Genomic DNA, 68,665 nt, shown 5'->3' with positions numbered 1-68,665 from the left:
ACAGACAAATGCTGCCAGATACTGCGCGGCCTCACTTACGCGTGGGACCTAAAAAAACAGGAAGAAGGCAGGAAAACCAAACTTGTAGGAAAAGAGATCAGATCTGGATGCCTGGGTGGCTCAGTCTGCTAAGCCTCTGCCTTCTGCTGAGGTCATGATCGCAGGGTCCTGGGACGGAGGCCCCAGTCCCTAATAGGGTTTCCTGCTGGGGAGGGGGGGTGGTGGCCTGCTTCTCCCTCTCCCTCTGCACCTCCCCCGACCCCTCCCGCTCGGGAGCACTCACTCACTCACTCACATGCGCTTGCTCTCTCTCTCTCTCTCTTTCTCTCTCTCAAATAAAATCTTTTTAAAAAAAATTTTTTTTAAAGATTTTATTTATTTATTTGTCAGAGAGAGAGGGAGAGAGAGCGAGCACAGGCAGATAGAATGGCAGGCAGAGGCAGAGGGAGAAGCAGGCTCCCCAATGAGCAAGGAGCCCGATGTGGGACTCGATCCCAGGACGCTGGGATCATGACCCGAGCCGAAGGCAGCTGCTTAACCCACTGAGCCACCCCGGCGTCCCTAAAAAAAAATTTTTTTAAGAGAAATCAGATCTGCAGTTTCCACAGGTGGAGTGCGGGAGGGAGGAGGTGGGGGGGTGTATCCTAAGGACCGATTTCCCCGGGGGAGAAGCAGGAGCTGAACTGTCAGTGGGCAGCTAGTGCTTCGAGGCTCCACGAGCAGACAAGGGAGAGGATCCCGAGTTCTTGTGATGAGGAGAGGACACCTGTGTACCCGTCTGATAGCCTGTGGCCACCTTGGGTTCACTGCAAACGTGACATAGGTCAGCACTCTGCACACCTGACGCTGGCGGTCTGCACGTCCGTCACATCTCCGGAGGATGGGCGGGAAAGCAAAAGGCAAGAAAGTGGACGAAGCATCATTCTCAAAGTGACCCGTTTGCAGGGCAGAGAGCGGCCCTGAGCAACTATGGGAGCCAGTGACGGGGGAGGAGGAGGCTTCACGGCGCGCTGCGCAGTGGGAGCGAGCGCTGGGCGCGCTGGAGGGGTGAAGGCCGCAGGATGCTCAGCGAGGAAGCCCGGGCTGCACCTGTACTGGTGTCCCCCTCAAAGTCTGGGCTGCTGCTAGGGGCCAAGCACCCGCCCGTGAGCCTCCCCTGAGTGCATAGTTCTGTCCAAGTAAAAGTTAACACCCCCCCCCAAAAATCAGAGCTTTTTGTGTTCTATTATTTCTTTTAACAGTTTTATTAGCTTTTGATGCATAATTTACCTCATTAACTTAAATTTTAAAATTTTTTTATATTGAACGTGTTAGTAAAATCCTTGCACTGTGGGGGCGCCTGGATGGCTCAGTGGGTTAAAGCCTCTGCCTTCAGCTCGGGTCATGGTCTCAGGGTCCTGGGATGGAGTCCCACGGCAGGCTCTCTGCTCAGCGGGGAGCCTGCTTCCTCCTCTCTCTCTGCCTGCCTCTCTGCCTGCTTGTGATCTCTCTCTGTCAAATAAATAAATAAAATCTTTAGAAAAAAAAACCCTTGCTCTGTGTGCTGTGTTTTAAACCAGTTGGTGTCTGTTTGGGCTGCAGCCACGAACGCCAAGGCCAGGCTGGGGGCGGGGGAGCCATGCCCGGCACCAAGGTCAGTGCAGACCACCCGTTGGCTCAGAGCCGCCTCCTCCGGTTGTCAGCCCCTCCCCAAGGGCTCAGGGGGTCCCGACACTAGTCCCATTCCGGAAGGCGGCCCTCACAGGACTCGGATCCCAGCCAGGGTTAGGCTGCGGGGCAGGTTCGAAGGAGCACAATTTTACAGGGGCTGAGACCGCTGGTTCCCCTTTTTATCCTGACTAGTGTCACCAGATTTCCACCTGTCATTAATGTTGGGTCGGTGGCTCGGCGGCTCGGGGAGTGCAGGAGGAACAATAGAAATGACCCCCGGGGCCGCCATCTTCCAGCCCCTCGCCCCCGCTTCCTTAACCCTTGACTCCCGCCAAAAGGATGTATGCCCAGGTCACGTCCCCATAGGTAACCCGATACCTATGCAGGAAACAGGAGTATCAGAAGCCCCCACCCCATACCCTCCGATCACCAAATACCCTACCATGTATGGATGTGAGCCCATGCCCTGCCTCGGCCTGATTAAAGACCCCCGCCGACTCCCTCCCAGCGCGACTTCCCCGACTCCCCTTTCTGGAGTCACGGAACCTCGCCCGAGGGTGCCCACCTCCTCCCCATCGACTTTCCTGGCATTCCTTCTCCTAAGCCCTGAAACTTCGCCGGAAATGCCTTTAGTAAATCTTGCCTTGCGCCCACCTCGCCTGATGTGTCTACATCGCTTGCAAAACTTTACAGTTAATGTTTCCAAACACATCCTGTTTTGGGGGAGCACTGTCCCCTGCAGGCGTGGCTTCCATGTGGTTAAGTTCCACTCTGTGATTAGTGTTCCTTCCGCTTTCTTGTTTCTTGTATTTGTTGTATTTGTTGGGGATTTCTTTGGCGGTTCTTTTCCATGACTTTTTGACAGACACTTACTTGCTTCATTAATGTTGACTCTTTCCTTTTCCTTTTTTTTTTTTTTTAAGATTGTATTTATGACAGAGATCACAATAGGCAGAGAGGCAGGCAGAGGGAGAGGGAGGAAGCAGGCTCCCCGCTGAGCAGAGAGCCCGATGCGGGGCTTGATCCCAGGACCCTGAGATCATGGCCTGAGCTGAAGGCAGCGGCTTAACCCACTGAGCTACCCAGGCGCCCCCAATGTTGACTCTTTTCTTGTTTTGGATGTAGGAAGGTAAGACCACACAGTTCTCTCCAGGTGTGGTCAGTGGTTTGCATGTGAGTGGACACATCCCATATCTGCGATCACTTACTTAGCAAGCTGAGTCTCATTTTGATTTCTTCTGTGACCCATGAGGTATTTATTTAAAAATTTCTTTATTTCCAAATAGAGGGGATTTTCTGTATTTGTGTTAATAGTTTACAGTATAATTGCATGGTGATTGCAGAAACTATTTTGCATGATTTCTGTTTTGTTTGTTGATAATGTAATTATATAAGGTTGATTTTTTTTTTTTTAAATGTCATGGCTTGCCACATTCCACGGTTTTGCTTCAGCCTTTACCTAGTCTTACAGTTCAGGTGGATCTCTAGGAACAGCATGTATTGAGTATTTTAAAACTATGCAGACAAACTTTAATCCTTAACTGGAGCATTAAATCCATTTACATTTAATAAATTACAGAGATATACTTGGGTTTTAATCTATCATATTACTCTAAGGACCTATTTTGTATTTTTATATTTTAGCAAGAGGCTTTCATTGAGGTTAAACAAAAACCTTGTTGTTTAACCCTTAAACTGTCCCCGCTCCCCTTCCCCCAGGGGATTGACTTGGAGACAAGTCCCGGAAACCAGCTTCACGCAACAAAGCCCAGATACAAGGGTGGGTCAGGCCAGGTGGAGGCATCTGATCCGTGGGGGGGATGCATACTGTCTCCCTGGTTACCAAGGAGTATGGGCCCCGCCCTTTGGGCGCCAATCCCAATCAAGGTGTAACAGGCTGGTTCAAATGTCTACTAGGGTAAACTAACTCAGTTGGTCACCTAGTATCACTGTGGAGTTTCCTGTGTGTGTTACAATCTCATTGGCCACCTGTGCAGGGCCAGGCCCGACCGCATGGCCTTTGCCGTTAAAAGCTAGTCTGTGAAATGGAGAAGGGTCGCCCTCTCTTGTAAGAGGGGCGGCCCCGAACGTTCGGTCTGATTCTTGATGCTTGGTGCGAAATAAAGCTTTGCTGGACCTTCGCTTTATATCAATCTCGCACCTTTAATCACAGACCCATTATTGGGGCATAATAACAATTACTATGATTTTTTACGATCTATCCCCAATACAACAATGCTCCTTTTTTCTCTCTTTCTTTCTTTGCCTCTTTTCTTCGTGATTCTGTGTATTTGTTTTCATTCCCATTCCTAGTTTGGAAGTGGAGACTCCCTTTGGAGGTGTGTAGAGCTGCTCTGGAGAGGGGACAGTCACTGGTTGGAGAGGCCTCGCCTGGGTGGTATCCCAGACACCTGCCCCACCCCCTCCCTCCCCAGGCTATGCAGCTGTGCTCTGCTCAGCCCTTAGCTCTGCCTGGTAACTTTCCATTCTCCCTCTATAAATTTGCCTCCCACAAGACACACTTAATTAATCGTACAAAATCAGTGTTTGCTTAGCGCTACCACGTGTTCACCAGGATTTCCCTCATTCCTGGATCCTTCACTTCCAAGTGGTATCTTTTTCCTTCTGGCTGATGAACACTTCCTACACTCTTACTGCAAGTCTGTGGCAAGAAACTCTTGGTTTTGTCTCTCTGATGATCGATGGTTTTCTTTCAACTTTTTCTTGGTACCTTTGCTGCCCAGAGAACTCTAGGTTCTCATCTACTTTCTTCTGCTCTGTAGTTGCTGTCAAGAATTCAGGGGCTAGGGGCGCCTGCGTGGCTCAGTGGGTTAAAGCCTCTGTCTTAGGCTCAGGTCATGATCCCAGGGTCCTGGGATCGAGCCCCGCATCGGGCTCTCTGCTAAGTGCAGAGAGCCTGCTTCTCTCTCTCTCTCTCTGTCTGCCTCTCTGCCTACTTGTGTTCTCTGTCAAATAAATAAATAAAATCTTTAAAAAAAAAAAGAATTCAGGGGCTATTCTCAGTGTCACTCCTTAGTAGGTTATCTTGTTCTCTAGCTCATTAAAAGATGACAAGGACTGGAGAGAGGAGACACAGGGCCTCCCTGGCCTGGGCCATGGGCACCCCAGAGACGCACAGCGGGTGGAGGCCAGAGCTGGGGCAGGATCCTTCCACCTCCCAGGCCAGCCAGTGCAGGTGGCAGACCCTGGGAGGGGCAGGCAAGGGACAGGAGCCTGACATGCCCATTTTCTCCCCAGAGAGAGAGAGACCCCCTCCCTGGGGGGATGCGGGAACCGGACCAGAACAAAGAGCTGACTTTGGCTACTGAGATGGGGGTGGGGCGTCCCCCGGGCTCCTGGCGCTGAGATCAGGGAGTCTGGGCTCCTGGCCAGAGTGTGCCTGGCCCCTCCCTGCAGCCTGGCCAGGTGCCAGGGCACCCTTAGAGTCTGGGGCACGAGGCCCCAGCAGGCCTCCCTCCGAGGCCCCGCCCCTCCCCGCCCTACCTGCCTTCCCCCAGGCGGCAGGAAATGGAAACTTAGAGCTCTGGGCTCCTCCTCCCACCGCTCAGCCCCTTCTCACCCACCCAACCCCCCTCCCTCTGCTCCCTCAGGCGGCCTGCACCCTCCCCGCCCTCCAGCCTCCCCCTTCCCCAGGGAATGGCAGAGGAAACCCAGGGGGCCCACTGGCTTCTGAGCCCAGCTTTGCAAGGACTTGACCCCAGAGCAGAGGCAGTGCTAGGCCCCGGGGTCCCCCAGCCAGCAGTGCAGGTGGCTTCAAGCCCCCGGCCTCAGGGGGCTTCTGAAAACGGGATAAGCATCACCATCTCTGAGTGTAGGTGCATGAAGGGCAGTGACAGAGGAATGCCACCTGGGAGAGAGCAGGTGCGGGGACGAAAGCCTGCGTGACTGTGGGCAGGAGCCGAGCGTGGGGGCCACGGGGTCCTGCCACTGCCCCTGCCTGGGGATTTGACTGAAGAAGCTCACTAAGGCCGAGATGTAAGGAAGTCACTCCAGATCACCTCCAAACCAGCACGACCATACCGAGACTTGTTTAAACCCAAAGCCTGGGGATGATGAGGGAGCAGGAGGCTGGCTGAGGACAAAGCAAAAGCTGGCACCTTGCACCCTTCTCCACCCGCTCCCCTCGGTAATGTGTGTGACATTCCTCAGGTGCCCCTGACTGCCCTAAAAGAAAAACAAAAAAAACAAACAAACAAAGAGATCACAATCCTGCAAGACAGGAGTCTCCCTTCGTTTACAAATGTCCTAGAGATTTACAACAAAGAAGTTACCTTATCAATAGCCCAATTTCCAGAGACACATAACTCAGTTCCTCAAGCCCTAACATCACCCTCCCCTCCACAAAAACTGAAGGAGGCTGAGGCAGAAGGAAATGTAAATAAAGTTAAATTTCTTCTAAACCCAAATCTCACTAACAAGGACGCTTGAAAGCAGGAATGTGACATTCCACCAGGAAACCCCCAACTGTCTTCATGCTAGTGCCTCATTAAAGGGAAAAACGGTCTTGGCTTGATAGTAACCAGGCCTCCAATATCCTGACAGTCTCTTTACTCTGATAGCCCTTCTGAACACCCCTTTGTCCTCACCTACCCAACTCCTGTGTATATAATCAGCCCCTCCTCACATCCCCGGGGCAGCATCTCAGTCTGCCAACGGGTCCTGTCCCTGTGCTCTAATAAACCACCTTTTTGCACCAAAGACGTCTTGAGAATTCTTTCTTAGCTGTCGGCTCCGAACTTCACCCCACCAAACCTCACGTAGGTTCAAGAACTTCATCAGGGACGCCTGGGGGGCTTGGTCATTAAGCATCTGCCTTTGGCTCAGGTCATGATCCCGGGGTCCTGGGATCGACCCCTGTTGGGTCCCCCCAAAATTGGGTATCCCAATACTGGGTCCGTGATTAAAGGAGCGAGACCGATACAAAGCGAAGGCCAAGCAAAGCTTTATTTCGCGCCAAGCATCAGGAAACAGACCGGTTGGGGCCGCCCCTACAGAGAGGACGACGACTCCCTGCTTTCCAGACTAACTTTTATAGAGCAAAGGCCATGGGGTGGGGCCTGGCCACACACAGGCGGCCAATGAGATTGTAACCCACACAGGAAACTCCACAGTGATGCTAGGTGACCAATTGAATTACAATTTACCCTAGTAGACATTTGAACCAGCCTATCACCTAGTTCAGAATTGGCGCCCAAAAGGTGCCCAAAGGGCGGGGCCCACACTTCTTGGTAGCTAGGGAGACAGTATGCGCCCCCACTGATTGAACACCTCCACCTGGCCTCACCCACCCTTGTATTTGGACTTAGTTACCTGGGACTGGTTTCCTGGACTTGCTTTTAAATAAGCTCCCCTGGGGACGGGGGGAGGCAAGGTCAATTTAAGCTTTACAGCAAAATGGCAGTTCATCCGGGGTGGGGCTGCTCTGGCTGAATAGGCCCTTACACCCCCACATCAGGCTCCCTGCTTGGTGGGAAGCCTGCTTCTCCCTCTCTCTCTCTCCCTGCTTGTGTTCCCTCTCTCACTGTCTCTCGGTCAAATAAACAAATGAAATCTTTAAAAATAAACAAGTAAATAAATAAACCCGAAGCCTGATCTATGGCCCAGCAAGTTTACAATACACACACCTGCTGTGTAACTGAGTCATCTAAAGGAAAACCATCTTGTCTTCAACATATGGACCAATTCTGCTCTCCACATTCCTTGCCATTAAACTTATGATTCCTGCCTGTATGCTGATCTATCATCCTTTGAGCTTTTACAAGATGAGAAAATGTATTAAACTGCTGTAAAATGGCTCATTCTCTGGACTACTAGACACAGTTTTGGAATATTGGTGAAGTTCAGGGCCCACAGCCCAAGAAAGAATTCTTGAGGCATCTTTGGTGCAAAAAGGTGGTTTTATTAAAGCACGGGGACGGGACCAGGGGCAGGTAGAGCTGCACTGGGGTCCTGGGAGGAGCCCATTATATATTTCCAACTTGGGAGGGGTTAGGGAGAGTGCAGGCCTCCCAGGTATTTTGGGAACAAGATTTCCAGGACCCTGAGGGGGAAGCTCTTGCGAGGAGAGGGTCATGCACTACTGTTCCATGAAAACTCAGTCCAGCGACCTTTTGGATTTATTGAGGCGGATAGAGACTCCCGGCTCCACCCCTTTCTGTCCCTGGCTCCCCTTTGCTCCTGCAAAGGCCAAGAAAAGACCAAATACCCTCCCGTCCATCGGGTCTGACTGAGATACAATAGCAAGTCATTGCTCCTTTGAGACAGAAGGAAAAGACCAGATCCCCGGTCCTGTTTGAATAAGAAAAGAAAGGGCAACAGCCCCCGAGGTGATTTAACACTCTCCTGAGATGCCTCCACACAGAGTATACTGCCACAGGAAAGGACCATTTGGCCTTGGGGAACTGGGAAACTGTCCAGGCCTTGAGAGACCTTGAAAACACCCCGCTGCTACCATCCCCCATTGCCTGTAACCATAAAAACTCACTCCTAACCCTGTCCGGTGCTCAGTCTTTGCTCCCACTGAGCCCACTGGCGTTAATAAAGCTGTGTTCTCCCATCTCTCTGTGTGCCCTTTGGGTTTTCTCTGTCACCTCGGATTTTCCGCAACAGTAGCTCTGTGCGTATATGCTTGGGGGGATGATGGCCACCATGTATCTCGGGATACATAAAGGAAATTTCCAAAGAAATTTTTATGTTAAAATAGACTTACGGGATGCTAGGGGTCGGGCCAGAATGGCTTGTTGCCCTTAGCGAAGTGTCAGCATCGAGACAGCTGAGCCCCTAGAGGAAGGTCGCTCTGCCTGTTCCGAGGACTTGTCAGTGGGCTGTAGGGAGAAAGGAAATTTAATTTTTCTTCTGCTTTTGTTTCCCACGTCACCCCCCCCACCCCGAACCGTCTGACCCTTCAACCTGTAAGTTGTTGATGGAAGGTCTCATCTTCCATAAGGTCTCCCTGCTGACTAGGGGCGGAGAGATGTCCCTACTGGGCTCAATGCTGTCACTGGGGCGTATGTGGCTAGAGCAGCAACAGAGGCAGAGGCGCTGAATCAGGAGAGACCACACGTGCGGATCCCCCGAGCGGGAAGCACCATCAGCGGGAAGTAGCGGCAGAGAAAGCATCTCGGCACCAGGCAGAGAGACATGGGAGAAGACACGAAACATGGTTAGAGTAACAAAAAGAAAAAGAACCCAAATAAGAGTCTTTTTTTTTTTTAAGGTTTCATTTATCTACTTGAGAGAGAGAGAGAGAGAGAGAGAGCACAAGCAGCGGGAGGGTTGGAGGGAGAAGCAGGCTCCCCAATGAGCAGGGAACCCGACCAGGGACTCCATCCCGGGACTCCTGACCTGAGCCAAAGGCGGACGTTCAACCGACCCAGGGCTTCCCAGAGAAAGCTTTGAGACAGAAAATGAACCATCACTTTAGTCGTCTTTTTGCTAACAAATTGCAACAGAGATAACAGTCTATTTGACCTTCAGCAAACCCTGGTAGAATAAATGTTTCACCTTTAATGCTGATAATTCTAAAGATATGTTCATCTTAATTAATCCAACAAACAAATTAGTTTCTTTTTTTTTCTTTTTTTTAATATTTTATTTATTTATTTGACAGACAGAGATCACAAGCAGGCACAGAGGCAAGCAGAGAGAGAGGAGGAAGCAGGCTCCCCGCTGAGCAGAGAACCCGATGCGGGGCTCGATCCCAGGACCCTGGGATCATGACCTGAGCCTAAGGCAGAGGCTTTAACCCACTGAGCCACCCAGGCACCCCAACAAATTAGTTTCAATGCCAATTACATTCCACCTGGATCCTCTTTTAAAAGCCAATCATTTTGTTGCCCTCTGTGGTTTTTCCTGGGATCCTGGGGGGAATCCGGAGTGGGCGGGGTCAAGTGCAGACCGTCCTCTCTGCTCCTCACGGCCAGGGGGGAGAAGCCCGAGTGCCAGCGGCAGTGAGGAGGGCCTGGAAGCCAGTTAAGCAGGAGGCCCCCAGGGCGGCGCAGACACGGGAGGAGGAGGGCTGGAGAGGAGGCCAGGTGCCCCCAGAAGGCAGAGAACGCGGTTTCTTGGTTCTAAAGCTCCTCGGCTCAGACAGACGAACAGACACCCTGTTCGTTTGTCCCCCAGCGTGGACACCTGTGGTCCAGGCCGGGCTGGAGAAGACAGGAAACTTCCCTGACACGGAGGGAGTTTCAGCAGCTGCTTGGGAACCCTCCTTAAAGTCCCCATCCCGGGGTCCACGCCCCACAGCTGGCTCTAATTACAGCCAGCAAGCCCGGGAAATGCAGGAGACGCCCCCACAGCTGTCAGGAGGAGGGACAGTGAGATCCCCCTCTGCCTCCTCGGGACCACAGCCCCTGTTTCCTCCAGCAACCTGGATCCCCTCGGGACGAGGCCTGTGTAGATCATTATCATCCTCCCCGCCGGGGGGGGGGGGGGGGGGGGGGGGGGGGGGGGGGGGGGGGGGGTTTACCGGCCTGGTTCCTGACCCAACCTATTCTGCAAGAGGCCCCTTAGGTCGGGGTCCCGATGCAGAGCCCGCAGGCTGGCCCTAGAGCATCTCCGCCCACGCGCCCTGCTTCCTGCGGAAGAGACGAACCGACACATCCCACCGAGGCCACGCGGGGCTACAGGAGTCCTTTCCTCAGCTTCTCAATCCACATTGTTTCCGGGGTGTTAGAAGGCTCCCCGAGGGAGAGTCCTTGGGAACTGGAGGAGGGAGAGAGAGAGAGAGAAGGTCCATCACGGAGAATCCCACTCCCGACTCCCAGGTGGCATCCCACACGGGATACATCAGAGGTTCCTGGCGTCAAAGGGACTCAACGTGTCCCTCCAATGAGGTCACTCTGATCACCGCTCTGCCATAAAGTTCCGGGAGGAGCGATGCCAGCGTCCCCCCTTCTCCCCACTGCGTCTAGGCTAGTAGGGCCTGAAATACCATGCCTCGGGGGTCATGCCGTGAAGGTCACCTCTTACTCCACCTTGCCTTGAAGAACCCACCATTGTGAGCCCATGGAAAACACTAGAAAAGTTTTACAAGGGGAAAGGACCCAATATTGTAGTTTAAGTGGTTAGAGGACCTTGACGGAAAACAGTAAAGATAGAAACCCGTCACGTTCTGAGTGACATTCCCACACGTGTGGTCTTTACAGCCAGCGTCCCCAGAAAGCCATCCCCGGTTGGGTTTAGTTCAGTTGGGTGCTGGGTCCCGCCGGCTCCCAGTGGAGGTCCCGCGGCCGGGAGTGACCAGACCAAGGTGTGGGCAGGATCCCATCAGACCAGTGAGGAGGGAACCTCACGTGGGAGAGTTAAGATGGGCAGCCAGGCTGGTCGCTGGTGTGGCTGTCCCATGCCCACGACAGATGACTTTGTCGAAGGACAGGAACAAAGAGTGGGCATCAAGTTTCCGGGTCTTATTACCATTCAGGCTCGGGGACTGACTTCTGGTGAAACGGCAGGGTTTCTCCTTCCGTCCCGATAGAGCAGCCGCGGGCTGGACGATCGTAGCCTGAGCGATTGACATGAGAGTGTTCCAGTAAGACGATACTCTTCAAAAAGGCCCTGAAATGAGAGTGTGGAGATGAGAGAAAGTGCTCACTAGCCCACAGCAAGGCTGAGTCCGGGTGAAACAACCAGAGCCCCACACTGGGCGCCAAATGATGTAGCTGTGGAATGTCTGTGAGGAGCCCATGGCCCAAGAAAGAATTTTTGAGACGTCTTTGGTCCAAAAAGGTGGTTTTATTAAAGCACAGGGACAGGACGCGGGGGCAGATAGAGCTGTATTGGGGTCATGAGTAGTGACCCATTATATACTCTCAAGTTGGGAGGGGGTTAGGGACAGCAACAGCCTCCCAAGGATTTTGGAACAAGGTTTCCGGGACTCTGAGGGGCCCCTATTGTTAGGAGAAGGTCATTTATTACTGTTTCATAAAAACTCAGTCACAAGACACTTCAGATGTATATCGGTGGGTCATATGCTTGGGGGGATGATGGCCAACTTGTATCTTGGGGTTTAGAGATAAAGGAGTTTTCCAAAAGAATTTTTATATGTTAAAATAGACTGACAGGGTCCTGGCAGTCGGGCCAGAATGGCTTGTTGCCCTTAGCAAAGTGTCAACATTGAGGCAGCTGAGCTCCTAGAGGAAGGTCACCTTGCCTCATTCAAGGACTTGTCAGTGGGCTCCAGGAAATCAGGATATTTAACAATTTTTCTTTGCCTTTGTTTCCCCCGTCACAGTTTCTTCCCCATGTACAGCACATTCTGCAGCATCTGTCCTGACTCCGGCTCGGACACAACGCCTTCCTAGAGATGCCTAAAGCCTTGTTCATTTGGTGTCGCAAGGCTCCACGTGTCCTGCAACTGAAGCATGAGTTCCTGACTCTGACCCTGGAGGCCTGTAGCCCTCACTGCCTTCCAGGACAGCTTCCCCTCCACAGATGACCCCAGCCAGAGCGCAGGCTTTCACCTCAGGGGGCTGAGGCTGTGCATAGCTCAGGGGCAGGAGAGGACGGGCCCTCCCCCACCTGCTGGCGCTCATCCCTGGGGAGGGGCTCAGTCCCCCTGGATGGGGTGAAAGACCCCAAACCAGGCTGGAAATCAGGAGGACTTGGAACAGTGACCTTCACACGCACCCCCACACTGCCTCCGTCCACGGAGCCAGTGACTCTGATCTCAGGGTTGTGAGTTCAAGCCCCACACTGGGCATGGAGATTACATAAAAATAAAAATCTCTCTTAAAACAGTGTAAACTCCAGAGGGAAACAAGCCTCCATGGCCTCACCGGCACAGACACGTGTGTGTGTGTGTGTGTGTGTGTGTGTGTGTGTGTGTACACACTCTCTGCACTGAGTAGGGCACAGAGACAACAACCCATCAGTGGGAATGATGCCTCACACAATTTAACAGGCACAAAATAGTCCATTGTCTGTGCAGCTGAAGAATTTCCCCAGAGAGGGCCTGTGTTCCCCTTCACTATGTTTCTCAGTGGTTCTCGGAGAAATCCTGTCAGTTCTGCCCTCCGAGCTCCTGGTACGGACCTCTGCTCTGCTCACAATCACCTCAGCAAGACCCGGTCCTGCAGCCCTCTTCCCGCCACCTCAGCCCCTCGGATGTTTCTAGAACATTCCAGGCACGTTGTGCACTAACCGCCCTCTCCTTTTTCTGTCGTTGCTCAAATAGCCCTTTCTCCAGCTTGAAATTACAAAATAAGTTGAAAATTGCCACGTCCCCTCCTCCCACGCACTGGACTCCAGCTGCAGAGCCGCTGCTCCCCGCTGTCCCTCCTGTCCAGCCCCCTGACATCGAGCAAGTTCCTTCTTACTGAGCTTCATAATCTGAGTTTCATTAAGGCAAAGAAATCCCCTTTTTCGCTGATGGACTGCAAGCAGCTGGCACAGCCAGGTGGGCACAGGCGCTGACTGAACAAGGACGCCAGGACCAGGGCTCGCAGAGCTGGCCTTCGGACAGTCGCCTCCCCGGACTGCAGTGACTGGGGCCACGGGGAGGGAGATGTTTCTAGCTTCCTTTATTTGTTGCCAAATCCCTTTGCATTCTCCCTACTGAGCTCGAAAGAGACGCTCCCTCTCCTCCTGGGGCATTTCAGTTAGAAGACCCTGGAGGACAGAGGAGGCCCTGCCTCGGCTTCATCCCTTCACCCCCACCCTACACACAGGGGGTCTCGTGGAAGGCCTGCCAGCTCTTCCCTTATCTCTGGGGTGTCTTTTTGCCACGCAGCCCCTCCTCTCTGCCCGCAGCAGGAGACCTGCCAACAAGCCGGTGCCAGGTTTGGGGCTAAGGATGGAGAAGCTGCCTGTTGGGTTTGGGACAACTCCCCCCCACACACACAGCCATCGGACAGCGAGCAGCCCTTTGGGCCTTCTGCCTAGGCTCTCCTACGAGTGTGCACGCTGACACGGTCATAGGGCCACATCCTCTGGCGCTCACCTGCAGGGGCCTGGAGCTCATGGCTGCACAGTGGACAGTGCAGGTGTCCCCGGGGTCTGCAGCCCCTGGGCCTCACAGTCTCCCACTCTCCGAGCCCGAGTTAATCCTGCCCTACAGGGCTTCCCAATGCCCATTGCCCTGGGCTGTTAGGCTCAGGAACAGGCAGAGGGAGGGACCCCAGTGAATCAAGAGCCCAGATCTAATCATTCTTGCTCAGTTAGTGAAACCACTGTCTTCTATCCTGGGGTTATCAGGATACACACCCAGCTTGGACAGGGACCCTATTCTCTGCCTTGAGGGGCCCCAGATGGGGAGGGTGTGAGGGTAGTGCTCGACTGGCAGAAATGCCCACGGTGGGGTAGAAGGTCCCCCGCAGGGCCCGGCGGGGTGGGGAGCTGCGGCATCTGACGACCATAACCGGGCAGCTGGCTGCACTCGATAGAAACGTGTTCTGTCGCAGTTCCGGAGGCTGGAAGTCCAAAACCGAGGTGGGCAGGGCCTTGCCCCCTGGAAGCTGCAGGGAGCACTCATGCGTCGCCTTCCCTGCTTCCAGGGCCGGCCTGCAGTCCTTGCCCCCGTGGTCGCTTGGCCCTCCTCTCCCTGCACGCCTGATCTAAGAAGGACTCTCGTCGACACGGGAGTCTCCCTACTCCAGTATGGGTTCATTTCGACTCAGCCAGTTATGTCTGCGATGACCCTACTTCCAAAGAAGGTCAAATTCACTGGGGGTTAGGACTCAGACATATCTCTTGGGGGACACAGTTCAACCCAGATCGGGGGAGATGGGAGACTGGCGGTGGGCAGGGGAACAGCTGCTGTGGGCAGTGGGAGCCGTGGGAAAGGGGCAGCTGGGAGGCAGCCAAGGCTGTTAGATCCCATGAAGATGCTGGTGTGAACCCACGGCTCCCATGAGCACAGGCACAGAAGGGCCACAGGTGTCCAGGCATGAGTGACAGCACCGGCATGTGTCTCCTGGCTCTGGGCACTGAGAGTCCGGGGACAGTGACCCCCCAGCAGCGGTAAGCATGTCCACAGCCGAAAATGGCTCTCCACCAGGAAGAACTGGGGCTTGGGGGAGAAACAGCCGCTCCAGGGTTGGATCCCGGAGAGAACAGGATGAGCCTGGAATATTCTTTACTCCAGAAAGCCAAGATGTGCCTCTGCCCTCTGGGGACACAGCAGAGCACAGAGGTCAGTTCTAAGGGCTCTGAGTACCAAGTCTGGGATAGTGTGAGCCTCAAAGTGGGTCTCCACCTACCAAACCAAGTGGACACCCACCAGCTGGTGAGTGCGAATAAAGCAAGACAGGCGGAGAGGAGAGGAGGAAGCTTGCCTCGGGCTCCTTGAGTTCTGGAGCAGAGAGCAGCTCCGAGTGCAAGCGCTCGCCCTGGGCACTGTGTGCACATCACCACTCCCCCGCCGGTGGCCTTGGCTGGGAGATGACGGAACAGAGTCCACCAGGAAGGTCCTGGGGCTTCCTCCAGTTTGTGGAGCACATGGTGGGTGTTTGGAGCTGACCTCCCACCCCATTCCCCGTCCCCTCTGCCCACGAGTGCGTCGACACTTTGCCATCTGAACATTTCAGGGTGGGTGCGTTTCCTGTGCACCCTCCCAAACCCAGCCCTCTTCTCCCGCGCATGCCAAGGCCCACCCAGCACCTCCCAGGACAGCTGCAGGGCGAGCTACCTGTATGGTCTCAGTTAAAAGGAGCCGGGTGCACCGGGAGGCTGCCGGGTGCGCAGGGCCACTGGGACATGGCACAGCCGCCCCACAGGCCGCTCTAACCACTCGATGCCACCAACCCCTCCCTCCCCCAGACTAACAACCAGAAGCGTCTCCAGATGTGGCTAAATGGCCCCCCGGCAGGGACAACTGCTCCTGGCTGGGACATACTGGTCCCCCTGACAGGGGGTGTCACTCTGCCCAGCCCCCATCACCTGCCGTGGGCGGAGGCCCGCAGGCAGTCAGTGCCCCTCCTGGCCCCACTTCCTTTGGTCACCCTGGCAGGTCATCCCCTCACGTCCTCACAAGAGGGGCCAGTGCGGCCGACAAGCCCAAAAGATAGGGCAGGTGCCTTAAGACAGAGTTAGCGCCCTCCCTGCGTCCTCCCCTTTTATGGTTAGTGACGGGCTTTGTCTCTTCCTGGGCCGCTTGGACGTCAAACTTCCCCACAGGTCCGTACGTGCGGGAAAAACACCATCTATCCGGGCTCCGCTCCATCCGCGCCAGGTGTCCTCGGGGGCTCTGGAGCGCGTCCCTGTGGGTCAGGGGGCTCACGCCCAGGACCAACTCTTTAGAGCCCAGGAACTTGGCGCCGGGTCAAACCGGGTTGAAATGCGGTCCTTGTGGTTCAGGTGGCTGCCTCCCTGCAGGGTCCGGCTGGGACTCTCCCTTGCTGCTCTCCTCCCCGTCCCTGGCTTCTGAAGACTCCCAGGGCCATGCGGCCCGCCACTGTGGTGCTAGCTCTGTCCCCTTCCTCCCTGTTGGCAAGATTTTACTAAGGATCATTTGGACCTCTGGAGACCTCTTCAGGACACTGAAGATCTCCCCAGACTGGTTCTTCCCGGACCTCTCTGTTCCCAAGCTTTACCACCGCCGGGCCCCCTGCCTGTCCTTGAGTGTCCTTCAAACCCCAACCTCCTCCCCCCACCACTCCACCCTCCTCCCCTGCAGCCACTCAAGCCCAAAGCTGCCTGCCACCACTGGGGGCTCTCAGGGACGCAGGGACCCTACCAGCAGACCCCTCAAGCTGGGAGGCTCATTGGAAACCCTGTTTCAGACACTCAGAGGAGGCCGGCCCTCAGCACCCCAACCGAAACGTAGTCCGCTGCCCCCGTAAGACTGCACGTCGGGCTGGAGAAAATCTTGAGGTCTCTTCCATCAAGCTGGGTGAGAAGCATTCTCCCTCATGTGAGTCAGAAGATCTCAAATTGTCTCATCTGCAGAAGCACAATTCAGGTAAAAACAGAAAGTGGGGCAAAGAGGAGAGCTAACTCTTTCATGTAAACCAGAGAATTTTGTCTCACGGGGCTTCTGCCTGGCTCGTGGCTAGAATTTCGGATACAGCTGCACCGCGGCCGTTTGCCCCTTGTCACCTCTGTCACCTTGTGACATTCTCCTGCCTCTGAATTGAGTTATAAAATCCCGTGGACAAAACTCTTCTGTTCTAATTTGCTTCCACCGAAACAAACTATCCCTAACGCTCTTGTCAACAGAGAAATTAACCAAGTACCATTCAAGTTTATGTGATTTGGGCAAATCTTCGGTAAATAAGACTAGTTTGATATCGTGAGTCTCATCAAAACGCTGTGTCTCGGGACGCTTGGGTGGCTCAGTTGGTTAAGCAGCTGCCTTCGGCTCAGGTCATGATCCCAGCGGCCTGGGATCGAGTCCCACATCGGGCTCCTTGCTCAGCGGGGAGCCTGCTTCTCCCTCTGCCTCTGCCTGCCATTCTGTCTGCCTGTGCTGCTCTCTCTCCCTCTCTCTCGGTTTGAGTTCGGGCCTCAGATTAGCTGCTGTTGCGTCCCCTGGATGGCTAAGATCATCAAAACTATAAACTCAACCAAAGAACAAGTGTATAAGGACAGAGATCCCGAGACAGTGAGCCTCTCAGCACCCGTTACTACACAAACACCAAATGCAGCAGAAAAACGAGAAAAAACCAACAACGATGTGTTTAACATTAAAAAAATTTGTTTCTGCTTCTGTGACTTGTGAGGCGCACTTTTTGGGGAGAATGCACGGAGGACAGGACGGGCTTATGGGACTGGGGACTGGGGGCCAGGAGTGGAAGAGAGACAGAGAGGTCTCAGCTGTACAGCTGGGGAGGGCCCCAGAGCCTCCGAGAGACCCCTGAAGGTGAAGCCAGAAACAGAGATCGGCCAGCTTCCTCCTGGAATTTCCCCGAAGCCACTGCTGGTCGGCTAGGTGACACTCCGTCCTGGCCTGGGACTCAGGTCGGGTGTGATAGCTACTCCGGGAAGGGTGGAGACAAGAGAGTCCAGCCCCAACTTCCTCTTGATGGGGCACAGGATGTTGGGGGACGACTTCTCGGCAGAGGGATAAATGGCTCCAGTGCCAGCCGACGGACGGGGACCTGACGCCTGCGGGTGAGTGAGTCAGGAGGGAACTGGGCTGGCGAGGGCTCAGCCATGGGGGGCCAGGGTCTGGGGAGGGGAGGCAGCAGCTTGAGCCTGAGCCTGTCCCCCTCCCCCAGCAGGAGCCCACGCACATCTCGCCACTTCCAGGAGCCATGACAGGCCTCCACCTCTTCCTGCTGGCAGTCCTGCTGTGCTGGAAGCATGGTGAGCAGTGGGGCACCAGGCCAGGGTCTGTGCTGCTGGGCATGGCTGGCCATCCCCTGTGCGAGGCCGTGTGTGGGCATGGGAGGGGTCTGCCCGCCAGGCCCCCAGAGGGTGGGAAGGGGCCGAGGTTCAGGACTGAAGAGGTCTGATCGCGTCCTCCCTGCCCCCTGCCCCCGCCGGGCCAGCCCTGAGCCTGCAGTGCTACACCTGCATTGATATGGAGAACAGCGGTCCCTGCCAGCCCCTCCAGTGTCTGATGCAGGGCGTCTGCTACAGCAGCAACATGACCTTGACCACGGGAGACGGTGAGTCCCCAGGCTGCAGCGGGTGGGGGCAGCCCGGGGAGCTCTGCGCTGCATCTCCCCAGCCCCTCGGAGGAGTGTGGGCTTGGCAGTGGCCACGCTCCCACCTGGCTCAACATCCCCATCTGCATGGAGAGGGACCGGCCTCCAGAGGCCTCCTCGGGGATGGGGCAGGATGGGACTCCAGCAGCAGGACAGAGGACCAAGTGCTCCCCCGGGAGGGGAGATGGTGACCAGGGACACGTCGAGGAGGCTGAGAGGGGCATGGAGCCTCTCACACCAGGCTCCTCCCTCCTTGCCCACAGGAAAGCAGCTGAAATACCAGCAGAAGGGGTGCGCCCCCTCCTGCAACGAAGTTTCCAGGGTAATGCAGCAGCTCTCCAAGATGATCCCCCTGGATGTCCTGGACCCTGCAGGCCTGCAGGGCCAACCTAAGTTTGAATCGCAGGGTCTGGTGTGCTGTGAAAAGGACCTGTGTAACGGGGGGCCAGGGCACCTTGGCCCTGGTGGGGGGCTCCTGCTCAGCCTAGGGCCCGTCTTGCTCTGGGCCCTGCTGTGACCAGCCCTGACTCTCCAGCACAGAAAGGGGGGCCCCGTTCTGAACAGAGTCTCATGCAGCGGGCACATGCACGCACAGGCACACGCACGCACCCAGAGCACAGACCCTACAAACCTCCGCCCCCCTGCCCAGCTCCCCTGCCCAGCCCTAGGCTCAGGCCCGCAGTGCCCTGCTATGCCCACAAGCTTATCCAATTTTGCAAACACTGTCAACCAACTATTGGCCCAAGACGCAGAGAGGGCCACGCCCTGACCGGAGGGGCCTCTGGGAGAGCAAAGCCGGCAGGCCTTCCCCGGGGTCCTGCCCCCAGTGTGACAGCCCGTGCCAGGAGAAAATAAACCTTTCTGCACCCTCCTGTTCTCTGCTGTTCTCTGCCCGGTCCAGCAAACCCTGAGTGTGTCTCTGGGAACTCCCGGGATTGTCAGGGTCAGGTCTGCAGGGCCTTCCCTTCGTGACTAGGGAAACTGAGGCAGGGGAAGTTACTGCCAGTCTCAGCCAAAGACAAGGAACCAGAAGTGTCGCCCTGCCCACATGTGCCCTCTGCGCCTCCATGGAGTGGACCAAGAGACAACAAGGGTATGCCCCCCCCCAGGCTGAGGGTGCTGGAGGAAATACAGGGGCTGGGGAAGGGGACACCAGGCCCACAGGGACAGGTCCTGAGGCCTCTGAGGTCTGGAAATCCGAAGCGTCTTCCCCATCACCCCTCCTCCCAGCATCTCCCAACTCGCTCCCACCACGGTGCTGGCCACAACCCACACACCCTGACTCTACACCCCTAGAGCAACCAACCAACAGTGCCATGCAGTGGGGGAGGGCTCTGGAGTGAGGGTGCGTTGAGGGGGGGACCGGGGTGTTTGTGGGCAGAGGAGTTTGAAGAACCACGTCCATTCTGCACCTCCTGACCTCACCCTGCACCCCCCAGTGACCTTGGGCAAGGGCCCACATCCTCTAGCCTGCTCTGGTGAAGGCACCCCGTGCCGAGCAGGGCCCTCTGCAGGCGCCGGCACAGGCCCGGGGGACACAGCTGGGTTCTGTCCCCCCACAGCAGCGTAGATAGTAGCCAGAGCCACCGGCCCGCACGCTCACCATGACACCATCTCCGTGGGTTTCTTTGTGCATCCATCCCAGTAAGTGGTGCCCATTCCTGGAGGAAACTGGTCTTTCCTTCTTGATCGCTGTATCCTGATAACAGGCAAACTTTTTTCACTGTTAATATCCTTAAATACATTAGTGGGTTACCTAAAAATATTTTCTGTTAATATATGAAGAACTTTTCTTATGGTTTTTCTTAAAATTGCCAAGTTCTCCATTTTCAATTTGTGTCTGGATCCATCGGAAATGTGTTCTCCCTGACACACCAGCCCTGACCCCACAGGGTCTGGGGCAGAGCTCACCCTTCTCTGATCTGCTGCCCGGACACCACCCCCCACCACACCCCACGAGGCCACGGGAGGTGGGGAGTTGGCGGGGGGAATGGCCAGCGACCCCCATTCTTATCTCTCACCGAGCTAAAAACGTTTCAGCTTTTCATTCTGAAATAGGTTCACACTCACAAAGAAGTTCCAAAAATAGCACAGAGTTCCTATATCTCTTCAGTCCACGCACCGATGTTGACCTCTTACATAACCAGGGTCGGAAACAGGAAACCGCCGTGAGGCCGACTCACAGATTCCCACTGCAGACCTGGGCCGAGCCCCCACGGCGCCCACGGGGCTTTGCTTGGGTCCAGAGCCCAGTCCTAGGCGTGGTACCCGCCCGCGGTCCTCCCCGGGCCGGCTCCTGCAGCTTTCCCGGCCACTCCTGGCGGCCAGTGCCCGTGGCAGACTTCTAGGTGTTTCCCTCCACCTCGTGCTAAGATCTTAATTAATCCTGACTATTCCTGCTCTGGACAATCCACGCTTCCTAAGGTTCACCTCCCTGTTTGTGGACTGGAAATGCCCGGGGGGCCTCCAGGTGCCACCGGAAGTGAGGTCCCAGATCTGACCCCATTGTCCCCACCCCACCCTGGGCAGCTCCTATCTGAGGGAGGCCTGTGGGCACGGGCTCGGAGAACAGTAGCCTCCAAAAGCTGCTTGACTTGAATCAAAGTGGGTCTTTCTGTCTGTGTGGGTTCAGCGTCCATCCTGCCCAGTTCTACTGCGTAGTTAGGACACGTGGCCCTTGGACACGCCCCTTTCTGTGCAATGGGCGAGTGGCCTCACTTGCCCCCGGCCCAGCTTCTGGTCATACTTGGCAAGATGCTCCCCCCGGTGTGCAAGGTGTCCAGGGAGCAGGGAGCACGTGTCTATGTGGTGTGTGCATGTGAGTGGGGTTGTGCGTGTGCTCTGTGTGTGTCATGTGTGTTCAGGGAAGGGACACAATGCGGGCAGGGCCTCCTGGCTGGGCTTCGGGGGAGAACGAGGTGCCGGTGACCCTCCGCTGTCCTGTTCCTGTAGGGCCTGGCCCAGCCTGAGCAGCGGAGGGAAGGTGAGGGGCACCGAGACATTGGGCTCCTTTGGCCCGGAAAGCTGCAGGTCAAAGCCCTGGGTGCCCCGTGTGGGGAGGGGTCGGCCCCAGCGCACCCAGAACCGGAGACTGAAGACCTCCCCAGCCTCCTCGGCCATTCCCCTGCCACGGACAGGAGAGGAGGCTTCCTAGTGAGGAGATAAAATCTCTGTCTGAACACGAGAGAGAGCCGTAGAAACAATGGTGCTCAAGGTGCACTGAAAGGTGCTCAAGGTCTTGGGGCCTGGCCAGGGCCTACCCTTTCTGAATGAGCTGCCTGGCATTTCCAAAGCTGGAGGTGGGGCCGGGAAAGGGTGGGGTGGGGCAGATTTGTGACGCGCCCCCCCCCCCCACCGATGACGGAGCAGAAGCCAGGCTGAAGACAAAGCGGAAGCTGACAGCCCGCAGCCCCCACCCCAAACCCTGCGACCTTCCTCCTGAAGCTCCTGGCTGTCTTACTGTTCATGCCTCGCTAGGGGGAAAAACAACTTTAACTTGACAATGGCAAGGGCTCTGGTCGGAGTGCTCTTACACACATGAAAATCCTTCTGAAACCTCACTTGTCCTTACCTCTCTCCACTCCCACCCCTCACAGCCCAGGGGCAGCAGCTCCTGCCCACGGGTCCCATCCCTGGGCTTTAATAAAACCACCCTTTTGCACCAAAGACGTCTCAAGAATTCTTTCTTGGTCCTGGGTTCCAGACCCACACCAGCGAAGCTCCCCTACCTTCCCAAACTACATCAAAACGCCTCCCCACCTACGGGCGTCCAGAGCCCTGCGGGAGCACTGACCAGTGTCCACCCAGAGACGCACGGACAGCTGGAGGGTCAGCTCGGGCCAAGAGCTGTCCTGGTCTGGGGCAGGTGGGAGTGGGGGGGCCTCTGGAGGGGTGGAGTGAGGAAGACAAAGGCAGAGGAATCCTGGGAGGAAGGGGACACTAGACGGGCTGGGGCTGGGGTTTGGACGGCAGGCAGCAAAGCCCCGTGGACTGCATGCGTGGGGAGTGGGTGAACAGCAGGCACCAGGGGACGCCGGGAGACTCCGACCAGAGGACACAGGCCGTCTGCGGACTCCCCATGGTCCCTGCAGGGAGGGGCACGCCTCCCCCACCCACCTCGGTACAGCAAAGCACCAGTCTCCCCGTCCCCTCTCGGGGCGCGTGCTGGAGAGATCTGGTCCTGGCGAGTTCTGCGCTGCCCCTTGGAGAAGCATTTCTGTCCCTTGAACAGGTGACCCGGATGCCAGCGGCTCTCCCGGGCCCAGCTGTCTGTCTGGACGCCCAGACCGGGGCTGCCCCTGCCGTGCCCAAGGCTGCGGGTGGCCCGAGCTCCCCCTGCTCTGTCGGGCGATGCTCTGGGGAGCGGTTTTCTGGGTCAGCCCAAGATTTTGGTTTTATGTTTCTCAACATGGCAGTTCGCGGTCGGGCATGAGTGAGTGTGCCCAAAGGCCATCGTCACCGCGCAGTGACCACTAACTTCAGTTCCTGGGGGTCCTGCTCCTCCAAACTTGGTGGCACCTGGGCACACCCAGTTCCCAGCTGGGTGCTGTCGGGGCTGAGCTTGGAGGCCCCTTTCTGGGGGAGGTTGGTCCCTTCAGCCCCCTGTGCGGCCGCCGTGCAGCCCATGGTCCCCCTAACTTCCCCACGGGCACAGGTCCTGGCTGAGTGCTTTCCTGCCCTCAGGCATGATGTGGTTTTTGGAATATAGGTGAGGTTCAGTGGGGTGGGGTTCAGAGCCCACGGCCAAGTAAGAATTCTTGGGAGGTCTTTGATGCAAAATGCTGGTCTTATTAAAGCCCAGGGGCAGGACCGTGGGCAGCAGGAGCTGCTGTCCCAGTGTTGGGGGGTGGGGGGATCGGATTCTGTACTTAGGGCTTGCGGGTAGGGAAAAAGGGAGATTTTCCAACGAAACTTCATATGCTAAAGAGGGCTCCCAGGATACCCGAGGCCTTGCCATTGTCAAGTTAAAGCTGCTTTTTTCCCTCTAGCTAGGCCTTAACTGCCAGAGAGATGGCAGCTTCCTGGAGGAAGGTCCCGCAGGTCGCACCCAGGAGTGGGGGAGGGAGAGGCTGCTGGGGGTCCGCTGGAGCTTGGTCCTCAGCCAGCCTTCTGCTCCCCAGCCAGCCTTCTGCTCCCCCATCCGTTCCTCTGCTGGTACGCGGGCTTGGGAGGGCTGAGGCAGGCGCCAGGCCCTCACTCGCACTGTGCAGAACCCGGCCGGGGGGGAGGGGGGCGTCCCCAGGGGTGGGCCACGCCTGCAAAGACACCCCACATCAGGCTCTGGGGTATCAGTGAGGCCACCCCCACTTCCTGGGGTGGGGGGAGGGGGGTAGCTGCTGTTCCCACGGCTGCAACCAAGATCATCTGCATTTACCATTCCATTTCTTTTGCAAACATGATGGTTTCCTTACTCAATTAACTATTTTCTGTAAGAAAGTCCTAACAAGCTCTCTGAAAAATAAATGCCGGTAACTAGGGGTTTCGGTGGTGCCTTCCAGAATGGTGGCGAAGTCAGTATAGTGGCTTCTTATTTGATTTTCTTATAAAATGGGGCGACCGGGTGGCTCAGTTGGTTGAGTCTGCCTTGAGCTCTGGAGTCCTGGGATGGAGCCCCTCGATGGGCTCCCTGCTCAGTAGGGAGCCTGCTTCTTCCTCTCCTTCTGCCCCTCCCTCCGCTTGTGTGCTCGCTCCCTCTCAAATAATTTTTTTTGAAGATTTATTTTATTTATTTAACACAGAAAGAGAGATCACAAGCAGGCAGAGAGGCAGGCAGAGCAGCAGGCAGAGGGAGAAGCAGCTTCCACCAAGCAGGGAGCCCAACGTGGGGCTCAATCCCAGGACCCCAGGATCATGACCTGAGCCGGAGGCAGACACTTCACCCACTGAGCCACCTAGGTGCCCCTCAAATAATTTTTTAAAGATTTTATTTATTTGACAGAGAGAGAGAGCACAAGCAGAGGGAGCAGCAGAGGGAGAGGAAGAAGCGGGCTCCCTACGGACATGGGGCTCCATCCCAGTGATGAAGTTCTAGAACCTAGGTGAGGTTCAGTGGGCTGAGGTCCGGAGCCGATGACCAAGAAAGAATTCTTTTTTTTTTTTTTTTAAGATTTTATTTATTTATCTGACAGAGAGAGATCACAAGTAGACGGAGAGGCAGGCAGAGAGATAGAGAGAGAGGGAAGCAGGCTCCCCGCTGAGCAGAGAGCCCGATGCGGGACTCGATCCCAGGACCCTGAGATCCTGACCTGAGCCGAAGGCAGCGGCTTAACCCACTGAGCCACCCAGGCGCCCCCCAAGAAAGAATTCTTGAGACATCTTGGTGCAAAATGGTGGCTTATTAAAGCACGGGGACAGGACCCGTGGGCAGGAAGAGCTGCTGCCTGGGGTTGTGAGGGATGGCAGGTTATGTACCTTGCAGTTGGGGGAAGGTGAGGGGAAGGGAGGTTTCAACGGAATTTTCATATGCTAAAGAGGGCCTACAAGGTGCCGGGACACGGGAGGCCTTGCGGAGGCCTTGCGGCTTGATCCATGTCCGTCTTTAGGCCAGCCATTAACATCAAGATAGTTGGGAGGTTCCTGGTGGGAGGTCACAATCCTGCTATCTAGTGTATTTGTTAGTGAGATTCAGGTTCAGAAGAGATTTAACTATATTTACATTTCCTTCTACCTCAGCCTCCTTCAGTTTTGTTTCTGCAGGGGAGGGTGACATTAGGGCTTGAGGAACTGAGTTATGTGCCTCTGGAAATTGTGCTATTGATAAGGTAACTTCTTTGTTTGTAGATCTCTAGGACATTTGTAAACCAAGGGAGACCCCTGTCTTGTAGGATTGTGATTTCTCAAGTGAACTATTTGTTTCTCGTTTACGGCAGTCAGGGGCGCCTGAGGAATGTCACACCTTACCGAGAGGAGCTGGTGGAGAGGGGGTGCAAGGTGCCAGCTTTTGCTTTGTCCTCAGCCAGCCTCCTGCTCCCTCATCACCAGGACCCTGGGTTCGGGATCATGATCTGAGCAGAAGGCAGATGCTTAACTGACTGAGCTACCCAGGCGCCCTCAAATAAATAAAATCTTGAAAAAAGACAGAATGGAGCAAGACAGAACTGCATAGAATAGGAAACACAGAGTGTCCCCCACACGGTGGGGATTTACATATACTGGTCATAAAGTAAAGAATCTTTTTTACAGTGCATCTGGGATAAAATACGGAAGAGTGGCTCACCAAAGCTTGAGCCTCCCAGGGGGTGGGAGAGGCTCGTGACCCCCCAGGAAGGGGCAGGACTGTGGCTGAGCCTCACCCCAGCCTGAATCCTACCCTCAGGCCCACAGAGAATTCTCCCAGGGCCCAGGCTGAGGCCTGGCTCTGGGGGTGTTGGGGAGCTCAGGGAAAACCCCATCCCTCACCAGACCCAAAGTCATGAGATGTGGGAGGCGTTGGAAGATCCTCTAGGCACCCAGTAGTTCAATGTTGTTAGGACAAAGTCACTTTCAAATGCTTCCCATCATCCCCTTTCCGTCGCGACATCCAGGGAAGCGCCTTCCCGAGAGTATGCGTGATGGTGTCTAGGGCAGCAACACCGCTCTGCTTAGCTCCCAGGATCCTGCCCCAAGCCTCCCAGCTCAGGCGGGTGAGCTACCCCCAGTGCCCGGCTCCTCCCCAGGCCTCCCTCCAGTCTTCCCTGCATGGGGGCCTGAAGGCCCCCCACCTCACCCTGAGCCCTCCTCCCTTCTCCTTCACAGAGTCCCTGAGCATCCCTCTCTTGAACCTGCCTCTCCCTTGGGGTCTGCTTCCAGGGCACCCAGACTGACACCTCTCTCCCCCTCCCCTCTTGTTCCTCCCCACCTCTCCCCTTCCCCGCTCTTCCAGGCAAGGAGGAGTCAGGCGGCTTGAGGGGCTGAAGGCAAGGGTGGCAGCAGGGTGTAGGGAGCCATCCAGGGAGCACTGTGACCAAGGACCAAGGACAAAGCGTGGGAGGAGAGGGGCAGAGGGGGCACATCTGGGTGTGCAGGAACATGCCCTCTCTTGGAGGGGCTGTACTCTATCCTCACCGCCTCAGTTCTGGGTTCCGAGGACAGCCATGCTCACCTCCTTTCCCATCTGTTATACCCAGCGGTGAGTTTTCTGCATTTCCTAGTAGAAATTTTACAAATAAACTGGTCTGCAAAATATAAGAGAGGCCTCTTGGGGTCGGAGCTGCTCCGCTGGCTGGCTGGGTGCGGGAACCCTGGAGGGCCACCTTGTAGGACGGACCTCAAGAGAGCCGGCTCAGACAAGCCCAGGCGCGGGGGTGCCCAAGCCGGGCGTCTCTGCCCCAAGGAAGTGTCTGCTAATGGGCAACCCACGGGCAGGCCTGAGGCTTTTCAGAATCAGGTTGAAGTCAAAGTCTAGAGTGAGGCACATCCAGCCTCCACCCATCTGGGCCCCCAGGGCCATAGATGGCTGGTTTCTGCCCCTCGGTTGGGGTGGCAAAGGGCCAGAGCTGGCCTGTGCTGACGGCTCCATTGGAGAAACTCAGAGCCTCACTCACTCTCCCACCTAGCTGGGCCCCACGCTCCCACCAGGCAGAGCCTCAGGGAGGGGTCCCAGGGTCCTGGGGCCAGCAACCTGCTAGGATCCAGGTCCCACTCCCCAGCAAGAGAGCAGCAAGTGTGCCCTGAGGAGGACTCTTCCCCACCCCCCAGGACACCCCGCAGAGCCTGAAGCAGATTTGCTTGTGAGAACAGAGGACCCTCCAGGCTCCAGTGTGGGAGATGGGCTGGGCCAGCCTGAAGGGTCATGATCAGGGCCCAGGGCAGGGACGGCAGGGAAAGAATGAAGCCGGCCTGTCCCGGGACCATTTAAGTGAATCCACAGAGTGTCCAGGAGAATGGAGACCCAGCTGGCCCAGACTGAGCACAGCCTCGGGGGTGGACCGGCCCCAGCCTCACGGCCTGCAGCAGGGGCACTGCTCAATCTAGGGAGACCAGAGGGAAACAGGGAGTGCTCAGGGATGAGGGAAGGGTCCTGCGAAGGAAGATAGAAGAGCAGGAGGGGTGCTGGGACAGGAGCTGTGCTGGAGGAGGTCCCTGTGAGCTGGGGAGTGGGAGGGGGACTGACGAGGGGACAAAGGCTCACGCACCTGTCCAGGGTCCTGCCGGGTTCACATCTGGTGGGGAGGATGGGTGGGGACGAGTGTGAATTGGCTAGAGGGGAGGCGGTGTGGGGGTGTGGGAGGACCCACGCTTATGGCCTCCTGTGAGCCCAGCTCCCAGCCAGCACGAGGGACAGGGACAGAGAACGGCCCTAAGGCTGGAGGGAGGGGGCCACCCTGGGTGTGGAGGAGGTCTGAGGCTTTTTAGAATCATGTTCAGACGGAACCCCACTGGAGGGCTGAGAGCTTGGTGGCAGTGGGGTCTGGGTGATCACCACCTAGCTGAGACCACCGCAGGACCTTCTGCCAAATGGGTGGTGGCATCTTTTCCAGGCACACTCATCCATGGACATGGCTGTAAGGGACAGCCCTGCCCTCCGTGTCTCCATCAACCAACAGCAAAGTTCAGCCTCCCGGCACCCAGCCCCAGGTGCGAGATCCGAGCGTTCTAGAACTCCGGGCACCGTCCTGTAGGTCAGGGGTCTTTCTTCACGTGCTCTGTAGCAAGTTCCGTACTGGATCCCGACGGGTCATCTCAGAGCCCAGGTCTGCTGACCTAGAGTCCCACTGGCTGTCACGGGAGCTCCACACGGCCAGCCACCAGGCCCTCTGAAGAGGTTCTCAGGTTGTGTCTGTAGGAAGCCTGAGGTCTTGCATGTGAAGGGGCCTGGCGGACTATGGCCCCAGCACCCTCCCTGCCGCTCTCCCTCCCACAGCCCCTCTCCCACAGCTCTCCCTCCCACAGCCCCTCTCCCACAGCTCTCCCTCCCACAGCCCCTCTCCCACAGCTCTCCCTTCCATAGCTCCCCTTCCTGCAGATCAACCATCCCATGCCCTGCCATCCTTGCAAACATCACACTTTTTTTTAGCTTCTAAATTCTAAGTGTGGTGGGGGTTGTTTTGTTTTTGGGGTTTTTTTTTAAGCTTCTAAATTGTAAGCGTGCGCGCACACACGTGTGTGTGTGTGTGTGTGTGTGTGTGTGTGTGTGTGTGTATTTAACTTCTAAATTCTAAGTGGCTTTCTATCCCACAGCACCAGCTCTCAATCTGTGTTTCCAGGCAAATATACTCATCTGAGTATTCACTGGGCATCAAATCTTGCCTGGCCGTGTGCTCCGTGTCAAGGAGAATGGCCAGGTACTTCCAGGGCAGGAGGGGAGGGATCTCTCTGAATGGGTACTCGAGCAGAGAATCGAGGGTGCAGGCCGAGGAGGTCTGGAGTGAACTTCCTGTTCTAGGATTGGGGACAGCTGTGCAAAGGGCCTGAGGCAGGAGCCTGTGACGGGGTGAGCTGAGCCTGTGGCTGGAGCCAATGCTTTGAAATCACAGTAGCACTTCGGGCCGTTCTCTGGGAGAAGCAGGGCCAGCCAGAGGGGAGCACACTAAAGCTCCACTCGGAGACGGGGAGCTGTGCCCAGAGAGGTAAGGCAGGCGTACCATGCCCCACAGTGTGGCCTCACCAGCAGCTCTCCTTGCACACTGAGCCCCACTGCCTGACGACACCTTGCCTCCCATCCGGCTAGAGCCCGAGCGAGAGTGGCTCGGGGCTTCCTGGCCTGGGAGAGTTAGAGCAGCAGGAGAGGAGGGCCGGGGGTCTGCACACTTCCCCACAGGACCCCTGAGCAGAGACCTGCGGTAGGGGTCTCAGAGGAGGTGGGCAGCTCCAGATGGGAGAGCTCGGCGGCCGGGCCCCAAAGAGGCCAAGCGCACCTGTCACAGCTCCAGCTCGTGAGCACGACCCACAGAAGCTGCAGGCGCTGAAGGTCCAGGACCAGGGCTGTGCCTCCCTCTTAGGGTGAGAATGCAGAATGCTGGCCAAGGGCCACTGCCTACCTGCGCCCCGTGGCCCCAGTCTCCGGTCTCCAGCCTCAGCACCCCGCGCCAGGCTCCTCTTATGGGCTCCTCAAGCCCCTGGATCCCCTTTCTGCAGACGGTGAGGGCAGCGGGCACCCGTCTCTCCCAGTTCCAGACAAGCCAGACCATGCACACCCCTGGGTCCAGACCCTGGACAGGACTAGGAGGCATCCAGCGGCAAATGTGTACCCCCAAACTCCAGCCACTTCTGCCCAGAGAAAGTTCCCCAGAGAGCATGAGCAGGGGGAGAGCTGCCGGGGGAAAGGCTGGCGAACACCACGGCACTGGAGTAGAGAAAGAAAGAACATTCTGGGCCCCCCCTGGGGGGGGGCAGTGGCTGGCCCAGGAAATCAGCAGGGGGTCTACAAAGCCCAAAGACTTCAGCAAGCCCAAGAAAGAGAAACAGAAGCAGCAGAAGCAGGGGTGTCCACAGACACAAGTCCACCAGATGGACACGTACCTGGCCATTCCAGGGGGTGTCCAGTGCACGCGAAGGAGGCTTCCAGAGTTCAGGGTTGAAGGAGGGAGCCTGAGTGGGTCCACCATGGTGGGCAGACCTTATAAAGGAGGCCCCCAGGTGTCACCGTGGTCCCAGGGAACACGTGTGACCGGTAACTCCTGGATATGCCAAGTCCCTGGATGTGGGGCCTCCTTCAGGAGGAATGGGTCCGAGGGCATGACCCTCTACCCTAGCCACAACACCCACCCTCTCCAACCCACCTGGCTGGACCTGCCTAGAATCCTTCCTGTATCACGAAACACCTCACAGAAACGAACTGGAGACAAAGTCATTCTACTTCCAGGAATCTGTTGAGGGGAAGGTTCTCAGAAGGACCCCACAGATTACATCATCAGGCACTGCCCAAGCTCCTGGCTTGGCCATATATGTTCAGACACATTTTCAAAGGACATCTGAGTCTCATTGTGACTTGGTTGTTCAAACTCGCAGAGCTCCCTGAATCACGGGGTCCTGTCTTGCATGGGGCAGAGCCCACATATGCTTTCGGCCACAAATACTTGCTGAGCCCCGAGCACGAGCCGGCAGTGGTCTGGGTGCTGGGCACTGCCCTCGAGGGCTGACCTGCTGGGAGGTTTCAACAAGCAAGGAGCCCGCACAGAAAGTGACGGGCCGCGCAAGGCAAAACACGAGCCTCTTATGGGGACCCAAATTCAGCTTACCTCCGGAGGGAAGATCCGGAGCGGGTGACCAAGGGCTGTGGCTTACTGCGTGTCCCTGGGGACAGCAGGGCCATCACCCTTAGACGTGTGGAACCCCAGAGACCACCGCTCTTCGCCTGGGGACCTCTTGGGACACGCGCAGACCCCCCAGGGAGAAAGCCCCTAAAGCCTTCCCAAGTTGAGCCATCCCACATCATCGGGACATTACACAGAACCATGCAACGTCTGACCTTGATCCTCAACTGAAGACACACACACACACACACACACACACACACACTCTTACATGCACACTCACACACACCGACCACACACTCACTCACTCCCCTGCACACTCACATGGCCCCTCACATACCCCTAGACCTTTCCCATGCAACCGGTGTGTTATGAGAGCCCCTCTCCCTTGCAGCTCCCCCGGCCACCCTGCCATTCTGCCTCAGCTCCCTCCACCTCACCTGTTCTCCCCAACAGGAGGAGGAAGAAGAGGTAGAGCTTCTAGGCCTGGCGCCTTTCACCACCCTCCCCGCAAGTGCCATCCAGAAAGGCAAAGAGAAAAGGTCAGGTGCCACAGCCCCTCCCAGGACCCGCGGAGTGAAGTGTACTTCCAAAACAAGCAGGTGACTGAGACTCAGCAAATGAGCTGCCGCCGCCACCAACATCCCTGCAGGAGGAGGGGAACACCCCCCCCCCCCCCGCAAAAGAAGGGCCCTGCAGCCCGGCCTGCCTGCCGCCGGCCCAGCATCCCCAGCTGCCCCGGCCGCAGGCAGCCTCCCAGCCTGGCCAATGAGAAGCAGGATGCAAGGGCGTGGAGTCCTGCCAGGCGGCGCTGCCCCGCCAGGGCACGGATGGTGCGGGTCCAGCCAGGGAACACCTACTGAGACAGCGCCCAAAGGCTGTGCTGACGGAAGAAGGGTGCTGCCTTTATCCCAGCGGGCCTCTCGGCTCTGCGCCGGGAGGGTCCCATCAGGCGGGCTTTGTGAGCCGATCCCCTGGCTGCACAGCGAGCTGGGGGCCCGGGAGCGTCCTGGCTGAGAGCCTTGGCCCAGGTCGGGCAGCCGCAGAAGAGGCAGCCCCTGCGCCCAGGGCAGAAAGGAATCCAGAAGCAGCAAAGAAGGATGTCCCGCCGGGGATTCCTACGGCCACAACCACCGCCCTCTGGGGCCTTCCTCCCCCACCCCCAGCCACGGGAGGGCTAAGGGCTCACTCCCGAGGCGGCGAGGCCGGGAGCCGAGGACCCAGGCGGCCCGGGGCGAGGGGGCGGCGTGCTAAAGGCAAGCTCCCCGCCTCCTCCCCGCCCGCAACCGGCCCGGCCCGCCCGGGAGTCTGAAACGCTCCCACCGGACTGGGAGGAAGGGACGCGAGCCCTCCGTGGGCGCGGCCGGCGAAGGTGGGCCCTGTCCCCGCCCCCCACACGCCCGCCACACGTAGCCCGGCTGCCGCGCGATGACGCGTGCCCAGCGTGGGGACGAGAAGGACCAGCCTGACGGGCCAGCGACACCTCCCTGGGGCTGGGCTACGGGCCCGTCGTGGGGGGTGCTGGCAGCCCCACCCGGGCCGGGGAAGTCCGACCCTGCCCGGGTCCCCACTCCCCGGAATGCCGGCCCCACGCCCGCCCGCGGGAGCCCCCACTCCGCCCCTGCTCCTGCTCCCCAGCGCGCGGCAGCGCCAGCCCTGCGCCGCCCGCCCCTGCGCCCCCAGCTTCCCTGCGCCCCTAGCCCGCCGGAACCCCGACTCCGCCCCTGCTCCCCCCGCCCGCCGGAGCCCCGACTCCGCCCCTGCCTCCCCCGCCCGCGCGAGCGCCGGCTCCGCCTGCTGTCCCCCGCCCGCCGCGGCTGACACGAGTCCGGGCTGTCGTGCGCTTGGGCGCCAGGCTTGGGGAGCTCGGCGAGGCCGTGGACCTGCGTCTGCCCCGCGTAAGTCGGCGGGGTCCGGACCGGGGAGGGGGAGCGGGGACGACCCCCTTGGCGCCGGGCAGGGCGGAGAGAAGCGGCGAGCGGGGTGCCGGGAGCGACGCGGGAGGGTCTGGAGGAGGCTGGGAGGCTGGGCTTACGGGTGGGCCCGGCGCACGGGGGCTGAGCCTCCACTCCCATCCCCCAGCCCTCCCAGCCCTTCCCAACCGTGCCCAAGATCGGGGCTGGAGCGGGCACGCACCAAAATCAGGCGCCCTCCCTGGCTGGGTGACCCAGAGCCGCGCAGGCAGGGGGGCCATCACCCGACTCTAGGTTCCCCTTCGCCTCTTCCGTGGGGACTGGCGAGGGGCAGCATTGCTGACTCGAGAAGGGGGCTGGGATCTTGGCGGTCCCGCAGGATGGGAAGAATTAAGGGCCCTTCCTGGCGGACCGACCACCCTGGGGACTGGAGCATACCCTGGCAAGGGGTGAAAGCTAGTTTGCCAAAGATTATGCAAGCGCATGAGGTGCCTAGGGACGTCGGCCCCCAGAGCCCCCGCTCCCCGCCCCGCTGAGCCACCTTCGATCTTCCAGGACAAGGACTAGCTCCTCTGTAGTGGCCCTGTCCCTGCATGCCTGGCTTTGTCAGAAATCAGCCTCGTGAGCCTGGGGGAGGAGTGGGCAGTCCGGATCCCAGATGGCACTGTCCCTGAGGCCCCCTGGTGCCCCAGGGCTCCCATTGCCTGACCCTGCTCATGTCCATCCACTCCAGCCAGTGCCTCGACTCAGCCCAGTGGGGCCTGTTTGGTTGGTTGCCAGGGACAGTGGGGACACCAGGTGTGACTGGTGGCTGTGCATTCCAGAGCTTCCTGGAGAACAGCTCAGAGCTTCTCCAGGCCCAAACCTCACATTATAGGAGAGGAAGCTGGGGCTCCTTTCTCCCGCGCTGCCCACATCTGGAGATGGGCTCAGCTCTGTTCTCGGGCATCCGAAGCTCCTGTCCTAGACCCCAAGATGTTAACCCCAGGCCCAGAACTGGACGGGGGAAGCCTGTTCTCTCCCCCGCATTCCTCTTCCCAGTGCCTGGGACCCAGCTCCCTGGGCCCAGAATGCCTTTCCGCCGCCCATGGCTGTTCCCCCAGGAAGGCACCAGACTGCGCCTCCCACACCTTGCCTCCTGCAGAACATGGAACCAGAGCCCCAGCTGCTCCCCCCTGGGGCTTCCTCCACCAACTGCCACTGGTCTCTGCCTGGGAGAGGGTCCCAATGGAGGGCACCAGGCAGCCTCCATAGACAGATCTCCCTGGCTGAACCTCGCCAAACCTATTTTTCAGGCAGGAAATGGGGAAATAGCAGATTTTGCAGGCTCGCTGTCATCAGCGCTGAATCATACAGAGCGGGAAGCGCCCCTTGCCTCCGCAACACCGAAGCTGCTGGAGGCTGCTGGAGGCGGGTGCCCAGCGCCCAGCCGGCCCCTGAGTCCTCACGGCAGGAACGGAAAGTTCTGGATGTGGGCTGGCTAATATTCCTGGTCACCATGCCCCCCACCCCCAGCATCACCACCAGCAAGGGCCAGTCTCTTGGCCTTCCTTTCTGTGTGGTCCTGAGATCTGTCTAGATTCCCCAGCCCGCCCAGCTGCAAGCCCCGCGGGCTGGGGGAGGGGTCTCAGCTCGGAGTGTGCACTGAGCGAGGTGGGCGGGAATGGAGCAGGAGGACCCTCCATGTGCTGGCTGTGTGGCTGCCGGAAGACAGCCCACCCCACCCCGCTGTCTATCAAATGGAGGGCAGCGTGGCTCCTACGGCCTGTGGCTCTGGTCCCTCCTTCCAAGGGGCAGCTGTGTCCCCCACCAAGCTGTTGTCTAAGCAGGACCCGTATCTTTGGCTTTGTGAGAGCCCAGACCGGACACCCATCTCCTCCGGAATGAAGGTCTTCCTACCCGTGCTACTGGCTGCCCTGCTGGGTGTGGAGCGAGGTGAGATGCCCCCCCGGGGCCCCGGGCCCTGCCTTTGGGTGAGCCCTGCTTTCCTCTCGGACTCTCCTTCTGCCTTCTCTCCCGAGCAGTGCCCAGCAGCGCCCAGGGGACCTTCAGTCCCGTTCCCATGTGACCTGTTCCAGACGGCCCCAGCAGAGCAGGTCACTCCTCCTCGCTGCTCCCCTGGAGGCCTCGGGTCTGCCCTGACACGCTCCCCGCGGTGCATTTGGTCCGGGGCCTGGGTCTGGAGTGTGATGATTGCTCGATTAACATCCACCAAGGATTGGGGGTTGTGGACTGGCAGGGGACATCGGGGGACGCCGCTGGAAGGCGCCCCAGGGCCCGAGACAGGTGTCACCTGTTGCGTCTCCCTTCCTCTGCAGCCTGCTCCCTGGTGTGCTTCTCGTGCACGAATCAGAACAGTAACTTCTACTGCCTGAAGCCGACCGTGTGCTCGGACTCGGACAACTACTGTGTCACGGTGTCCGCCTCTGCCGGCCTCGGTGAGCGCAGCCCGCCGCCTCTGCCCGTGGCCCAGGCCACCCCCTCCCCGGCCCCCGCGCCGGCCCTCACCGCCTTGTCTTCCTGCGCAGGGAAACTGGTGGACTTCGGCCATACCCTGAACAAGGGCTGCTCCCCGATCTGCCCCAGCCCCAGCGTCAACCTCGGCGTGGCGTCCATCGGCACCCACTGCTGCCAGAGCTTCCTGTGTAACATCAGCACGGCTGGCCGGGGGCTGCGCGCCAGCGCCGGGCTGCTGGGCCTCGGGCTCTTGCTCAGCCTGCTGTCCGCCCTGCAGCGGCTCGGGCCCTGACTCGTCCGCCCAGCAGCCGGCCCGGACTCCCCCAGCTCAGGAAGGAAGGCCAGGCCCCTCCCAGACCCTCCCAGACCATACGGAAGCCTCTTCCTCCTACCCCTCGCCCCGCTCGATCCCAGCCCCCGCTGCCCCGCTGCCCGTGGTGCTCAGGGTCTGGCCTGCCCCTGGCGCCTCCCCCTACCCGGAGAGGAGCCCGCAGCGCTCAACTCCCCAGGCGGCCAAGCGACCTTCCTCAGGGAACCTGGGAAGGGCTGAGGGCCGGAGGCCGAGGGTCCCGGAGTCAGGACTGAGACCTGGGGACACACTGGGAGGGGCACGTCTGTTCCCAGCTGGGTTGGGAGCTGTGCTTTGGCCGCTGCTTCCGAGAAGGCCTGTTGTCACCATCCGAGGACGTTGTTGTCGCAGGGGACGGCCTAGCTCAGCAGCACGGACGGGGCCTGGGTGCACCCTGGGCATGCGTGCGAGTGTGTGGGCGAGTCAGAGTTGGGGGGGGACGGGGTCAGGAGTCCAACGTAGGCCGCGGAGCACCCCGACCTCAACAACAAAGCTGCTTTTCTCTGGCCTTTCTGCAGCCCACATTCACTCACTTTAAGGCTGGCCTTTTGGAAGATGGGGTTTCAGTGCTTCAGGGTTTAGGCCACTGGACCCAGGAATCCCGCCCCCCCCACTGACCTCCAGCTGCGGCCCCACCCTCTCCCTCCACCCCCACATTGGATTCTGCCTGCTGCTTTGGTGCCTCAAATAAACACATGTTCTCCACCTTTTGCTCTGGCCGTGACTGCCTGTGGCCATGACTGCAATCTGGGGGACCCCCTCCCTGCAGGGGCCTCAGTGGGGGGGGACCCCCATGGCCCCACCCAGCGGCTCACATAGGGAGAGGCTCCCCTGAGTCCATAGTTCTCTGCCCTCCAGGCCTAGAAGAGAACCTCCACTCTTGGCCACGTGGGAAGTTCATCATCAGGTAGGGCAGGGCAGGAAGCAGGGAGGGAGGTCCGTCTGCTTCTGGGAGGAAGGCAGCCCCCTCCAGAGGCAGGAATGGGTTTGGAGTGGGGAGAAGGAGCCTACAGGAGCAGGCACTCGGTGGCACCGGCGTCTGGCTCTCCGGGACTCGGCGATGGGATGCCTGGCCCGTCGGGTCCAAGCTGGCACAGGCAAACCTGACTGGGCAGGCAGGGGCCAGGGAGCGGGTGAGCGGACACTGCCCTGTGCCCACTTCGTCTCTGCCAGCCACGTTGTTTCTGTGGCGGCCAGAGAAGCCGTCCCTGCTGGCAAGGCTCTGTGTTCCTAGCCCACGGCCCCTTTGACTGGGCTGGGGTGCGTCGTGGCACTCCTGGAAGGTGGGGAAGTCGGTCTCTACTTGATGCCAGCAGGCCAGGTCTGAGGACCCAGAGGGGGCCCCAAAAGACGAGCTGAGCGTGTCCGTGGCTTCTTGCAGGCTGGAAATCAGAAGGGAGCCAGGAGGAAGTGAGGGAAGGGCTTCCTGACCAGCATGAGGGATAGAGCAGAGCAGACAGTGCCTGGGGCACCCGCGCCCTTGGGGTGAGCTTCCTACTGGAAGGGGTCCGGGCTCCTGCTCCTTCAGGAATCCAGAGTAGAGTCCGTGGACAGCGAGGGTCACAATGGGATCCTGTTCTCTGAGGCCTTCCCAGGTGTTTGGGGCCCAGGAAGAACTCAGGATGATTAACCGCCTCCCCTTGGAGTGGAAAACAAGCTTCTCTGGGCCCATTCAGAGCAAGGAAACCGCAGAGCAGGAGTCGCTGTGACCCGCCCACCCGAGGAGGAGCGGGACGGAGACTCTGGGAAACGCGGTCCCTTGGGCTTCCCAGCCTCACACCCGCCTGCGCACTCAGGTTGACCCCGGGGGCCCCAAGTGGTGTGCCTGTGCCCAGTGGCCGCAGAATACTGTCCAGCAGGGCGGGACAGTGGTCAGTGTGGGGCTCAGGATTGTGGCCCATCTCTGGGGAATCTCTGAGCTCCAGGTGGGCACGGACGCTTGGAAATGCGGGTTCTCATCGCCACGGCCACCCAAGTGGGGACACCCCGCCAACACACACAGCCAGGTGACATCCCATGGAGGGGACAGTCCCCAAATAAGGGGGGCAGGAGGGATCTGCCCCGGTAAGGCGACAAGAGGAAGGAGACCCCAGCTGACCAGTGCCTTGGGGAAGGATCGGGAAGCACCTTGGAGCAGCCTGACTGAGACTGAGTGGGCAGTGACCATGCGACGCACCTGAAGGGGTCAGGCTGGCATTAAAAACAGAAGAAGGGGCGTCTGGCTGGGTCCCCGGAGCGCACGACTCTTGATCTCCAAGTTGGAAGTTCAAGCCCCACGTTGGGTATAGAGATCACTTAAAAAATAAAAAATATTTAAAAAAGAAAAGGAATTCCAGGAACTAGACATCAGAATGTCCCCCAGATACACACAGGCAGCTGTTGTCGCGGGCAATGGCCCTCCGCGGGGCTCCGAGTCCCCGGGTAGAAGGCACTCGCGGTATTGTTCACTCAACATTGGTCAAGCGACGGCGCTGGCGTGGCTCTGAGTCGCAAGGTGCCCGGCGGGTGGTGGCGAGGTGGCAGGACCCCGTGGCCCCCGCGCTCAGCTCCTGCCCACAGTCACGCAGGCTTTCGTCTCCGCACCTGCTGTCTCCCAGGTGGCATTCCTCTGTCACTGCCCTTCATGCACCTACACTCAGAGATGGTGATGCTTATCCCGTTTTCAGAAGCCCCCTGAGGCCGGGGGCTTGAAGCCACCTGCACTGCTGGCTGGGGGACCCCGGGGCCTAGCACTGCCTCTGCTCTGGGGTCAAGTCCTTGCAGAGCTGGGCTCAGAAGCCGGTGGGCCCCCTGGGTTCCCTCTGCCTCTCCCTGGGGAGGGGGAAGGCTGGAGGGTGGGAGGGTGCCTGAGGGAGCAGAGGGAGGGGGGTGGGGTGGGTGAGAAGGGGCTGAGCGGTGGGAGGAGGAGCCCAGAGCTCTAAGTTTCCATTTCCTGCCGCCTGGGGGAAGGCAGGTAGGGCGGGGAGGGGCGGGGCCTCGGAGGGAGGCCTGCTGGGGCCTCGTGCCCCAGACTCTAAGGGTGCCCTGGCACCTGGCCAGGCTGCAGGGAGGGGCCAGGCACACTCTGGCCAGGAGCCCAGACTCCCTGATCTCAGCGCCAGGAGCCCGGGGGACGCCCCACCCCCATCTCAGTAGCCAAAGTCAGCTCTTTGTTCTGGTCCGGTTCCCGCATACCCCCAGGGAGGGGGTCTCTCTCTCTCTGGGGAGAAAATGGGCTTGTCAGGCTCCTGTCCCTCGTCTGCCCCTCCCAGGCTGCTGGGCCTGCTGGCCTGGGAGGTGGAGAGATCCTGCCCCAGCTCTGGCCTCCACCCTCTGTGCATCTCCGGGGGGTGCCCACGGCCCAGCCCAGGCCAGGCAGGCCCTGTGCCTCCTCTCCCCGTCCTTGCCATCCGCCACATCGCCCTGCTCCTGCTCTCCCATGATTTCCAAGGTCCCCAGCCTGCTCGCCCAAGGGCCCAGGTGGGGTGGAGGAGATCTGGGAAGTGGAAAGCACAGAGCCGCAGATGGGGACAAAACAGAGGGACGACAAGGCAGCTCTGGCTGGGGCTCAGGCCTGCGGAGACCCCACCAGTCCCCCGCAGCCGGCCCGGGACGGTGGCTCTGAGGGTCCACGTCCGCAGGCCCCAGCCGTGAGGCTGTTGCTCGGCCATGCTCCAGCCTGTGGGGACATCTCTTGCGCAAAGAGCCCACCTCGTGTCCCCATGGGGGATCTTATTAAACATGCCGTTTCTCCTCACCTGGGGCCCCAGAGTGTCACCTTGTGAGTGTCTCTGGAGTCCCCTCGGCTGTGCCGTTGTGAGGAGGTGAAGTGGGAAGACGGGGGTCTCTGAGGAAAACGCACGAGAAATGGATTCGGGAGGACAGGGGTGTACAGGGAGGAGGGGCCAGCTGGGGGTCGGGGAGGGCAGTGTGAGGGGCAGCAGACACCATACCCACGAGGGGTTCTAAGGCTGGGGGAGGGACCACTGGGAGCCCAGCAGATTCTAAGAGGAGAAGATCGAAGTGGGGTGTTGATGCCACGGACCCCTCCTGCAGGGTCTCCCTCCTGCAGGGTCTCCTGGGACAGTGCCATCACTCGTGAGCACCTACAGCAACTGCCCCTCTGGCTGCCTTTCCAGCCTGGCCAGTAGACAGCAGGTGTCCCTGTCACTGGGGCTGGAGGGGGCGCCGCGTGGCTTTCCTAAGTCCTGTCCACCCCTCTCCAAAGAGCACCTCCGGCCGCGCTCCTCCTATTTTTCTGGTTTGGACGCGCCGTCAGTTCTCTGCAGGGAATTTGGTCAAACCTGCCTTTGCCTGATTCCCATTTGGGGAGGGACTCAGACTGGCACCCCTTTTGTCCCCTCCCCGAGCAGAGGATAACCTGACCCCCCTCTTCCAAGAGTTCTCTGGGGACCAGAGCAGAGCAGACTCTGCAGAACGACATGCCACCTCCCCCAGCTGGCCTGGGTTTCCGGGACCCAGACTGAAAGTAGGGGACCCAGGGCCTCAGCGGATGAGGGAAACAAAGTCCAAAGAAAATTTGCATTTCCTCAACCTACAGCCCAGGGACTGACAAGCCCTGGAATGAGGCAGAGTGACCTTCCTCTAGGGGCTCAGCTGCCTCAATGCTGACACTTTGCTAAGGGCAACAAGCCATTCTGGCCCGACCCCCAGGATCCCGTAAGTCTATTTGAACATAAAAATTCCTTTGGAGACTTCCTTTATCTCTAAACCCCAAGATACGTGGTGGCCATTATTGCCCCAAGCATACATACACCGAGATACATCCAAAAGGTCTCAGGACTGAGTTTTCACGGAACAGTAGTGTATGACCTTCTCCACTCTAGAGCTGCCCCCTCAGCGTCCTGGAAACCTTGTTCCCAAAATACCTGGGAGGCCTGCACTCTCCCTAACCCCTCCCAACTTGGAAATATATAATGGGCTCCTCCCAGGACCCCAGTGCAGCTCTACCTGCCCCCGGTCCCGTCCCGTGCTTTAATAAAACCACCTTTTTGCACCAAAGACGCCTCAAGAATTCTTTCTTGACTGTTTGTTCACTCCTAAACCCCAACATTTCCTACATTATTTGGTGCATGGCATGGGGCGTGGGTCTTTCATCTGGACTCTGAGCCTTGCTGCAAACTTGACGACTGCTTTCTTCCCCTCTATTCCCATTTCAGGGGCTTTGAAAGGAATATGATCTTTTTTTTTCTTTAATAAATCTTTTTTTTAAGATTTTATTTATTTATTTGACAGGGAGTGGGAGAGGGCTTGAGAGAGAGCACAAGTGGGGGAAGCAGCAGAGGAAGGAGAAGAGCAGGAGAGGGAGAAGCAGGCTCCCCACTGAGCCAGGAGCCTAATGTGGGGCTTGATCCCGGGACCCTGGGATCATGACCTGAGCCAAAGGCAGACGCTTAACCGACTGAGCCACCCAGGTGCCCCAAGGAGTATCATCTTTTTTTTTTTTTTTTTAAGATTTTATTTATTTGACAGAGAGACAGAGCCAGACGGAACACAAGCGGGGGAGTGGGAGAGGGAGAAGCAGGCTTCCCACCAAGCAAGGAGTCCGATGTGGGGCTCAATCCCAGCATCATGACCTGAGCCGAAGGCAGACGCTTAACAACTGAGCCCCCCAGGGGCCCCCCAAGGAGTATCGTCTTACTAGAACACTCTCATGTCGATCGCTCAGGCTACGATCGTCCAGCCCGCGGCTGCTCTACCGGGACGGAAGGAGAAACCCTGCCGTTTCACCGGAAGTCAGTCCCCGAGCCTGAATGGTAATAAGACCCGGAAACTTGATGCCCACTCTTTGTTCCTGTCCTTCGACAAAGTCATCTGTCGTGGGCACGGGACAGCCACACCAGCGACCAGCCTGGCTGCCCATCTTAACTCTCCCACGTGAGGTTCCCTCCTCACTGGTCTGATGGGATCCTGCCCACACCTTGGTCTGGTCACTCCCGGCCGCGGGACCTCCACTGGGAGCCGGCGGGACCCAGCACCCAACTGAACTAAACCCAACCGGGGATGGCTTTCTGGGGACGCTGGCTGTAAAGACCACACGTGTGGGAATGTCACTCAGAACGTGACGGGTTTCTATCTTTACTGTTTTCCGTCAAGGTCCTCTAACCACTTAAACTACAATATTGGGTCCTTTCCCCTTGTAAAACTTTTCTAGTGTTTTCCATGGGCTCACAATGGTGGGTTCTTCAAGGCAAGGTGGAGTAAGAGGTGACCTTCACGGCATGACCCCCGAGGCATGGTATTTCAGGCCCTACTAGCCTAGACGCAGTGGGGAGAAGGGGGGACGCTGGCATCGCTCCTCCCGGAACTTTATGGCAGAGCGGTGATCAGAGTGACCTCATTGGAGGGACACGTTGAGTCCCTTTGACGCCAGGAACCTCTGATGTATCCCGTGTGGGATGCCACCTGGGAGTCGGGAGTGGGATTCTCCGTGATGGACCTTCTCTCTCTCTCTCTCCCTCCTCCAGTTCCCAAGGACTCTCCCTCGGGGAGCCTTCTAACACCCCGGAAACAATGTGGATTGAGAAGCTGAGGAAAGGACTCCTGTAGCCCCGCGTGGCCTCGGTGGGATGTGTCGGTTCGTCTCTTCCGCAGGAAGCAGGGCGCGTGGGCGGAGATGCTCTAGGGCCAGCCTGCGGGCTCTGCATCGGGACCCCGACCTAAGGGGCCTCTTGCAGAATAGGTTGGGTCAGGAACCAGGCCGGTAACCCCCCCCCACCCCCCCCCCCCCCCCCCCCCCCCCCCCCCCGGCGGGGAGGATGATAATGATCTACACAGGCCTCGTCCCGAGGGGATCCAGGTTGCTGGAGGAAACAGGGGCTGTGGTCCCGAGGAGGCAGAGGGGGATCTCACTGTCCCTCCTCCTGACAGCTGTGGGGGCGTCTCCTGCATTTCCCGGGCTTGCTGGCTGTAATTAGAGCCAGCTGTGGGGCGTGGACCCCGGGATGGGGACTTTAAGGAGGTTTCCCAAGCAGCTGCTGAAACTCCCTCCGTGTCAGGGAAGTTTCCTGTCTTCTCCAGCCCGGCCTGGACCACAGGTGTCCACGCTGGGGGACAAACGAACAGGGTGTCTGTTCGTCTGTCTGAGCCGAGGAGCTTTAGAACCAAGAAACCGCGTTCTCTGCCTTCTGGGGGCACCTGGCCTCCTCTCCAGCCCTCCTCCTCCCGTGTCTGCGCCGCCCTGGGGGCCTCCTGCTTAACTGGCTTCCAGGCCCTCCTCACTGCCGCTGGCACTCGGGCTTCTCCCCCCTGGCCGTGAGGAGCAGAGAGGACGGTCTGCACTTGACCCCGCCCACTCCGGATTCCCCCCAGGATCCCAGGAAAAACCACAGAGGGCAACAAAATGATTGGCTTTTACGTGGGTGTTTTAATCTGAGTGACCCTCCTGACCCGTCACACAATCCCATTTTTGTCCCCGTGCTTGTCTAACTACAGGTACTTGTTCGCATGGGAAGGGCGGCTCCTTCCCAGATGGGGTTTAATAGCATCGGGTTCAAGAGGTCAGGGGGCCCCATCCCCTAAAGCATGCCGGCCGGCCTGGAGCCCCCAGATCAAGCTCCTCATTTAGCTGTCCCACTGGCTGCAGAGCTGACACCTCCCCCCTCACCCACGGACCTGGTTGAGACACCCGAGGCCATTCCCTTCCTTCTGTCACATACGAGTTGTAAGTCTTCCCTGTAGGAAGACTTTAGATGAGGCACTGGGTAAGCTGAGGAAAGCTTAGAATACCAGGACGGGGTCCTTTCCATTTTAAAGGTAGTTTTCCTCTTGGGACAGAGGGTCCTTGTCTCTGCCGGCCTTTCTTCTGGCTGCCCTTCATCAGTATTCCACCAAGGCTTGCCCAAGGTCGGATAAGCTCTTGGTCTCTGTTGCAACTTATTAGTAAAAAAATGACATAAGGGCGCCTGGGGGCTCCGTGGGTTAAGCCTCTGCCTTCCGCTCGGGTCATGATCCCAGGGTCCTGGGATCGAGTCCTGCATTGGGCTCTCCGCTCAGCAGGGAGCCTGCTTCCCTTCCTCTCTCTCTGCCTGCCTCTCTGCCGACTTGTGATCTCTGTCTGTCAAATAAATAAATAAAATCTTTTTAAAAAGATGACTTAAAATCATGGTTAATTTTGTCTGTCTCAAGGTTTTCATGGGTAACTAAGAGAGCTTTCAAAGTCTGTCATAACCTGAAACTTAACGTTTTGCTCAATGATAAATTGGGATTGAAATCATTGGACATCTAGGTCTTTTCCAAATAAGAGAGAGTCCCATTGAACACAGCTTTGCACTTTTGACTTCTTATTACAAAGAAACTAAGGATATTTGGGTCTGTTGGAAAACGTGCTTTGTGCTTAATAGAGTCATAAAACTGCCATCTGCAGAACTCTGGAGTGGCGGTTCACAACTGGTCACTGCTTAGTTTTCACTGGAGACTAAGAGTTAAAATCCTGCTACATGTAATTAAAACCGGTGGGAATAAGGGAAGAAACTCAGTATGTGTAAGAAAGATCTGAGGAAAGGGAACACATTTTTGTCGAAGGGAAGGTGTGGGAGGTTTGCGAAGGGAAGTCTTCGGAAAGGAATTTCACGTGTGGTCAGGATGGACCAAGGTTGAAATGAGCGGATTTGAAAATACGCTAGTATGAGACTGAAATTCTGTTTTCTCTCTGTTCAAAAGACACAGTTTTGTGGGATTGTTGGTCTGCTCTTGACAAGAAAATATAAACAAAGCTGTTTTCTCTTTCTTTGCCAGAAAAACCAGTCTCTATGGTTTGTGTTTATCAGGTTTTTAATGATCCGTAATCCTGCTTAGGCATGTGCTTTAACTTCCTAATGTTTTACCAAACTTCCCTGAGATTTAAAATTGTAAACAACGTCTCTTTGACTAATTAGGCTTGTTTATATGGTGTGTTGTGTTCTGGTGCAAGGTCGTCATTGAACCGTCGGAAACATGGCTGGTCTCTAACGTTTGCTCTTCCAGACCTTTCTCTTGCGATATCTGTGACTTACAGAAACATGGTAAAGTATGCATTTGTGAACACATTGAAGCATTTAACTTTTCTCTCTGATTGAACCCCCTGAAGCTCAAAAGGTCTCAGTAAGTATCCTTTCTTCTCGGGTAATCATAGTATTTGCATGAGCTCTGTAAGGATCTGTTCTCCTTGTAACAGGGCATCATTGGAAACACTGATGATTTTACCAAGGCTTTCAGATGTCACATTTGAGAGAGACGTGCACAGACTCAGATGTGACCAGACAGCTTGAAGGAGCTAAGGTTGACTTTATGAAACCTGGAGCCATAAAGCCCCTTGGAACTGTTGTCCTGACCCCTTGCTTACGGAGTCCCCAGCAGCCTCACCAGGTGCGTCAAGAATGTCACTTCCCAGCAGGTGGAGGACCCTCGGGCTGTCCTGCGGACCTGGTGGAGAGGAATCCGCCGCATCTACAGGTACGGCAGTCATGTCTGATGGCAAGTACTTGGCTTGGCTCCCAGCCTGGAGAGGCTACTGAAGCTTCAACCTAGAGATTCCTTATAGAGTTCCAGCAAAGCAGATTCTAAAAGATCTGTAGGATCACTCACTGTTCTTGCTGAGCTTATGGAAATAATCAGGCCAGGTGTGTTAAAATTGAACTTGTTTTACAAACGATTTAGTCTTAACTTGGCTACCTCTGGAAATAACAGTGATTTTAGTGAGAAAATTTGCGTTTCGATAACACACCTTTGCAGATGTTAAATCGTAGTTCTGATTGTCTTTGAGTGTTTGCTCTTTGCCTGAGCTAGCCAGCTTGAGAACCTTCAGAGAAATTACCCCAACAGCTCATGTATGGACAATCTTGCTTGTTACTCTGTGGGGACAATAACGAGACCCCGTGGGCACAGGATTGTTTGAACAACTAGAACATGGGATTGGTTCCCCAACAATTGTATAAGTCAGTGATCACCGTGACCAATTCTGTGTGGCTTGGATGACAAAGTCACTCCTTAGAAGCACAGCGTACCCCACGCCACGGGGTTATCCATGGGCTTCTGCAGATGGCGGACGGCCCCACGTTCCTTAGGATTGCATTGGATGATACATTGGGGGCTGCCCTTATCCCGAGACAAGTCTTACCCAATTGCCAGTGATTCCTGCTAACTAGGGTCATGTGAAGGCCCAACCTCCTACAATGAAGGCTTCTTGATGCCACATTTATCCTAGAAGTTACCGCTGTTGATGTAAAATTACAAGAGGAGGCTTCAGGCAATCATGCAGCCACCACCTGGAACTAAGCGTGAATGCAGTCACCCACAAATGCAGAAGGTGGCCTTCCAGAACCAAAGGGCCCTTGAAACCCCGACTGCAGTCCAAGGAGGCCCAGAAGCAGGTGACCGGCTCCATAGAGGACCCGAAGTGGCTCTAACCTGTGGCTGTGCCTTCCCCCAGGCGGGATAGGCCACTGGACTCCGGGTTTTGCCCGGATGCGCGGACCCACTGTTCAAACCATGACAAGCCCAGCCAACCTTCGGAACTGAAAACGAGGGTACACGTTCTGGGTTTCAGGGGTCTGACCACCTAGCATCCATCTTTGCTCCTTCTTTGGGCCTGGGGGATGTTGTTTGGCACACGGAAGCTCTTAATAAGGGCATAGCCCAAGCTCTAAATGACACCCAAAATCACATTTCTCTACTAAATACTGAAATAGCACAAATGCGTGAACCAGTTTTACGAAACAGAAAGCGTGAGATGCTTTAACTGCTGCAATGGCAGAGCGCGTGCTTCACAGAAACAAAATGCGACGCATGCGCTCCAGATGCCACGAAACTCTTCCTGCGTCTCTAACTGACAGGAATACTCAGTGGGCGTCCTGGGAGACCCCTGTCTTTCCTTTTTTTTTTTTTTTAAGATTTTATTTATTTATTTGACAGTCAGAGATCACAAGTAGGCAGAGAGGCAGGCAGAGAGAGAGAGGGAAGCAGGCTCCCCGCTGAGCAGAGAGACCGATGTGGGGCTCAATCCCAGGACCCTGGGATCATGACCTGAGCTGAAGGCAGAGGCTTAACCCACTGAGCCACCCAGGCGCCCCCCCCCCGTCTTTCCTTTAATGACTGGTTAAACTCCTGGACTGGACAGGATTTTTGTCAACTTTCCAAGGACTCTGGAGGCACCTGGGTGGCTGGGTCAGTTGAGTGTCTGCCTTTGGCTCAGGTCAGGAGTCCCGGGATGGAGTCCCTGGTCGGGTTCCCTGCTCATTGGGGAGCCTGCTTCTCCCTCCAACCCTCCCGCTGCTTGTGCTCTCTCTCTCTCTCTCTCTCTCTCAAGTAGATAAATGAAACCTTAAAAAAAAAAGACTCTTATTTGGGTTCTTTTTCTTTTTGTTACTCTAACCATGTTTCGTGTCTTCTCCCCATGTCTCTCTGTCTGGTGCCGAGATGCTTTCTCTGCCGCTACTTCCCGCTGATGGTGCTTCCCGCTCGGGGGATCCGCACGTGTGGTCTCTCCTGGTTCAGCGCCTCTGCCTCTGTTGCTGCTCTAGCCACATACGCCCCAGTGACTTTGAGCCCAGTAGGGACATCTCTCCGCCCCTAGTCAGCAGGGAGACCTTATGGAAGATGAGACCTTCCATCAACAACTTACAGGTTGAAGGGTCAGACGGTTCGGGGTGGGGGGGGTGACGTGGGAAACAAAAGCAGAAGAAAAATTAAATTTCCTTTCTCCCTACAGCCCACTGACAAGTCCTCGGAACAGGCAGAGCGACCTTCCTCTAGGGGCTCAGCTGCCTCGACGCTGACACTTTGCTAAGGGCAAGGGCAATCCTAGCCCAACCCCCAGGATCCCATAAGTCTACTTCAACATATAAAACTTCCTTTGGAAACTTCCTTTCCCTAAAACTTCCTTTCCCTTTAGTTTCTCTAAACCCCAAGATACGTGGTGGCCATTATTGCCCCAAGCATACATACACCGAGATACATCCAAAAGGTCTCAGGATTGAGTTTTCATGGAACAGTAGTGCATGACCTTCTCCTTGTTAGAGCTGCCCCCTCAGGGTCCTGGAAACCTTGTTCCCAAAATACCTGGGAGGCCTGCACTCTCCCTAACCCCTCCCAACTTGGAAGTATATAATGGGCCCCTCCCCGGGACCCCAGTGCAGCTCTACCTGCCCCCGGTCCCGTCCCCATGCTTTAATAAAACCACCTTTTTGCACCAAAGACGACTCAAGAATTCTCTCTTGGCCATGGGCTTCGAAAGCGAACATCGTTCGTACATCAGTAGGCTGAGTCACAAACTAGGTACCAGCTCCCCCTCCCCGGCACCATGTGTAAGAGCTTCCTGCACTAACCGCAAAAGGAGACTGCGTTTGGAGACCTGTCTCCCCACGTCCTTACCTACTGCAAGTGACAGACTTTTTGCTCAAACCAAGAGACTTGGGCCGAAGCACCCCCCCAAGGGGAAGACCCCTTGTCCTCGGGGACAGGAGGGGTGCTCACGCCCAAGTAGGAGTCTGCAGAACCCCCTGGAGACCCGGGCCCTTCCTTGCTTTGGACAGAGGGTCCTGAGTTCACCAACACAAAGGCACCTGCTTCATGCTCGTGCTTTGGGGAGCCCCTCAGTAGATTACAACGAACACTATTCTTTGAGAACAGTGTCTCTCTGCCCTCCTGGCACCAGGAACCCAGGGCAGGAACAGGAAGGAAGCCACCATCCTCAAGATCCCTCCTGGGGATGCTGGTGGCTCCATGGGTTGAGCATCGGACTCTCAGTTTCTGCTCTGGTCCTGAGCTCCGGGTTGTGGGATCGAGCCTCGAGTTGGGATCCACGCTGAGTGGGGGGGTCTGCTTGGGGCTCCATCTCCCTCTCCCCCTGCTTTTACTCCTCACTCTCTCTCTCAAAAACAAAACAAACCCCGCAACACCCACTCTTAGAGGGGCTGGGGCAGGGATGAGATCGAGCAATCGCAAAGCTCTCCCACGGGGTTCAAATGCCTTTTTTGTAATGAGACTTTTGCTTGGTTCCTGGAGAACGTTGTCCCTCCAAGTGCGCACCCGCCCACTCTCCTGCTGCTACTCCCGGCTCGCGTGACTTACACCCTTCTGCTGGGTCACATGGGCGCACCTGCTCTGAGCTGTTCTCTCCGAATTTTGTTCCCGCAGGTTCCCTGGGCTGCCCGCGCCCGCCTCTGCCTCCTTGTGTACTGTCTTCTGCACTAGCGGTCACCACGGGAGTTCTTCAGAGAGCTACCACAGCACCCTCATATGTGGCCCCCACACGACTGTGGATGTTTCTGGGAGGGTGTTTGTAGATAAGATGAACATTCCAGTGGGCGAAACTCAAGTAAAGCAGGTTGCCCTCCGTCGTGTGGGTGGGCCTCGTCCAGTCAGTTGAAGATCTGGATGGCACAGAAGACGGACACCCCCGCCCCCCACCCCGCAAGAAAGAGGCAGTTCAGCATCGAACAGCCTCCGGACTTAACTTGCGATGTTGGCTCTTCCCGGCCTCTGCTCTGCCAGACCACGCTGGTGACTCTGAACTTGCCGGCTCTCATAACCATATAAGCCGGCTCAGTCCACGAGATCTTGTCCTGTATACAGAAACATTCTCTTGTTCTGTTTCTCTCGAGAATCCTGACCATCGCCCAGAATGTCCATTTGGTTTGTTCTCTGGAGCCCCCTTCGTCTTTGAATCTCTTTGTCTTTTCCTCTGCTTTATGGAGCGCAGTGCCATTGCTATTCCAAAATTCCCTTGTGCTAACTCCCTCCCGTGGACCATCTGCTGGTCTGTGCGTGTGGCTTTCCCCTATTGTGATTGGTCATGGTCCCCTGCCTCTGGAGATCCTCGGAGGCTTTATTGTGCGCTGGGCGTTGAAGAAGTAAGAACCACAGAGGCTGCACTCACACACCCCCGGGACGGGGGCCCCACACCCTCCTTAGCCAGATCAGCGGGTACCAAGTACCAAGCACATACAGCTTCGTGGGGTCTGGACTGCAGGTTGAGGAAGGCTCATGGAAACTCCCGTGTGTCCCTTTCCCCTGCCCCAGCCTCTGGCTGAGAGTGGCCTGTCTCCTTGGCCCTGGAGCACGTGGGAGGTGCCATTCTGCCCGCTCACTGGCACGGTGAGCTCTGCCTGCAAGCCTCCCGCTCCCATGTTCTGAAGCAGCTTCCCAGTCTGACAACTCTCTTGGGAGCAGGTTCAGACATGCGTCAGACGCCTCTTCCTCTGCGGGGATTTGCTGCCTAAGGAGACTGTGGGAAGGGTCACCTTCCTGGCAGCTGTCCCTTCTAGGGCGTGTCTCCCGCATCCATCGCTCTGCATGCATTCTGGGTGGGAGAATGCGTTGGCAGCTTTGCAAATACCTACCTGGTGGTAAGATCATCACTGGTTTCCCTTGCCCAGAGCCAAGTCTGTGTGGGTCGCACCTGTCCCTTGGTGCCTGGAGTTGCCACATGGCCATGGGAAGGACAGGCCACTGCATCAGCCCACCTGGGAGGGACTCTGACCTCTGGTTCCCTGGTCACTCAGCCCTTGCTCCCGTCACAACTCTCCAGCATATTTTAAACACAGCAGTGGCGATCCGTCTGGCTTTCTCTCCCCGGTCCGGTGAAGTACTTGACCGCACGGTCCACGTCATCCTCCCGCGTCCCTCCTCGTGGGAGCCCTCTGACGGCTGCGGAATCACATGCTCACTCTGCATCCCAGTCCATCGGACTGTTTCCCAAGTTTGCTGTTTTTATTACTTATTCTCCAGGATTCCCAGGTACACTATCATATCATCTACAAACAGAGCAGGTTTTACTTCTTTCCATTCTTTTTTTTTTTTAAGATTTATTTATTTATTTGAGAGGCAGAGAGACAGTACGGTTTTGGGGGGGGGCGAAACAGAGGCAGAAGGAGAGAATCTCAAACAGGCTCCACGTCCAGCAAGGAGCCGGACATGGGCTGGATCTCATGACCCCAGGATCATGACCTGCGCCGAAATCAAGAGCCCCAGCCTGAACCACAGGAGCCCCCCAGGTGCCCCTTCTTCCTGTTCTAATGCCTGTCCTGCTCTCTGCGCACTCCTGCTGAGTACTTCCCGTTCAAATGTGCATCGTGATGGGGACACTTCTGCTGTCCTTCTTATAATGTAAGATGATGACTTCAGGAGATTGGGTTTTTCTTGAATATTTTTAATCAAGAAAGGTTATTTGACTTATCAGAGGTATTTGCCAAGTCTGTAGATTTGCCCCTATGATATTTATTTTCATATCTATTAATACGAGGAACTATGTTGACAACTTCCCTAGTATTTAACCGTCATTGAATCCCTGGGATATACCAGGCTTTGTCATACTGTATGACGTCTCAATGCGCTGTTGGATACTGTTTGTTTATATTTTTTTAAGATTTTTGCTCTGGTATATCTAAGAGATGTTAGTCGGTGATTTTCTTTCTTTTTCCAATTGTTTGTGTTGCCACGTCTTCTTCTTTTCAACGAAACCGAAATTTGGGCTTTAAAACCTTCTTCTACAGCGCGGGTACTTGGAGGAGCCCTTGCTTACCCAAGGGAATCCTCGCTTCGACCTTTACTTTCTGCAGTTTTTCTTGCCATCATTTCTGCTTCGGCGGCTGACAAGGCCGGCATCAAGCCGCGTTTTTCTTACAGGTGTTTGGGGACCCAGGTCCTGGGGACTATTCCTGGGTCCTCGACGCCGCTATGCCCACTGAGCTGCGGTTCCTCTGGGGCCCAGGCCGCGTCCGGAACCGCGGGGCCCCAGGCTGCCCGACCCCCACCCGCGGCCGCGCTCCGCCACCCCATCCCCCATCCCCCATCCCCCCAACCTGTGCCGCTCCCCTCCCCCCGCCCCCGCTCGCCCCTGCGCGGCCGCGGCCGCCTCCCTCCCCTCCTCCTCCCCGCAGGCGGGTCTCCGAGCGGCTCGTCGCCTCCTGCCCTTCCTCCCTTGTCCGTCGTCCCTCCCGTCGCCCGCTCTAGCCCTCGGTCCGGACGTCGCTCCGCGCGGGGCTCGCCCGCGGCTGCGGACCCGTCCTGCCGCCGCTGGTTTCCCCGCACGTTCCCGCGCGGGCCCGGCGGGCGGTCTGCGAGCGGGGCCGCCCTCTGCCGGCGGCGCGGGGAAGTGCGGGCTGTCGCCGCGGTCGCGCCTCGCTCTGCGGCCGGTCCGCTGCCGCTCGGTGGGAGGGGCCCCGCCCCCCGTCCCGGGGCGTCCGGTACTTTCCCTCTTACTTCTCTCTTCCCATCTGCCACCAGCCCGCAGGGGTCCGCGCCCCGGGAAGGGCCGCATGGGACGGCCCCGCGCTCCGGTCGCCTGCGGCTGGTCCCCCCGCCACCAGCTCCAAGTCCAGACCCTCCCCTTCTGGGGCCGGCTTTCGTCTGGTTCGCCACCTCGGACTCTGCCTTCCTTCCCCCTTCCTCCCCGCTGCCCCCAGGTGCCCAGGTCCTCCCGGCCCTGCCAGACCGCGTCTGTCCCCCCCAGGGACATCCGGGCATCTCCATCTCCCCGGTGCTGAGGTCACGGCAGAGGTGGGGCCTGTTGCCTTTCCGTTGACCCGAGTTCCCGCTCTTGCTGGAAAGTAGCTGGAAGTGCCCTGGGAAACCCAGAATTCAAGGGGTGGGGTAATGTAAGAGTCTAAATTTCTTGGTGGCGCGGAGAAGGCACTGGGTTCTGTATTCTGATTCTACAGCCTGTGACCTTTTTACGTTCCCGCGTTAATTCCAATAGTTGCTGGGCACCTCCTCCTGCACTTTCCGAATTCAAACCACAGGGCATTGGAATGGTGGGGGCTGATTTCCCACCTTAAATAGAAGTGGTGACAGCGCCAGAAGCAGGGGTGATGCAATTATAGGAGCCCCTTGTCACATTAGAGGCCCCCTCACACGCCTGGCTCGCTGAGAGCACTCATACAGTCTGTTGAATTTAATCAAATTATCTTCTGCACATATGGGAATATAGTATGTTTTCCCTTTTGGGGGGGGGCCTTGGTGATTTTCTGACATTAGAGTACATTTTCATTAATTTTTATGGGAGATGGCCCTGGAATTTTCATTTCTTCTAATACCTTGTGCATTTTTTTCAAAATCTAGTTAATGCAGCATCTGAAAATTAATTAGGGAGTGTTCATTTCTTCCTTTCCTCTGAAAGAGGTTCTGGAAGATTGATGCATCTTTTCTTTGAATGTTTGGAAGAATTAACCAGTGAGAGCCTCTAAATCGGGTTTTTCTTTTTATCTTAATAAATTTTCTTTTTATTTTTTATTTATTTAAGTTAATTTTAAATGAGTCTTTTGAAGTATACTTTGTAAGAATGAAATACACAAACTTTACGGGCACGATCTCATGAGTTTTGTCAAGTCCATGCAATCCTGTAACCACCACCACAGTCAACACACGGAACCTGTCCTCACGCCCAAAGAGGTCCCTGGAGATGGGGTTTTGGAATAAGGTGAGGTTTGGTGGGGGGGGGGGGTCCGGAGCCCACAGAGTAAGACTGGTGGGAACGCAGACATCAGGTCTGTGCTGCCTTCCGCTTCCATCCCTCTGGGATAAAGGGCCAGAGCAGCACCTGCAGGGTCACGCGCTAAGACTAGGTTTCACTTTCTAAGAAACTGCCAACCATTTCTCCAAACAGCTGCTCTGGCCAGTGTGGGTGTCCAGCTCCCTCCGTAGACGCTGGCGCTGAGCGCTGCCTGTGTGTGACCCTGGTCCTTCTGTCCCACGCACACGGGTACCGCAGCATCTCCTTGTGGTTTCCGTGTACATTTTCCTAAGGGCTGAAGACACCCAACTTCTTGTCCTGAGCTCTTTGCCCTTGAACTTCTTCTCTGGTGAAGTGTGGATTCAGACCTTCTGCCCATTTGTTGTATCTAATCTTAATACTTAATCGTATGCACTATTTTATTTATTTTTATTTTTTTTTCAAAGATTTTATTTATTCATTTGACACAGACAGGGATCACAAGTAGGCAGAGAGGCAGGCAGAGGGAGAGGAGGAAGCAGGCTCCCAGCCGAGCAGAGAGCCCGATGTGGGGCTCGATCCCAGGACCCTGAGACCAAGACCTGAGCTGAAGGCAGAAGCCCAACCCACTGAGCCACCCAAGTGCCCCATATGCACTATTTTAATATACACAAATATTTACTTCTGGCTTTGGATTTCAATTTTATTTCCTTGAAGTGTCTTTTGAAAAGCAGAAGTTTTTAATTCTGATGAAGTGTAACTTGTGTTTTTCATGTTATAGATCATGCTGTTTGTGTTCTAAGAAACCCTTATCTCACCAAAGTCATACAAATGATCCCCTGGGCTTGTTTCTAGAAGCATAAGCTCTTGTGTTTACATGTTAGACCTGCCCCACAGAAAAATGACACCCAGGGCATGAGGAACCATGTGTATGGTTAGAGATATGGGTTACTTTTGTCATATGAAAGTCTAATTATTCCAGCACCACTTACTGGAAAGACAATCCTTTCCCCATTGAATCACCTTGATGACTTTATAAAAATCAGCTGACTGTACACATGTGGGTTTATTTCTGTTCCACTGATGCATGTGTCCGTCCTGATGCCCAAAACAAACCCGTCCTTTTTCTCTTTCTTGTTTTATTTAAAATATTTTTAAAATTTTCTTTCTTTATTTTTTAAGTTTTTAAATTCAGTTAATTAACATATAATGCATTATTGGTTTCAGAGGTAGAGGTCAGTGATTCATCCATTTTTTTAATTTTAATTTATTTTTTAAAATTTAAATTCAATTAATTAACCTATAATGTATTATTGGAAAACTGTCTTAATTACTGGAGTCTTACATTCAGGCTTAAAACCATGTAATGTCGTATCTCCAGATTTGTTCTTCCTTTTCAAAAGTGTTTTTGGCTGCTTTAGCTACTTTGCATTTTCATGTAAGTTTTTTATTCAGATGGAGGTTGCGTGGATACTGGTCTGGGGAGGTCTGGAACCTCAGGAATACCGAGTCTTCCAATCTGTGAACAAAATATCTTCTCTAGGGGCACCTGGGGGGCTCAGTCAGTGAAGCGTCTGCCTTCAGCTCAGGTCATGGTCATGGTCACGATCGCATGGGGCTCTCTGCTCAACAGGGAGTCTGCGTCTCTCTGCCTCTCCCCCTGCTTGTGCATGCTCTCTCACTGACAAAGTCTAAAAAAAATAAGCTTTTAAAAAATAGTCTTCTTTAATTTCTTTTAACATATTTTGTCGAATTTATTGCTAAGTGCATCGTGTTTTGATGATATCCCGAATGACGTTGATTTTTAAAATATTTTGCCATTTATTTTTTAAAGAGAGAGAGAGAGGCGAGCAAGTGTGCCGCGGGGCTGGGGGGGTGCGGAAGCAGAGGGAGCGGGAGAGAGAGAATCTTAAGCAGGCTCCACGCTCAGCCCAGAGCCTGACGCAGGGCTCGATCCCACCACCCTGAGATCATGACCTGAGCTGAAATCAAGAGCCGGTAACTCAACCAACTGAGCCACCCAGGCGCCCCTTTTGTAATTTAATTTTAAAAATTTTTATTGAGATAATGTAGATTCACTTGAGTCTTAAGAAAGAACGGAGTGGTCTGTGTACACTTTACCCAGTGTCTGCTAACAGTTACCTTTGCAAAACCGGATAAAATATCACAAGCAAGATGCCGACGTCGACACAACCCACCCACCGCTCGCCCCACGGTCTCCCTTGTGTGTGGCTGTTTAGACCTATGACCTTCAGCGGCCCGCAGGGTCCATGCGCCCCGTGGTCAAGGTAGTGCACTTTCCTAACCCACCTCCCTGCCTCTCACTCCTCCCTCCCTAGCCTCTGCCTTCAGGAATCAGCTCCCTGGCGGCGGCAGAGTCTGTCACGTCTAACTTGACGGAAGTGGAGTTGTGCCCGGTGGGTCTCGCTGGTGTCAGCGTCTCTCAAGCCTCCGCCTGCGGAGTCATCCTAGTCCTGCCTCTCCGTAGTTGGTTCAAATTTTCGGTTGCCAAGCGGGGCTGCGGGGCCGGGCCCGGTTTAACTGTGCACCCGAGGCGGGACCTCTGGGCTGCTGCTGCCCCGGCTCTCGCTCACGGGCAAGCTGTTGTTGGTGCAGCTTCCCGGCGCAACGCCCAACCGTGCACTTGCCGGCTCCTGGGGTGACTTCCTCTCTGGTTTTACTAGATGCTTCCAAACTGGTTCCCGAGTGCCTGTACCATTCCCATTCCCTCTAGCAAGGTGCGAGTGGGGCGAGGGGATCCCCAGACATTTCAGGCAGCCAGGGGTGCAGGACGTGCCCAGAGCCCTGAAGCATCCCCGTGGCCAAGCTGTCGGCTCAGCGGAGCTGATCAAAGCCAGAGCGCAGTGGACGGAATGGTGCCACCTTCCCTCCTTCTGGACACTGTGAGCAAAAGCCTAAAAGGAGGACAAGGCGCCAACCGCCCTGCCCTGTAGTCCTCTGGGGGACAGTCTCTCTGATGAAGCTTCGGGGGGTTTTGAGGACCCGGGGATCAGAGAGAGGGGGAGTGCTGGGGTGGGAAAGCATGGGGTCATGGTGAGGCACCTTCACGTTCCCCCTCGCCCTCCTGCGAGGAAGCCAGAGGGCACCCAGGCTGGGTGTGTGAATGAATGAACGTAAGCATGGACTCACGGGGCTGCAGTGCACACAGGCTGAGCCCGACGAGACCCTCGCTCGGAACCCCTGTAACCTCCTGTGGTCAGGCTCAACACACACGTAGGGTTTGAACCAGGAGCCCAACCGCTCAGCTGCGAGCCTTGCTCTCCAAGGACCCGAGTGCAAATCCCAGGCTGTCCCATCAAGGACCCAAGTGGACGGACTTGAGGGGCTGGGATCGTAACCAGCACGGAGGCTGAGGCGGCAGTGGGCCAAGGCCACAAGGACCCAAGGACCCGCAGGGTTAGATGTGACTGTGAGTCCCAGCAGTCTCCCAGCCAGGAGGACGCGCCTCAGAGCACAGGCGGTGTCGGACTTTCGTCTGGAGGTTTTACCTGGTGGCAGCCCCAGCCCATCACAGCTGCAGCAGCACCCCGGGCAGCACCAGAAGCTCACGGGGAGCCTCGCTGGGCCGGGGCAGCGCCTCAGTGGTCGGACACATGTAAGAAACACAATCCCAGGGGCGCCTGGGGGGGGGGCGGCTCAGCCGTTGAGCCTCTGCCTTGGGCTCGGGTCACGATCCCAGGGTCCTAGGATTAAGACCCGCATCCGGCTCCCTGTTTGACAGGAATCCTGCTTCTCCCTCTCCCACTCCCCCTGCTTGTGTTCCTACTCTCGCTGTCTCTCCTCTGTCAGATAAATAAATAAAATCTTTAAAAAGAAAGAAAGAAAGAACCACAACCCCATGTGGCACCCAGGTCCCCCTGGGGACAGTCTGTGATGTCAGGACCTCCATGAGGATAACAGGGCCCCCCATGCAGCCTCTGTCCTGGGGTCTCCCATCAAGCTCGGTGGGTTCCGTGCAGCCCTGGGTCTCTGAGGTACTTCGGGGTGGTCAGCTGTAAACAGTTGTTTGTCGTGACATCAGTTCCCCCCTACAGGCCTGGGCGGCATCTGGAGGGTTTCTGTGCACAATGGCCAGGAGCTGAGGCTCCCTGTGCCACGCCAGCTGTGCCCCAAGGATCACACACTCCACTTACGGTCACTTAATGCAGCACCCAGAAGATTCTATCTTCGTTTTTGCTTTATTTTGTTTTGTTTAGGGGGCGGAGAAAGCTTTCTGGAGAACTGAGATGGCGAACCTCCCCCTTGGCCCACACCTCCCCAGTCCCAGAGTCTCTGTGTTGGCTTTTGTCATCTGTGTGTCCCGTTGGGTAATCAAAACTTTACACTAAAAAAAAATAATTCCCCATTTTCACCTAGAACGTTAGACCAGCAGGGTTGGAAACGAGGGGCACAGAAGCGTTATTACGGGAAGATACTCGAGCTGCTTAGCACAAGGTCCTGACTTGGTTCACTAGTTTAAAATGGGTCTCCCAGGGGCGCCTGGGTGGCTCAGTGGGTTAAGCCTCTGCCTTCAGCTCAGGTCATGATCTCAGGGTCCTGGGATCGAGCCCCGCCTCGGGCTCTCTGCTCAGCGGGGAGCCTGCTTCCTCCTCTCTCTCTGCCTGCCTCTCTGCCTTCTTGTGATCTCTCTCTGTCAAATAAATAAATAAAATCTTTAAAAAATAAAAATAAAATGGGTCTCCCAAAGGGCCTGGTGGCTGGTCCATTGGTCTTCAGACAGCGTGAAGCCCTGAAGGGCCCCGCGTGCCCACGGCGGCATCAGGCGCTGGAATGCAGCGTGCAAGGCTGAGCACAGGCCCGATAGGAAGCACCTGTCGGGGACCTGGTGCCCTGACCCCAGACCGCTGTTTCGGACCTGCCGTCCCGCTGGGGTTCTTGTCCCTCCTGCCAGTTGCCTCAGCCTGCCCCTCCTTGCCCACTAGCAGGCGCAGTCACCGCCGTGGCATGGGGGAGACACGGCCCGGGCGAGGCCCCGCCTGCCCTCGGACCGGGCGCTCGCCCAGCTTGGCTGGGCCCCACGGCGGGGACTGGAGCCTGAGCAGGAGCCGAGCGCAGTCATAGAGGTAGCGAGCGCACCGGGCTGAACCCGGAGAGAGCGTCAAGGCAGCCGGGAGCCAGCGGACCCTCTGGACCCTCTGGACAGGGAAGAAGCCGCGTGGGAGGCACCTGGAGGCGCGCTGCCCCTCAGCTCAGATCCCTCCCTGGGCAGCGTCTGGCCTTGGCAGGGTCTGGCGGGCCCACCCTGCGGGGGACGCAGTCCAGGCAAAGGCCCAGCCTCGGACCGTGTCGGAATTTCCGTGGGCTGTCCTCTGCGGGGGAGGGAGGGGACAGGCTGGGCTCCTGCGTGCTCTGGGGCAGAGGGCACTTTCTCCATGTTCAGTCGACAACAAGGGCTGCAGAGGGGCCCCTCCAGTGGGCACATGGGGTCACAAATGGGTCACAAGAGGGTCACAAAACGCTCATCGGGAGACCCGATTTTTATCCAAATGCCCGTCCCCGCAGGGCTTTGTTGCGCGCACCACTCTGGAGCTGCCCAGTGGCCCACTCACAGCCCATGAGTCTGGCAGCCTTGTGGCCCCCAAAGGTAGCCCCCCCTGCAGAATCCTTGGGGGAGGGGAGCTTGGGGCAAAGCCTGGCAGGTGTGCATGACGGCACGCCAACGCCAGAGGCACATTCTGTAGGGCAGAGCCATCCCCTGTGCCTGGGGCCAGAAGGGCCCTGAAGCAGAGTTCTCTCTCCCTCCCGCTGAACCTGAACCTCAGGGACAGGATCTCCTGTCCCTCCTGGTGACCTAGGGACGTGGGCCTCCCTCCAGCTCTTGATTTCTGAAAGCCAAGACATCCGGGCCACGGGACCCTCTCCGGCCCCTCCCCCCACAGGGCTCCCTGCCTCACTGTGGGGAAGCAAGGTGACCAGTAACTGGGGTCCCACAAAGGGTCTCGCTGACCGCAAGCTGGCCGTCTGGCTCTTCCCTGACCCCTCGGAGCCTTCTCCCCATCGTGTCCCCCAGCCACCGTGGCTTCCCAGAAACTCCTTCCTGGAGGCCAGGAGGACAGCTGGACATCCAGCAATCCTGTCCACTGTGCCCTCGGCTGTCTCTCACCCAGCAACCAAGAAGCGGTGGCCATGCTTGACATGGCCACTCCGTCCCTGCTCGTGGGGGCTGACAACTGTGTGACCCATGCACGTCCCTCTCTGTTGTGGTCAGGACACCAGGCATTCAGCCCCGCTCTGGGGAACTTGCCTCAGTCCTCCCTGGGGAGACCAGCCCGCCCCCCCACTGCCCTGCCCAGGCTCCTTTCTCACACCTGCCTGCCACACCCCTTTCTTCCCATCTTTGTGGCTTTGTGGATCTCGCAGTCCCAAATTCACCATCGACTCAATCACAGCATGAATGGACAAATGGATAAAAATATAGTATAATGAATGGACACCCGCCCACCCGGCAGTCTTCTTCCATCGCCTGTAGACCCCCCTCCAAGCCGGAGAGCCTCAGTGGCCAGAGAGGTCAGGACCTGAGACTCCCTGGGGCCAGGTAGAGTCCCCAGGACTTGCCTCCCACAAGGTGGGGAGGAGGACAGTGCTGGTCGGTCCACAGAGTGGACTGGAGGGGGAGGACCCCAGCCGGCTGCAGTCTCACTCAGGACCATCATATTCTTTGCCTGTAGCTGTTACAGAAAAGCTGGGCCATGGTGGGGAGGGGGAGAGGGGGAGGAGGGGCTGTCTGGTGCCTGGGGCGGGCTCTGAGGCCCACGGGTGGGGGTGAGGGAGCAGCAGTCACTGTGGGGGCTGGGCTGGCCCTTCCCCAGCACCTACCACCTCGGGGTCACTCGTCTGGTCTTTCCACCCCCTCGTGTCCTGCTGGACTCTGGCGGGCAGAGAGCTGGGCTTGCGCTGTCCAGGCAGACCCTGACCCAGGACCCACACCCTGCCCTGCTCCACACGGCTCTCAGGATGCCCTGCAGGGAATAAGGCCACAAGGAAAAGAGGAAGAAAACACCTGGGAAGGACTTGACTGACAGGCCGGGGTGTGAAACGGTGTGACAACCTGGCCACCCGCACGGGCCCCTGGGCCAGGGGGGGCTGCGCCATTGGGGGAGCCTGGGGAGACGGGATGGGAGGGGGCTCAGAGGAGAGGGCAGCCTCCCTCCAGGCTGCACCCTGAGCGCCACGGTGTCAGGTGACAGATTCTCTGCTTGGCCAAATTCTAGTCAGGCTCCGGAACCCTCCCCAGGCCCATCTGTGCCCTCGGGTGACATCCAGTTTTAGCGAGAAGCCCCCACCTCCACCCCTGCCGCCCTCCACATCCATCAGTTTCCTCATCTCCCCCCAGGTGAGGTCTGGCCACCTGGCCTGCCTTCAGCAAAAGTCCTGGGAGGTGGGTTCAGCCTGACCGCCCCCGCCCCCAAAGGCTCCTTTCGGTCACGGTCACTGTCCATCGCTGACCCGAGGCTGCTCCTTGCCTGTAAATCCTGTGGCCCCCGCTGCATTCAGAGGGGAGGCCATCTGCTTCTCCCCCAACCCCCCACCCCCCTCCGTACACCCCTCCCCGCCCCGTGGCCCCTGAGCTCTGGTCCTCCTGACGGGTTCAGACCCCACCCCTGTGCATGGGGCTTCACAGGCTTTCACAAGTGTCAGTGAGGGCGCCGGGGGCGCTCAGCGGGTTAAAGCCTCTGCCTTTGGCTAGGATCATGGTCTCAGGGTCCTGGGATCGAGTCCCGCATCAGGCTCTCTGCTGGGTGGGGAGCCTGCTTCCCTCCACCCCTCTCTCTGCCTGCCTCTCTGCCTACTTGTGATCTCTCTGTCAAATAAATAAATAAAATCTTAAAAAAAAAAAAAACAAACAGTCAGTGAATTTTGTTTCTTAAGCTGGCTCGGGTAAGAACAAGTCCTGGAGAGCCCAGGCCGTGGAGAGCACAGTTCGGGTCAAAGGCTCTGGAAAATAAGGACAGCCAGCCAGGACAAAGGGTTCTGGTAGATGAGCTGGGGGGCAAGGTCTGGGGCTGTGCGGCCGATGGGGAGGGTCACCCTCCACACTGGGTCCACCTCTTCCCCGAGAGGGGCATTTTGATGAGAGTCAGCCAGGAGGACACCTGCCCAGCACCGCCGGGAGCACACATGTGTGACACTGGGGAAGAGCCTGTCCTCCTGCTCTGGCTCTCGCAGGCTCCAGAAACTCTGCAGGGCCCCAGGGCTTTCCAGGGTTCTGGGGGTGGGGCAGTCCCCAGCCCTGGGGTGGGGGGGCGTGGCAGAGCCCAGAGGTCCCTAAACACAGCAGCCTTGCAGGCCTTGGTGGCCTTTGGCTAGAGGCTGCTCCTCCCCTCGCTGCCTCCAGACCAGTGCTCACAGCACTCTGCAAAGAATGAGAAGATCGAAGATTTGGAGCCGGAGAACTGATCAGCCTCCCCCTCCCCACTCCCCTCCACTCCCGGGCTCTGGCTCTGGGCCTGGCTCTCAGCATTTCCCCTGGAGGACAGTGTCCAAGTCTGCTGTCCAGCACCCCCAGCCCCGCTCCCCCGTCCCTCCCCACCCCAGCCTCCACCTCTCTCCTCCACTTCTGACCCCTGAGGGCCCTGGAGGCAGGGACCCAGCCTGTGCACAGTTCTGCGGTGAGAAGGGGCCCTGAGTAGGAGGCAAGGAGATGCTGGGGGCCCAGCCCAGGCATGGACCCTGGGGAGATGCAGCCCGCCCTCCTTCTGCTCAGTGTTGGAGGTGGCTGGTGGCTAAGACTGCCGTCCTCAGGGACCCCAGGAAACCTTCCCCAGAGCAGGAGCTGCCTAAGAGGGCCTGGCAGGTCCCCATGGGCCCTCCCCAGGTGACCCTCCTCCAAAGGCCAGCGACCTGCAGCGGTGGAGGTAGAGGGTAGGAAGGGTGTGCTGGGCTAGTGGTGTCTGGGGAGAACCAGGATCTGCAGGCTGGTAGAGAGGTGGGGCCCAGGGGAGGGGAGAGAGCTTGCCCCGGGGGCATGGGTGGGGGGCTCCGGGAACACCTCCTGCTCTGCCCCACCCTCAGGCTGAGGCTCTGGCTCCATGGGGGGGCTGCTTCCAGTCCTGTGGGCTTTGCTGGTGTCTGTGGGTCTTGCTGGCAGCAAGGAAGAGCCAGGTAGGGGCGGACCGGGGGCGCAGGGGGGGGGGCAGGCTATGTGGGCAGCCCACTCCACCGTGGCCCCCGGCTGCCCCACAGGTGTGAACCTGAGCTGTTACCAGTGTTTCAAAGTGACCCGCCAGGCGCAGTGCAGGCCCACCGCGTGCCACCCCACCGACCAGGTCTGCCTGTCCAATGCCGTGGTGTTCCTCAGCAGTAAGTCCAGTAAGTCCGGCAGCGGCCCAGAAGGACCCGGGGCTGCATCCTGACTCCCACGGGTCGCTCCCCTAACACAGGGCTCCGGGGGGGGGGGTGCGCATTGCTAGCGGTTCTCCTCTTTCGGACGCGCTAGTCCCTGAACGCTGCTGTCCTGGGAGCCGCCAGCGGGCCCGAGGCTCGGGGGTGACTGAACGCATGGGGAGAGCCGGGCGCGTGGACCGCTGAGCGGGCAGCGGAGGGCCAGGCAGGCGAGGCGCTGGCCCGGCACACCTGGCTGCCCAGTGCTGCCCTCCACGCCTCACCGCCGCCGGGCCGCTGTGGGACGCAGGTAGTAAGATTTGACTGGATGAGCCAGCCTTAGAGGAGATTCTGAAGTGGAACGGGAACTCGTCCCCCAGAGAAATGTCACAGAGCCCACCGCGGGGAGCACTCTCCTGTGAAGCCGTGGAAGTGTCCAGCGAGAACTGGATGTGGAGGGACCCGTCTGTCCTCCTGAGAAAGGGCAATCAGGGCCGCGGAGGGTGGCCAGAGGGTTGGGGGCCCCTGCACACCTGCCCACGCCCACACAGCCGCCCCCTCCCCGGCGTCGAGGCCTCCGGGCCTGGCTGGGACACCGCCCACCCAGTCCATCCACGATGAACCTCAGCAGGTGTCCCGCCTCCTGGTCTTCCAGTCACGACGCAAGAAAGTCCCTGCTGCCCCGTCGGGCTTCCCCGCGATGAGCCGGTCCAGTGTCTGCGCGCCTGTGCCGCACGGGCCCGTTTGGCGGACTCGCTGGGACCCTGGGAACTGCTGGGGACCGCTGGGGACCGCTGGGCTGGGCCGCCCACTCAGGCTAGGGCTGCTCCACCTTTCATCTCAGGAGGGAGTTTAACCCCGAGGGCCGCCCGGCCCCTCCACTCTCCTCCCGCCACCCAGAGGTGGCACCGAGCGCTCTGCCCGAGGCTGCACCCCTTCCAGGCCTGGCTTTTCAGTACTGCGGGAGCTGAGGCCGAGGACATCGGTGCTTAGACTGAGTGTTGTGGGAAACTCCCCCCGGGGTTGGCTTTTCCCTTAGCAGTTTCCCTGCCCTGGGATCTGCCCAGGGACTCTGCGCCAGGTTTTGTGGCCTGAGGATGCAGAGGGAGGGCACATATTGGTGGCCCTCTCTCCGGGGACCTTCTGGCCTGCGCCCTGACCTCTGCCCCCAGATCTCCAACCTGAGCACTGGAGGCTCACGGGGGAGGAGGAGGAGGCCGGCGTCTTGACTGCCTTCAGGTTCCCCAAACCCAGCAGCACCCTCGGCCCAGGAGCTTCCATCACACAGTGTAACACGATCCCCACAGCCCGCACCTTGGTGTCATTCAACAGGACACAATGGGATAGCCTGTGGGAGAGGGTCTCCTACAACTTGGTTGTTTTGAGTGTTTTCCTTTCTTGCGATGCTCCCTTCCGAGGTTTCGCCACATCTTTAAGCAAGCAGCGGGAGGACGAGACTGAGCCCGGGACTGAGCAAGCAGAGGGGACAGCCACGTCCAGTCCCTCGTCCACTCTGCTCTACCCCACATCCCTAAGACTTGCAGTCTTCTGGGCAGGCCAGGGTGGTCTGGGCTGTGTGTGGCTCCAGGGAAAAGCCCTCACCAGGGCCAGCAGTCCCGAGCCCTGATTTTGTTGGGACCTCGAAGGTGACCGTGGGCAACCAGGTCCCCACTGCCCTTGCAGGGCCCAGGGTTCTCTGACTCTCAGGTTAAGTTCTGGCTTTTGCCGCTCATGTGGAAAGCACCCCCTCCCCCAGCTTTGGGCCTCTTCCTGCGGCCTGGCGGCCACCTGCCCCCTCCTCTCTTTTGCAGAATCAAAGGTGACCCTTTCTGTCAGCAAGCGCTGTGCTCCCAGGTGTCCCAACACCAACACGAACTATGAGTGGACAGTGGGACCCAGGATACTGGGCAGGATCATAAGGCGATGTTGTTCTGGAAATCTCTGCAACAGGGCACCCACCATACAAGAGGGTCCCTGGGCCCTTCTAAGGGGGGTCCTGCTTGGAGCTGGCCTCCTCTGTGTCCTGCTGTGGGCACCTTCCTCTTGGCCGGGCAGCCCCGCCGTATCCCTCCCACCCCTCACCTCAGCCCAGCCCCCATCCTTTTCAAGACACTGGGTGTCTTGAAAGGTGGTGGGAAGGACGCCACTGCCTCCGCCCCAGGCCTGGCCACTTCTCCCGTCTCTGGCAGGCGCCCTTTTTTCAGACAGTCTGGAGAAGGTAGCCCAGCTTTCCGGTATGGGGTAATGGCTCCCGGGATTCACCCTGAACACACTGCTCAGGGCCCCGTCGGGAGCAGGAAGAGCCTAGGCGAGCCCGAGGGCGGCTGCCGCTGGACTCTGGCTCGGATCTGGCCGGCCCCCCTCTGCCGTAGAGGCCCAGGCAGGGTGCGGCTGTGGGTGCCCACCTGTGCATGGAGACCACGACCACTGCTCACAGAGACAATAAACTCATTGCCTGACCATTCCGTGTTCCTGCTCCTTCAGCCGTTTCTGCCCGCCAGGCCTAGACCACATCCCTCCAGCCCACGTCCACACAGACTTGTGTGGTCGCCCATCATGCATGACGGCAGCAGCCAGGTCTGGACAGAACCATCCAGCGGGGCCAGCCAAGTGTGGGGATGGCCGCTGGGTTCTGGGCCTAGCAGTGTGTAAGCAGGAGACCAGAAGGCCAGTAAGCCACTGCACGGATGTTGGGGAGACCCTGGAGGGTGGGGGTCTGGGGCGTGTGGGTGGTGCCCATGTAAGGTACTGGGATGCAGGGAGCTGGGAAGGGATGGCTGGACAGAGAGGCTGTGCTTGGTGGGCAGCTGGGTTGGAGAGGGTGAGGGCTGATGGAAGGGCTACAGGTGCCCGGAACAGCCCCCTGCCTGGCCAGGCGGAGGGTCGCCCAGGTGAGGAGCAGGTTGGGACAGGTAGAACCGGTGACAAGCTCAGGACTGTCCAGGCTGAGCTGGGGCCCCCTGCCTCCCCCCCAGGGATGTTCTGGAGGATGGGGCTGAGAGCAGAGCCCTTGTGTGGGGGACAAGGAAGGAGGGGAGAGTCTGGGGTGGGGGTGGCAGCAGGTCACCCAACACGCAGGGGAGTGCCGCTCCCCACTCCCAACTCCTCGGGCTTGCCTGACCCCCAGTCGGCACACCGCCACCCTCCATGCACCCCCGACTCCTCCCCACACCCCATCTTCACACCTCTCCCCTGCCCTCAGTGCTCACCCCTCCCCATCAGGGTCTGCACCATCCAGGCTCTAGGTCCTTACACCACTCTCCAGCTGCTCGTCATTTCCCCCATGGACTAAGGTGCACCTGCCTCTTGGTGCCCTGGGCCTTGGCTCACCTCTGGAGGCCACTGGAGTGGAGCTGAGACCCCAGAAGAGAGGCCCAGGGTTCCCAGCCTGGAGCAGGATGTTCTCTGTACTTGTGAATTTTCATGCTGGATTTAAACCTCACCTCACAACCCAGGCTGTCCAGGGAGGCCTTTTGCCATCTGTTGTCTGAATCTCCCCACTCAGGGACCCTGGCCTGTTGGGGCATCAGGAGTCTCGGGCTCCCTGAGCTTTGGGCCAGCTGGAAAGCCGGTGCAGAGTGGAAGTGACGGCTGGTGCAAAGGGCTGGGGGTCTCCCCTCAGAGTTGCGTTTCCCTGGGAAGTACGTGTGTGAGATCTGGGTCGGGAGCTGCCGTGCCCTGTGTCCCCATGGACCCCCCGCTCCAGCCACTCTCTGCGTCCCTCTTAATGAAGATGAGTGTCTTTGGAACTGGGGGCTCTAGTCTCTCCGGACAGGAGACCAAGGATTACAAGCCCTCGGGGCAGCCTCTCAGCTAGAAATCAGAACCTTTGCTGAATAAAAGGGCACATGAGTCACTAAAGAATGAGTGAGGGGAAATGACCAAGAGTGGTGGCAAATGTTTAGCGAGGCTAGAAGCTGGGGCTCGGGGCCGGCAGCCGGGGCACCGGAGCCCCAGAGAGGGCGACCTGTCCGCCTGCAGAGCCCCTGCGTCCTGCCCAGCCGCTCTACTTCCCAAGTCCCCAAATGCCCGAGGAGTGCCCCCCACCCCGCCCACAAGCAACATGGGACGACGGTAGGCTAACATGAAGCCCGTGCAGCCTGTAGTCATGGCTCTGCTCACTCATTAGTTCCAAGGAGCTCTGCTGTTGACTTTGGGGACTGGGGTCTCTTTCACACTCACTGCTAGAAAACTCAGATTCTGACGCGAGGCCCACCCAGCTTCGCGGTGATGCCCAAATTTGCCTGCCACCATCTCCATTCCGGGTCAGGCCCTGCCTCCCCTCTCTCCCACCCCACCTCCTTCTGATTCTCCTATTTCACACATCTTAACTCTGACTGTGAAATGCATTTGGTGACTCAGTGTCCATAATTACTCTCTTTCCTGATATTGGTCCTTTGTGCTGTGTGCAGGGCACTACCTGTGGGGGAGGGAGGGTCCCTGCCCAGCGGCAGGTCCTCACCGCACCGATGGAGCTTGGCTCTCTCTGCCCAGATGTCCTGCATGAGGCAGGTGCTCTCAGGAGGTGCTCACAGGGCATCACGAGGGGAGGGCACAGGATGTGGATCTCGAATGGGAAAGCTGGCAGTGAGAGTGTCCCGGTGTTGCTTCCACTCCCCTTAGCCTTGAAAGTAGATCCAAACGCCCTTATCCTCTGCTCGCCATGTCTGCAGCCTGTACTGTGAATCAGGTCCCATGCAAGGGAATGACACGTCCACTGTCCCCTGCAGAGTCCCGTCCCTGGCCGCCCCACCCTAGCCCTGGGTGAGCACCAGCCACGTGGCCGCTGGCCCCGCTGAACCTGGAACACTGCACCCAGTGTCCTCGCTTCATCCTTAGTGTCCAGATTTTATCATTTAACAATAAATTATCTCATGGGCCATGTTCTCTGACCATAACCCCGTAAATGGAATAGAAATACAAAGAAGATAAACCTGAAAGTCCCATAGATTATGGCACTTTATGGTATAAATGAGTGAAGGAAATCCATTTTCCTTTATCACTGATTGATTGAAGGAGAAATAGTTGCAGGGTTCTTTTTTTTTTTTTTAAGATTTTTTTTTTAATTTATTATTTATGGGACGCCTGGGTGGCTCAGTTGGTTAGGCCGCTGCCTTCGGCTCAGGTCAAGATCCCAGCATCCTGGGATCAAGTCCCGCATCCCGCTCCTTGCTCAGCGGGAGCCTGCTTCTCCCTCTGCCTCTGCCTGCCGCTCTGCCTGCCTGTGCTCGCTCTCTCTCTCTCTCTCTGACAAATAAATAAATAAAATCTTTTAAAAAAAATAAATTTATTATTTATTTGACAGAGAGAGACACAGTGAGAGAGGGAACACAGGCAGAGGGAGTGGGAGAGGGAGAAGCAGACTCCCACCAAGCAGGGAGCCCGACGCGGGGCTCGATCCCAGGACACTGGGATCACCACCCGAGCCGAAGGCAGACGCTCAATGACTGAGCCACCCAGGCGCCCCAAGTTGCCGGATTCTTTAATGCCTTGAACTGAACAGGAATAAAGATCAGTGCAAACTTATATTTTAACAAGAAAGTGGCACTTCGAGGAGGCCTTACAGGACAGGAGGGGGGCTGAGATCTAGCGCCTGGAAACCAAACTGGAACAGAGAAGATCCACAAAGCCAGCAGACCGGCAAGTGGTGGCGGGCAGGAAGGAACTGAGGAAGGGTGGGGACGCGCTCACACGGGCTCCGGGGGCTCTGGGGGCCTCGGAGGGGGCAGCTGCTCCGAAGCCCGAGCGCGGCGTATGAACTCGTCAGAACGCCCTGAACTGCCCGCTGCGAAAGGGAGCTTTGGGGCCTGCGTGTAAATCGCATTTCGGCAAAGTTAACCCAACTGTCACAAGAGATTTGCCGCTTTCCTGTACGGAATAAGGTTGAAAACTGAGAGGAAATGGAATATTTCCTGGTAAAGCCCAGTTTACTAAATTTAACCCAAGGAGTAAAATTTCCAAGTTTCTTCTACAAAGCGAACATAACACGGACAGCCGGTGGCACCGAGGGTGAGGGGGAGAAGGAAATCCCAGCCCTTCTCACATCCAGGTGGCACAAGGTGTTTGCAGACCCAGCTCCACAGCGTGTCCCACAATGACGTGTGCGTGTCGACCTGAGGCCAGACTCTGGCCGCGATCCTGGGACTGAGGAAGAAGGGCAAGGAGCCTGCATCACCGCTTCCTTGCCCCGGATGGGAGGCGGGAGCAACTGAGTCCAAGCGAGAGAAAGCGACTGGGGGTGTGAGCATTAAGGAAAATGCAATCTCCGTGCAGCCAACGTCGTAGTGTATTTCAGAGACCCTAAAAGACCGAAGCTAAAACTGGCAAAATCAATAAAAATTGTTGATTAAGGCAGTAGAATATGAAATTGAAATGAGATTCACTGCCTACTGAAACATTAACATGAAAACCAATAACCTTTTGCATACAAGGGAGAGCCACCAAGAGGGCCTAACGGGAGAGAAAACCTCATGACTGGGGAAAGAACGCTTACACTGAGAATTAATTCGGACCCCAAATGTGCAAAATCTACAGGAGGAAAATTCAGTACGCTTCCGAGAGACACAGCAGTAACCCGAGCAGCTGTAAAGACACTCCTTGCTCTTGGAGAGGACGACTCAAACTAGCATTAAAACGTCAGTTCTCTCTAACTTACAGATTTTTAAATTTAATGTGACTTCCATAAAAATAATAACCAGTTTTCTTCTTGACCTAGTTAAGTCAAAATTTATGTAAACAAAAACATTCTCGAGATCAGTTAGAAA

At 57.3% G+C, this 68,665-nt stretch overlaps 2 protein-coding genes across 4 annotated transcripts; both read left to right on the top strand.

Annotated features, from left to right (window-relative positions):
• Positions 1 to 17,647: 17,647 nt before the first annotated feature.
• Positions 17,648 to 19,132, top strand: LOC111146698 (lymphocyte antigen 6H-like). 2 transcript variants are annotated; one of them, XM_022502365.1, is made up of 4 exons: positions 17,648 to 17,721; positions 17,832 to 17,916; positions 18,102 to 18,221; positions 18,524 to 19,132. In XM_022502365.1, the coding sequence occupies exons 2-4, from the start codon at positions 17,865 to 17,867 to the stop codon at positions 18,775 to 18,777; spliced, it is 426 nt and encodes a 141-aa protein (XP_022358073.1). In that variant the 5' UTR covers positions 17,648 to 17,721; positions 17,832 to 17,864; the 3' UTR covers positions 18,778 to 19,132. The 2 variants fall into 2 exon arrangements, with proteins under 2 accessions (XP_022358073.1, XP_022358074.1); XM_022502366.1 differs by having other exon boundaries at positions 17,829 to 17,916.
• Positions 19,133 to 32,215: 13,083 nt separating this feature from the next.
• On the top strand, positions 32,216 to 35,859 carry LOC111146831 (lymphocyte antigen 6 family member E). Of its 2 annotated transcripts, XM_022502527.1 has the most exons (4): positions 32,216 to 32,331; positions 34,176 to 34,281; positions 34,665 to 34,784; positions 34,875 to 35,859. In XM_022502527.1, exons 2-4 carry the CDS (start codon positions 34,230 to 34,232, stop codon positions 35,093 to 35,095), a joined length of 393 nt encoding a protein of 130 aa, XP_022358235.1. In that variant the 5' UTR covers positions 32,216 to 32,331; positions 34,176 to 34,229; the 3' UTR covers positions 35,096 to 35,859. The 2 variants fall into 2 exon arrangements, with proteins under 2 accessions (XP_022358235.1, XP_022358234.1); XM_022502526.1 differs by lacking the exon at positions 32,216 to 32,331 and having other exon boundaries at positions 32,396 to 34,281.
• The last annotated feature ends 32,806 nt before the right edge of the window (positions 35,860 to 68,665 follow it).

The sequence above is a fragment of the Enhydra lutris genome, unplaced genomic scaffold, assembly GCF_002288905.1.
Source record: "Enhydra lutris kenyoni isolate GAN:26980312 unplaced genomic scaffold, ASM228890v2 scaffoldscaffold14, whole genome shotgun sequence".
Lineage (NCBI taxonomy): Eukaryota > Metazoa > Chordata > Mammalia > Carnivora > Mustelidae > Enhydra > Enhydra lutris.
The sequence above is the reverse complement of the archived record's forward strand: the minus strand, read 5'-3'. Positions and strand labels throughout refer to the sequence as shown.

Bases quoted from the DNA above. Each gene is read 5' to 3' on its own strand.
- LOC111146698 (XM_022502365.1), top strand. From the start codon at position 17,865: ATGACAGGCCTCCACCTCTTCCTGCTGGCAGTCCTGCTGTGCTGGAAG. The intron at 17,917-18,101 runs GTGAGCAGTGGG...CCGCCGGGCCAG, and splicing joins CCTGCTGTGCTGGAAGCATG to CCCTGAGCCTGCAGTGCTAC. The intron at 18,222-18,523 runs GTGAGTCCCCAG...CCTTGCCCACAG, and splicing joins GACCTTGACCACGGGAGACG to GAAAGCAGCTGAAATACCAG.
- LOC111146831 (XM_022502526.1), top strand. From the start codon at position 34,086: ATGGAGGGCAGCGTGGCTCCTACGGCCTGTGGCTCTGGTCCCTCCTTC. The intron at 34,282-34,664 runs GTGAGATGCCCC...CTTCCTCTGCAG, and splicing joins CCTGCTGGGTGTGGAGCGAG to CCTGCTCCCTGGTGTGCTTC. The intron at 34,785-34,874 runs GTGAGCGCAGCC...CTTCCTGCGCAG, and splicing joins GTCCGCCTCTGCCGGCCTCG to GGAAACTGGTGGACTTCGGC.